The 66,756-nt window shown below is 35.5% G+C and overlaps 2 protein-coding genes, 1 long non-coding RNA gene, 1 other non-coding gene and 1 pseudogene across 7 annotated transcripts; all 5 read left to right on the plus strand.

The window, feature by feature from the left end:
- The first annotated feature begins 6,766 nt into the window (after positions 1 to 6,766).
- Positions 6,767 to 8,092, plus strand: LOC132622449 (uncharacterized). Its single transcript, XR_009575914.1, has 2 exons — positions 6,767 to 7,317; positions 7,450 to 8,092. It is a non-coding gene; the product is annotated as an uncharacterized LOC132622449 (long non-coding RNA).
- A 13,867-nt stretch (positions 8,093 to 21,959) lies between these two features.
- On the plus strand, positions 21,960 to 22,065 carry LOC132619050 (small nucleolar RNA R71). The gene has a single exon (XR_009574488.1). It is a non-coding gene; the product is annotated as a small nucleolar RNA R71 (small nucleolar RNA).
- A 2,863-nt stretch (positions 22,066 to 24,928) lies between these two features.
- LOC132616880 (probable LRR receptor-like serine/threonine-protein kinase At3g47570) lies at positions 24,929 to 37,440 on the plus strand. Its single transcript, XM_060331642.1, has 4 exons — positions 24,929 to 25,393; positions 25,493 to 25,579; positions 33,942 to 36,948; positions 37,094 to 37,440. Exons 1-4 carry the CDS (start codon positions 24,929 to 24,931, stop codon positions 37,438 to 37,440), a joined length of 3,906 nt encoding a protein of 1,301 aa, XP_060187625.1.
- Positions 37,441 to 53,791: 16,351 nt separating this feature from the next.
- LOC132599341 (uncharacterized protein At4g14100-like) lies at positions 53,792 to 55,553 on the plus strand (annotated as a pseudogene).
- Positions 55,554 to 56,512: 959 nt separating this feature from the next.
- On the plus strand, positions 56,513 to 60,403 carry LOC132599350 (chromophore lyase CRL, chloroplastic). 4 transcript variants are annotated; one of them, XM_060312679.1, is made up of 9 exons: positions 56,516 to 56,928; positions 57,290 to 57,339; positions 58,054 to 58,114; positions 58,239 to 58,274; positions 58,488 to 58,538; positions 59,269 to 59,361; positions 59,629 to 59,733; positions 59,843 to 59,938; positions 60,029 to 60,403. In XM_060312679.1, the coding sequence occupies exons 1-9, from the start codon at positions 56,737 to 56,739 to the stop codon at positions 60,161 to 60,163; spliced, it is 819 nt and encodes a 272-aa protein (XP_060168662.1). In that variant the 5' UTR covers positions 56,516 to 56,736; the 3' UTR covers positions 60,164 to 60,403. The 4 variants fall into 4 exon arrangements, with proteins under 4 accessions (XP_060168679.1, XP_060168685.1, XP_060168662.1 ...); XM_060312688.1 differs by having other exon boundaries at positions 56,517 to 56,928; positions 59,846 to 59,938; XM_060312696.1 differs by lacking the exon at positions 59,269 to 59,361 and having other exon boundaries at positions 56,513 to 56,928.
- Positions 60,404 to 66,756: the final 6,353 nt, after the last annotated feature.

Below are 66,756 nucleotides of genomic sequence, written 5' to 3' on the forward strand. Positions count from 1 at the left end.
GAGTCGCCATGTTGTTGCACCTCATTTTTACCAAAGGCTAAACAAAGCACAACTTATGGAGCTCTGAAATAATTAATTATGTACAAAGTCGCCACCTAGCATTTAAGGTATACTAGGGTACCTATAAATTATTAATATATGCAGCTTAACATGGTCTACGAAAATGAGTGAGATTCTAGGTAAGGGTTCAAATTATTCCGAAGGGAAGGTGTTAGGCATCCTTCAGAATCCACAAATATGGTTCCCGACTGGACCAATTTAACTATACGAGAGATGTGTAAAAAAGGGCTTGATCATTATTTGCAAAAAGAAATATTAATGGAATTTAGACTAAAGAATAACTAATATGACTATTCACGTAACAAAGGGTGTAAGTATTTACATATGTAGAAAATACGTATACATAATTATTTACGAGTGAACTAAGTGCACAATTACAGTGACTAATAATTTTGGCTTTACATGAGTATATCATAAGGTATTTACTTAACAATGAAAGATTTACCTTTGAATGAAAAAGAAAGATTCAAAACATATGCGATATAATAATTATTTTAAAAAAAAGTTATCTGCAACTTAGGAGCTTGGGCATGTGAAAAGGGTATAAGGAATGGACATGAAATTATTTTGCACTCAAGGTGAGTAAACTAATTTAACTAGCTAAGTATGTACGCCTAATCAATTAATTATGAGAGTACATTCTAAAGCCTAAATATTGAGGCAAATCACTCTATTTATTCACTTAAGTATGCTAAGATGTTGAATTAAAACTCTAGCGAAACATGATAACTATAAGAATATTAACTACAAAAATAATAACTGTCTAATATTAATTTGTCTAAAACACAAAAAATTTAAATCACCTAAGCAGATCATAAATAAATACCACTAGCCTACACCCTAAAAAGTAAAGTTTCACTATATTTTATGCTTGCGTAATTTAAGAATGTAAAAAAAATATAAAACAAAGAATTTAAGAAGCTATTTGAACTTCTTTTGAGTGTCATCTTCCAAAAAATAACTTCAGATACCTGCATGAGACTTAATAAAAAATGTTAGTAAGAAAATAAATAATTATCGGATGAATTAAAAATAATGAATAAACTTAAAATAAAAATCCGTCTTTGTACATGAAAAGCCTTGGAAATCGACGGAAATTTCTTCATCGGCCATATTCATGGAGGAGGATCTCCTTAGTTTCAGAATGTAGCTCAGAATTGCCAAAAAAATGAAAGTGCATTTGAGGCTGTATTTCAACACCTAAAGTATGGCCATTTTGCTAGATTTTTGATGCATTTGAGGCTGCATTTTCAGCACTCTAATGCAACAGCAGATTGGCCATTTCTTTGTGCATTTTGCTGTGTTTTCGGGGGTTATTTAAGTTGTATTTCAGCACAAAATGCAGCAGCAAATTACTTGCAAAACTGGTCCATTTTAGCTGGTTTTTTTTTCAGCAGCTAATGCAGCTATAGATCGAATCATTTTCACCGCAATTTTAGACCAGTTTCAGCACCATTTTAGCACCATTTCAGCACCATTTCAGCACCATTTTCAGCACCATTTCAGCACCATTTCAGCATTATTTCAGCACCATTTTAGCACCATTTCAGCACCATTTTCAGCACTATTTTCAGCACTATTTCAGCACCATTTCAGCACCATTTTCAGCACATTTCAGCACCATTTCAGCATTATTTCATAACCATTTTAGCACCATTTCAGCACTATTTTTAGCACATTTCAGCACCATTTTCAGCACCATTTCAGCACCATTTCAGCACCATTTTCAGCACTATTTTCAGCATATTTCAGCACCATTTTCAGCACCATTTCAGCACTATTTCAGCACCATTTTAGCACCATTTTAGCACCATTTTCAGCACTATTTCCAGAGCAAGAAGATCGACGTCAAATCTCGACTTTGAGGATTAAATCTCCACAGAAGCACCATTGACGCTAAATCCCAAATTAGACCCACTTCCAGAAGCAAAAAAGAGATCGCTGATTACATGTGTAACTCCATTGATGTTGTGAATCTGCCCAAGACTAACCCAAAATATTTAAACAAAATGTAAGAGAAGAAATGGAGTCTCATAAAATAGATTGTGGTTTCAAAACTAAAAAAACATTTCTAGTTATTAGACATTATGACCATGGTATCTTTTAATTTTACAGATCGAAATGAATCTATGAATGGCAGAAAGGGTGGAGAAGAGGGGGAAGGAAATGATGTTGCGCGTTGGTGGTCGCACGGCTGCTCCGGTTCACCGGAGATGGAGCTCCTCGCCGGAGCAGCGGGAGGGGGAGGACGAAGCGGGGTGTTGTGGGCTGGTTTTGTGGCTGTTTGGTGGAGGTGTGGTGAGGAAGATGAAGGCGGGAGCGAAGGGGGTAGTTTGGCGGTTTCTTCGTGGTGGAGCTCATCGGAGCTGTGGTGCGTCGGCGGTGGGCGTGTAAAAAAAAAATATGAGAGGAGGAAAAATGTTTAGGGTTTCTTTTGTTGGAAGAGAGAGCCCCCAAAAATCTGAAAAATCCTGTGTGGTGTGTGTGTGTAAATATATGTAGAAGATGAATACCCCCTCTCTTTTCTTATAATGCAAAATGGCTCCTGTTTTGTCCAAAGAATAGAAGATTGCACCCTTTTGTCTCCTCAATGCTTACCTTAATCCCTTTTTTTAAAAAAATGATGAAACCTTGACTTGATCCGATTTTACTCTGCGTTAAAAAATTAATTACTCCGATTTTCTCTGCACTGTCAGACTGCACTAAAATATAGTTAATTAATACATGTATAAACAATAACGCAAGTATAAAATATAAACACTAATGTCTATGATATGAAAATGTATTGCTATAAAATTAAGAAACAATTATTAATTACACAAAAAATGGTAGTATTGCGCTGTACATGTGCAAAATAATGATTCTTGAAAAAATGAAAATAAATTGAGAAAATTCCTAAAATAAGGATAATCATCAATAAATTGTTGACAAAATGTAAAAATGTGTAAAAAATGTATTTCGTGCTCTTTAACGAATCAGGGCCCCCCAAAACGTTAATTTTAAGCACGTCGAGCCAAAATTAGGTGTCAACAGTAAGTTCAATTGAGTTATGATTCTTAGTATAAAATGAGTATAATCTTGTTATGAATGATGTTAAGGATGTTGATAAAGCATTATACGTGAATGAATACAACGTTGGGTGATAACTATGGTTAGGGATGACCTTGAGAGGGAATTTGATAATTGAATAATGTGTAGCTTAATAAAATTTATTGATTATGATATTATGGATGTTGTTATTGATGTTTGGGAGCTGTTATATTATATGGAGAACGTTGTAGAAACAAAGGAAATGCTACCCAATTTTCGTTAGCCCTTAGTCGCCTTAGTTTAGCTTCAAGTATGTTTCCGATTATCTAATTTTAGTACGAATTCTCTTGAATGTAGAGTTGTGAGTATTGGAGGGGAGCACTTAGTCGGTAAAGTTAGAGCGACATAAAGGTATGTGAGGCCAGTCCCTTCTTTTTCTAAGGCATGATTCCTATAATATGACTCCCTTTATCTTTCCATGACTTTCTCATATTCCGGAAATTATAAGTCTATGATTATTAAGAGCTACTCATAAGATAATGATAAGAGACGTGTTATGAATGTGATAATGATGACAATGAATCTGAATCTAGAGACCCTAAAGCTCATGATGTGATATTCTTATGAAGCTAATGATCATTATATGATTCCTTGATGTTGTTCATTGATGTTAGACTCACTTTATGATGCTAGTTCCTTCAAGGTGAGACATGATGATCATGATTACTCCATAATGGCATCGGGGGTTCTCGACCTTACGTCATCCCGATAGAGTTGTAGCTTTTACTTTAGTTCTTATGCATGCCTTATGATAAGTATATAATACTGAGATTACACCGTGCCTACATGGCTGGGCAGACACTGCTAAGGCGGGCAACATATACACCATGTCTAGATGGCATGGGCAGACACCACTAGTGGGCGGCATGAGATGTTTACCTTGGATGCGGGAGGCCCGGACGCGGGCTAATGATGATCACACCGTACGGGCAGTTACATACATATGCTTGCATGATATGATGTTGCTATTATATGAGTTAGCATGCATGACTCCGCCTTAATAGGAAATCAGTTACAGGTTACACCTTATAGTCTTGCATCTCTTTATCATGTTATTGTGCATGCCTTACATACTCAGTACATTATTCATACTGACGTCCTTTCTTTTTGGACGCTGTGTTCATGCCCACAGGTAGGCAGGGAGGCGGCCCAGATTCTTAGGAGCTATTCAGCAGATCCACAGGAGCACTCCACTACTCCGGAGGTGCCATTTGTTGATACATTCTTTTGTGTACATATTTGGGTACGACAGGGTCCTGTCCCATCCTTATGTCTCAGTACTCTAATAGAGGCTCGTAGATACGTACGCGTGGGTAATAGTTGTCTCATGGATACATCAATGTATATTTTTGGATATCATTTTTGCAGCAGTGAGGGCTTATGTATATATATGTATTGCCATGGAGATTATGTGTGTCCAGGATGGGTATGATTATTAGCATAATGAGTGGTGCTCGGTAGTCAGTTCCGGGTACCCGTCATGGCCCCCCTAGTCAGGTCGTGACAGTTATTTTTTATGAAATCGAGTTATTTGAATCAATTTGGGGATCTCCGTTAAGTGAAGGGTATATTTGTTAACTTTCATAACGGCAGAGGGATAAATGACCCAAAATTATAACGAAGGATATTTTTATCCATTAAAACAAAGTAAAGAGGTATTTTTGACCCTTTCCCTTCTTATTAATGTATATTGAGAACTCAAACCAATTCCAATCAAGTTATACTTGATTTTATTTTTATCGTTTTGATAACATTTTACAAATCATATACTACATGACATAATATTGATATTATTTTATAAAAATGTGTACTACATGACTCGATATACACGTCGAATAATTCTACATGAATGAATAAAGTACAATTCGTAACCGCAAGTAAATTATTGTATTATATACATGTAAATATCAATACATAAAATTTTATAAATACAACATAGACTGGTAAACAAAAAATTCAATTTTAACTAAGTAATAAAGATAATACCAATTTAATTAACTGTATCAAGCTAACTATAATGATGACTGAAGTAAGAAATACGTTTTTCTTCCCATAATTCAAATTTCACCACCTAAGGATATCCTCTCAAATCATTCAGAAGTAATTTTCAGTGTATTTATGCTTTGGAATGACAATAAATAAAGTTCAAGATCAAATAATTTCTATATTGGCTTATAATTTTTTCTACTTGTTCTTACATGGACAACTGTATTGACGATTCACTTTCAAGAACGATATCAATGTTCACAACAAAACTAATGAAAAATGTCAGAACAAAAAATATACCAACAGTATCAAGCTATAAAAAAATACTCCCTCTATTTCAAATTATGTGAATCTTTTCGGAGTACGAAGGCCAAACGTTATAACTTTGTCCATAAACTTTGACATAGATTTTGCAAGTTTGTAAAACTAAAATTTATATATTTAGAAACTACATAAAAAGTACTATAAATTACGGTTATTTATAATTCAAATAATTTAGAAAAATTGTAAGGAAAATGTAGTCAAAGAACCACCTCGTAGACTCTCCAATTAGTAATAGTTTCACATAAATTAGAACAGAGGGAGTATTAATTAGGTGAGACATGATCATATCACATGTTTGAACCAAATAACATCAAGATATCTCACCACACATTGTACTTACATAACTAATATTCAACTTAGTCAGTTCAAACTACACTTTAACCATTTTATTTTCAACAATCAAGTAGGTCGAATGTGCTCACCATTCATCAATTTTAGCTTGGATTTAGTGTAACTCATCACACACAAATTATGATATTATTTACACCATTTATAAACGTTTGAACTTATTTAGCATTAAATACACGTGCAACGCACGTGTCGAGAAACTATTTATATTAAACCGTATGAATGCAAAGAAATGTTCTATTATCCCACATTTATGGCACATTATCATCTGTATTAAATGGTAAGTTATTGCTTGTAGTTATTGTTGGGAAAACCACAAAATAAACTAGTATAATAATTATAATAATAAATATTATTTATTTAGCATAACAACACTTGAAGATATAATATTACTATAATAGTATTTTAAATAACCAACACTTGGAAAATAAATATTACTGCGATAATATATTTAGTAAATATGACTTGAGTCGTGCTAGACACTGTCCTAAGAAATTATTTCAGCAATGTGAAATGTTTCCTCAGGATTAAACAAGTACTTCTCTAACTTAATTAGAGAATACATAAATCAGCAAAATTTAATTAATACCAGCAAGTTAGACCAGAGAAAAATATTACTTAAAATATTTGGACAGAAAACAGAGAAGAGAAAGTGGAGTAGTGATAGTATATAATAACACTTGAAGAGGAGAAAGGAGCTGGTTTCTACGATGAGCAAGTTGAGAGGCTATTTATTGGTACAAAAATTATATAGGAAATTGACAAGTGTCTTAGCCACTCATCAATGGCTTGTGCCACCAATAGACACTTGGATATACATTTGTCACTTATTTGTCAACAAATGAGATGACTAATAGTAATATAGATAGCACGTGTATATGGCCTCAATTTTAGCCAACAAAATCTTTTGAAATAACTAATTATTTTTATCAACATATTTCAGTCTTCCACAAACAGAAGAAGTAAAATGGAACGTGGGAGCCCCTCCCCTTTTTTGGGAAGGAAAGTAATCCCTTTGCCTTCCTAAAACAGTCCCAAAGCAACTTTTGGTTTATCCTTTATTTAATACTCTTTCCGTTCACTTTTACTTATTTAGTATTCTAAAAATAAATTTTTATTTTTATTGTTAACTTTTAGTATATTAAGAAAAGATAATTTATTTTTTCTTGTTTTACCCATAGTATTAATTGCTCATTTCAAATCATTTTCAAATTCAATAAAAATATACATCAATTAATATGGGTACATTGATAAATTATATATTTCATTTATTATTTCTTAAACAACGTGAAAAGTCCAAAGTGGACAAGTAAAGGTAACCGGAGGGAGTAATTTTTGATTAAAAAATTCTGCATGCATTTCAGTAGTGTAACATTAACTTTTGAAGAGTGTAAAAGTTAATGCTATTCAAGTGAGTTAATATATTAGATACTATTAATATGTGAGCCCATAGAAAAATTGGTGTCACAGACATGAGTTCGTAGTTGGTATGCAATTCAAAATCTCAATGTAAGGAGCGATTTGGATAGCAGAAACAACAAGAAATGGCTAATTTTTCTATGTGGATTTGTACCGGTAAGAATCCTAAGTAATTCAGTTGTGTCTAATATCTTAATTCTTCTTCTTCTTCTTTTTATTCAGGAATATACAAATTATCATAGTTACAGGAGATTATTCAGATATATAATTGTAAGTGAATTTTTACATTCAAATCTTCCTCTTTTTGAACTGCTTTTGTGCTTTCTTAATTTCTTCTTCTTTTTTCATCTTTAATTTAGAGATACATATTGTAGAAAGCTAATCAAAATTTAAATTTAGTAAGTATTTTGAAGGTAAACTAAATCTCACACGGTATTGACAAATAAGCGTATAAAAGGTGAGTCTTTCATAATTGTTTACAGGTATGTCTTCTTCGTTGTTGATTTTTTTTTTCCCACTTTTTTCTATCCATTCTGTGCTTTTAATTTTATTTTTTTTGATATTTTGAATAGCATGAAAATTTCATGTTACCTTACTCGACTATTACTGAGAGGCTACAAAAATTGGTGCAATAATACAATAAATACCACACATGGGTTACTGGGCATGCGAGTCGAAGATGAAATAAAGAGTCCCTATATCCTTGTGGTTAGTGGAGAACAACCATCGGACCGAATTTGTGCTTGTCCTAGAAGCATTATGGCTTGTCTTAGAAGCCTTTTTCCTTTTCTATATTTAGAGGAGCTTGTTTGTATTGGAAAATATAGAAAGGAATACACAATTAGTTTTTCCCTATATACTTCTCTCTGGTGTATTTATTTTATATTCTTTATTTTATAACACGTTATCAGCACGAGACTCTGTCATTTTGAGTTTAATTTTCTATCTAGCTCGTTGTGCAATTAATTACACGAGTGAAAGATTATCAACAAGATGTTATGATATTAGCGAAGAAGCTCTGGTCTTTGCTAACTGTAAGGCTCAGAGGTATAAGAAGTGTAGATCTTGCAGTGCTTCATATTAGCAGCAATTGCTCCGAAAGCCAGGTGAGTAAATTATTACTCCACTTGTTTTTAATCTTGTTATACTAATGATATCACTTTGTTGGATTCATCGAATCTGAGAGAACCTAATTAGTTCTAGACCATTTATGCCTCAAAGTGTTCTTGAAGAACAATATTGTTACAAGGGATTATGGTGTTAATTTTATATCCCTTAAATGACTAAGAATGAGAGTTTACAAGACACTCGAAGTGATAATATTTATTAAATCTCGTTATGAATAAATTTATTTATGTCTATAACCACCAGAAGTGGGCTTATTTTTATGGGCTTATTGTTGGGACTAAATATGTATGCCTCAATTTGTTCCTGAAGTAGCAATATCTTAAAAGAGGTTATAAGCTATCATGATTTGATATGCTTAAGGCACGTTTTGATAATTATGTTTTATTCCTGAAGAATGAAAACTTTTGGTAAATGTTGCAAATACAGATCCATTCTCTGAAGTGAATGTGATAGTATGTAGTAAGGCCTATAAATATGAACGTGCATTTGATTATGAAAATATCATGATTTATCTCCAGAAGAGATCGAATAATTGAGAAGAAATATTCTAAATATTGTACTAAACTCATAAATTTGTTCCTTGAGTGGCAAACTTTGAACTCTGCTCCCGAAGCAGTAAAACTTTGAGCTCTATTCATGAAATAGTAAGACTCTGAGTTCTACTCCAGAAGTAGTAAGCCTATGTATTTTACTCCTGAAGTAGTAAGGCTTTTAATTCTACTCCTGAAATAGTAAAACTCTGAAATCTACTCTCGAAGTAGTAGAATTCTGAAATTTACTCCTGAATTAGTAAATATTTTTAAATTCACTCCTGAAGCAGTAAGTCGTTGAAATTTACTCCCGAAGTAGTAAACCTTCAAACTTTATTCCTGAAGTGGTAAAACTTGAAACTTTACTCTTGAAGTAGTAAAAATTTGAAATGTTACTCCTGAAGCAGAAAGAATTAGTAAAATATCTAAGAAATATTCCGAAGCAATGTCTTCTTGTGTTTGAGCAAAATAACGAGCTATTGATGAACGTCGTAGTGCAAGCACATTTGAATAATCAGGTTTCATTTCCCGAAGTGAATGAAGAAATACCACAACCTGTCTCCTGGAGAGATAAAATACAAGGAATATACATGTTATTTTTGTGGTATGAAATTAAGACATAGCAACACGTACCTGGCGTACGCAGTAACATCTTAAATAATTTTATCAAAGTATCATTCTAAGGAAAAGGGAGCAGAGTAGAATGGTTCTGCTATAATCATATTAATACATTATGGTTAGTTGTTATTGATTTCCTTGAAGGAAATAACAATTAATGTATTTTCCCCTGAAGGAATTAATAACTATGTGGTTGCCTCGTTGATACAAAATGTTCAGATGTTAATGATGAATCTCTCTGAAGGAGATGTTTAAAATACTGAAGTTTAGAGCTTAACGTTTACTTTTCGTAATTTATAGTTTGTCTTTAAATTTTCATTTTATTACAGTTTTCCTTCATGACACCAGTAGTGTCTAGCCAAATTTTCTTTTGTGATACCAGAAGTATCTTTAAAAAAAAAAATTGATAGTGAAAACTAATGATCAAGGACTCCAGAAGAGCTAATTGTTTATCTATAAGTATCCTGACACCAGCAGTATCCAAATAGTATCTGATTATGATAAATAATTTAAAAATCTCTTGAAGAGGATATATATGATAACATCATTTGTCCTAGATCGTAATTGTTACGATCGGAACACAGATTATAGTAAACCTGAAGTTTACTAGCAATAAAATTGGTTATCATATTGGGACTACAAATGATTGGAATATTAAATATCTTTAAGTTATTACGGGTAAGAAATACGTATATGAAACGTTACCCGAGCATGATGGATCACATTTTACAATAAATTAGAAGTTTATGACATAAGATCTCATGCAATAGTAAATTAGAAGTTTACTAAAATAAATAGCACTCGTCATGGTAAACTTAAAGTTTACGGGTACAGATAATTTTATCAGTTGACAAGACCATTTTGGTCTTCCTGATTTAAATCTGATGTGCTAATTGAGTATTTAAAATATATTGAAGAACTAGAAGATTCTTCAAGAATTTGTTTCTGTTGCTTGTTCTCATGATAAGTTGATTACACCAGCTAATGTTGGGACTGAATCCCTTAAAGTTCTGGAAAATATAAAAGGTGAATATGGGCCCCTTCACCTGCGATGTGATGTCTTAAATAGATGCATCTATGAGACAGTCACATGTATGTTTATTGTTAACTGGCAGTTTGACATTTATGAAGTTGCTTGCTCAAAAAGATTGAGTTGGAAGCACAATTTTCAGAATATGTAATCAAGACAATCATCTTGATAATGCTGGTTTATATCTAAGTTGGTTTGGCATTAGATGCCTCCATAATACAGCTAAACCATTATTTATGAGAACAGAGTTTCAGATGTTGGTCTGAGATATGATATATTGCATACAACAACACTTGTATGCTTCAGATCAATAAATTTTGATAAATTCTCCCCTCATATTTGGTTCAGAGTCAGGAACTAGATATTTCCATCTTTTAGCATTTGATGTGCGGTACATGATTAATGGATATACCATGATGCACACAGATGGATTTTCCCAAAGAAAATGGGGACATATGCCCCTAAAATAAGGGGGATAGAATAAGCAGCTAAGAAATATGTTGTGAATTATCATCAGTATGATCCTCAGATAATTCAAGTCAAATGCTGGAAGCATTTGCTGACCCAACTATTTCATATTTCATCTGCAAAATGCTCTTAATGTCCCTGAAGGACAAAGTCTACAACGTGCATGGAGCATGGTAGACCAATCGGTTCCAAATATAATAATCCTTGAAAAAGGGAGGATCAAATGATCATAATAAGGAGGCAATGTGCTCTTGAAGAGCTACGACATAACACTTCATAAACCTTATGAGAGGTTCAGGTACCTGAAAATAATGAAGTGTTGAGATCTCAGTAAGTTATGTCGAATTGCGAATCGATACGAGATGATATCTCATCGACGATATCTTTGATATGGTATGACGCGTAATATTGTATAAGATTGTGAGGATATGAGTTCTACGTCTCTTAAAGCATGCTGACGTAGAAATAATTACCAAGTGATGTGATGCATCTTGGTTAGCGATTGGACCTATAGTTCAGACATTAGAAGATGTCACAATTTATAATGATGGAAGTTGTCACATCCTATATGGCTTACTTGACACAATTTATATGAAAATTTCTGAAGGATTCAAAATGCCTGAAACATATACAAATTCTTGGGAAACTTGTTTATAATCCTTAGATGGATTAAATGAATCAAGGCTGATGTACTGAAATCGCCTTAATGAATATTTATTGACGAAGGGTACAAATAAGATCATGTTTACCCTTGTCTCTATATGATAATCAGAACCTTTCATATTATTATGCAAGTTGATGACTTGAATATTATTAGAGCTCTTGAAGAGTTTCCAAAAGCACTTGATTATGTCTGCTGAAAGAGGTTGAAATAAGAAAATTGAAATGGTCCTGAAGTACCATATATTTGTGCAGTTGATGCATTTATATATCTTGCTATAACTACAGGCATGATATAATTTACTCCAACATGGAGTTATTGAAATAGATCAACTGCATATTGCAAATGAAAGCCCTGACATGAATGTATTTGTCCTAACCAATATTGTCAAGTGTTTTGTACATACTGGGCATTCATCTGATCGACATAAGAGTTCAATCCAGATGTGTTATCGATTTCCATGAAGGATTATTGTCATGACAATCAAATCATAGAAAGACAAGAACAGATTATGAAGCAAGTCATAATGTACTTGTCCTGATTGCAACAATATTATACGGCGATGATGCAACTCTATCTGAGAAAGGAAGATGCAGATCATCAACTAGTTCGTCAAATGATCATTTGACAAATCTGATAAAAGCTCTGTCAATCTCAAGATATGATAAGTTGGTATACAAGATTTGTTACATCATCGTCAAGAATTATGTGATGCTTTAATCAGGGGGAGCAAATACGCACTGTACGATTTTTCCTTGACCAAGGTTTTGTCCCATTTGGGTTTTCCTGGCAAGGTTTTTAATGAGACAGCTCTCAAAGCGTATTACTAGATATATGTACTCTTTTTCCTTCATTAGAACTTTTTCCCACAGGGTTTTTTCCTAATAAGGTTTTAATGAGGCACATCGTCCATTAATGGACATCCAAGGGGGAGTGTTGTAAATATTATATTGTATGTCCATTTTACTTGGCCACAAAATTAGTTTGGTTATTAAGTTTTTATGGCTTGTCTTAGAAGCCTTTTTCAAATATGGCTTGTCCTAGAAGCATTATGGCTTGCCTTAGAAGCCTTTTTCAACTATGGCTTGTCTTAGAAGCCTTTTTCAAATATGGCTTGTCCTAGAAGCATTATGGCTTGTCTTAGAAGCTTGTTTGTATTGGAAAATATAGAAAGGAATACACAATTAGATTTTTCCTATATACTTCTCTCTGGTGTATTTATTTTATAACAAAAAGGTATTATAAAAATATATAGGAAACTAGATGTTATGTCGAATTTTGCAGTACTAAGAGCTATATTAAATTATTTTCTATATAGATTGTTTAATACAGTTTAAAATATACAATACAGTAGATGTTGATTTTAAGAAGTGAAAGGTGTATATTTATAACTTTAAATATGTGAGTTAAAGAAAATGTCGAACAAGTAGTCATGCTCCAATTTTTTTATTTTTTTCATTTTATAGATTAATTTTGCATACATACAAAAAGTTTATCCATGTTGTGTCGATTATGTTTATAAATATATCATTCAATTATTGTGACAATATAACATTGTCTGTTAATTTTGGTGCCTCGGATTCTTCATCGGTGGTCTTTATTTTGCATGTCAACCTAAATTATTCTTCCACAATGTGTGATACGGCTTGGGATAAACACTGAATGAAACAACAAATGCGGAAATTATGATAGGTAGAAATTTAGAGATGAGATTTAGAAGAAAGAAGGGATTTAATCAACTATAATTGTGACTAATCAACATAGGGCTTGATACCTACACATATTAATCAACAATCTAAGATGAATTCAATCCAAGGAAGAAGAGACTTAAACTCATACATGAAAATCTAATCCTAGATTATCCAAGAGAGATTCAAGATAAGAGTTAAGGGAATCCACCCACTAATCTTAATACTAGATAATCCTAACTAAACTAGCTCGATACAAGGAGAAAACACACTTATAAGAGTTTCATCATAAATCTCAAGCTTATTCAAAAGCTACTGTAATGAAATAACTAAGGGGTCGTTTGGTACACAGTATTAGCTGGGATATCCCAGCACTAAATGTGGGATTACTTTTGTACCATGTTTGGTAGAAGATATAAATTTATACCCTTGTACCAAACAAAGTATAAAGTGCATTCCAACTTAAAGATAAGATATCCCATCCTATCCCATTAATTCTGGGATTATTTTATCCCATCTCCTAGATAGATGGGATAAATTAATCCCAGGATTATAATCCTGGGATAATTTTGTCTACATACCAAAAGACCCCTAAATATAGTATTTATACTACTAAGCTAAAGAAGACTAAGCTAGTTATTACAAAAATACCTTTAATGAAACAAGAGCATTGTGATAACGACAACACCGTCATTACTTCAAGACCCTTCACGAGGATTCAAGCAAAGGAACTTCAAGATATTGGAAGACACTTGATGATGATAGATATCTTGAAGAACCCTTTGGAGATACCTACCAAATATTACAATATCATACAATGGAAGGTAGATCAAGATTTGAAGGATGAAGACATATTACATGTTTAGGCCTACTTAAAGGGTATTTTGGACATTTGATGTATTATTTAGCGCTAGTATAATACTTCACTACCTAGCTTATTTTGACTAGATTATGTTGATGAATATTTGTGAGCTTATTGTTGCCTTTGGACTTTGCCCTAGGATTTGCCAGAGGCAGCCTTCCTCTTGAGGAATTCTAATAGTTTAGGTGCTTTTATTGAATGTATTAGAGGTAATTAGGATTTTAATCCTAATTGTTGCCAGTATTTCTTCAATATTTGGGTCTAGCTTTTTATCTTTGCTTGCTTCCTATTTTCAATTCCTTGTACTTTTAACTTAGTTGCTATCATTTGGTATTAGAGCTAGGATAGTGATTATTCTTATAATCACTGTTTTCCCAAATCAAATTCAAAAAAAAAAAATCTGTAAAAAAAGAAAAATCTGAAAAAAAAAAAGGTTGAAAATCGAATCTTGTTAAAGAAAATCTGATTGGAAGTTGCTTGTTTGGAGTTGCTGCTTGTTGCTTGGTTGGAGTTGTTTAAGCACTAATTCTTTGAGTTGATTTGGGGAGAAAATTAAACTCAATTGCTAGGAATTTGGAGAAAGCTATGAAGAATACCAAGTGGGTTTCTTTAAATTCTTGATTGTTTGATCAAATTAATGGATGGACTTTGTTCTACTTGGTGTTAGAAAGCTTCCTTTCACATTTGGGTTTGTTTGGATCAGATTTGAGGAAGTTGGTGTGATTTTTTTTTAAAGCAATTTTCAAAGAACATCTTGAAGGAATGTAACCAATTTTCCATCCCATTTAAAATCTAGACTTTCCAGGTTGTTTTTCTCATCATTTTCCTGTTAATTCTAGCTAGTTTACTTAAGTATTAGTTCATACTCATTGTTAAACTAGTTCTTTTGTGTGCTTTATTTTCATTTCGTGCTAATTTTTTTTTGGTGCTTTTCTCTTTTATTTCCGTTGTCAATTTCTTGGCTCAAGTCCGACTTTGCTCACTTGTCCGTTCTTGTTTAAAGATTAATTCCACTCCATCCCGAAGACAGAAAGGCTTATTGTGAAGACTTGGATACTAGTTTGAAGGCAACTTTGAGTTTCACCTTTTGAGTGGGAAAAGACTTGAGTGAGTGAGATCAAAAGAGAGAATTAAAAGTCAATATTCAAGAGTGATACACGAGTGATTGAGTGACATACAAATTGAGTGAAACACTAAGAGGGTGACTTGGTGATGCCTTGATTTGCTAACTTGTTTGCTCATTTTGTAGGTATGACTAATAGTGATGAATATACCGTTAATCCAAGAGGTGAGTTAACTCTTAACGATATTGCGGGGCTTATACAAACTCTTTCTACACAATATAGAGAGTTGAGTGGAAGAATGGGAGTCATGGATGAATGGTTTGAAAGTTTGCAACAAAGTGTGCAAAACAATGATGTGAGAGCAAATCCTTTGGTTGGTGGAACTATTCCATACCAACAAGGAGTTGGGACTCGCATGTCACCATCTTCTTGATCTACTCCTTTAGATCCTCGCGTTCAACAAATGATTTATGCTCAACAGACTAGTATGCAAAGAGAAATTTCATTTCAAGGTTATCCATCCCAATCACAATCCCCATATCAAATACTACCATAATCTTCACATGTACCAGCTGTGGATGAGCTGAGATACCATTGAAAATCAGTCGCCGTTCTTCAAATATTTTCCGCGGCAGCTGTCCCCCAGTTTCTGTCTAGGCCATCCATTGGTCATACAATTTCTTTGACCCTTTGACCGAGAATCGAAGTTTTTCTTCCTCCAGCCGTTTGGTCCTGACGGCCAGTTTACGCCTCTTTGGCGGCGTACCATCATCCGGATCACTACCATCACTAGGCCCTGCTGAGTCACTCTCCGGATCTGTTTGGGTGGCTGCCCCCCTTCTTGATGCTTCCGCGTCAGAATCCTCCTCTTCAGACTGGGAGGCTTACGACGCAGACTTGGACGGGGTCATAGGTGGGGGCTGTGATGGCCTTGCCGATGTGCCTTGTGTGGGGGACCCCTGACCTTTTGTGGCGGTATAACCTCTACGCACTCGGATCCTGATTATTCCCCTTCCGAGTTGGAGGGTTCATCTATCAACCTCGAATCCGAGCGCGCTTTCTTTCTTGGGCCGGTGCTTTTGGCCCCCGCTTTCTTTGCGTTCCTTTTCTGACCCATTACTTTTTATGATGACCCAAAAGATCACAATCAGCACAGACTTGGAGCACACACTTCAATCACAACCAACTTTAAACCTAGGGTAGAGAGATACGAATTTTGGTAGAGAGTGGGTTTGTTTTTGGGTGTGAGTTGTGTATTTTTGGCTTTTAGAAGAATGGAAGATGATGGGTTATGGTGGGTTATGGTGGGAATGGATTATGGTTTTAGAAGAATGGAAGAAACATGGAAGATGGTGGGTTGTAGAACACGGATCGTTACTGAAGGGAAATTTAAAGGAGGGAGAAATTTATGGGGTGAGGTGCTCTGCCTTTTGATTTAAATCGCGATGTGCTACTTTTTTTTTTTACTTTCTAAATACAGTCCGTAAAGTGATTTACGGTCCGTATTTAGAGATGTTGATGTGGGTAGTACATTGTATTGTCTCATGATAGTTTACGATTAGGTTTACGGACCGTATTATGAAATACGGTCCGTCCTTCATGGTCATAAACTGGCATGTTCATTACAGTGCTTCTATTTTGTGACATTGTTAAATACGCCCTGGTTTACGAACTGTATTGTGGAATACGGTCCGTAAACTGCAGGCCTATTTTGCAATATTACGAGACAATTTCTTACAACTCAACTTACCTGCTTATCAACAATATTTTCTGCAATATATACCTGCACCAAAACAGCCATTACCCTATATGTAATAAAAAAACAAACTAAAAAAATAAACATTACACTTGGGTTGCCTCCCAAGAAGCGCTTGATTTAACGTCGCGGCACGACAGTGGTGACCATTCACTCCTTATCTTGGTACACCAGATCATTGTTCGTTCCCAGGTGCTTCAACCTGTAGCGATCGACAATCCTATCCTCCGAAACCATTCCGTGATAGTGCTTCAATCTCTGCCCATTCACCTTAAATGTCCGAGTACCATTTTCGGACTTTAACTCAATTGCTCCGTGGGGTGAGCACCTACCACCTCAAATAGACCAGACTAGCTTGATTTAAGCTTACCAGGCAGCAACTTCAACCGAAAGTTAAACAGCAATACAGGATCACCCTTGTAGAACTCTCGCTTCAGGATCTTCTTGTCATGGTATTGCTTCATCCTTTCTTTATAAAGTGCTGCACTCTCATATGCCTGGTACCGAAATTCATCCATCTCATTTAGTTGAAACAACCTGAGCTTGGTTGCTTCCTCCCAATCCATATTCAGTTTCTTCAGCGCCCATATAGACTTGTGCTCAAGTTCAACCGGCAAGTGACAAGCTTTTCCGAATACAAGCTTGAAGGGTGAAGTCCCAATCGGAGTCTTGAAAGCAGTACGGTATGCCCATCAATCCCGCGAAAGCTCTATTACAAAAGTGGGATCTACCATCGCTGATTATAGCCCTCGGAGTACCAAAACGAGTAAATATGTTCTTCTTGAGGAAACCCATAACACTATTGGCCTCATTATTAAGTAAAGCCACCGCTTCTACCCATTTTGACACATAGTCCACAGCAACCAAGATGTATTTCATGCCACCCGAACTCACAAAGGGTCCCATAAAGTCAATCCCCTAGACATCGAACACTTCTACCTCCATAACAAAATCCATAGACATCTCTTGCCTTTTGCCGATATTCCCTTGCCTCTGACATTGATCACATGACCGCACCAATAGATTAGCATCATGAAAAATAGTCGGCCAGTAATAGCCGCACTCAAGTACCTTAGCCGCAGTCCGGTTTCCACTATGATGACCCCCAACAGGAGAGTCATGGCACGCCTTTAGAATTGCCATCACTTCACTTTCCGGAACACAACGCCGAATGATGTTGTCAGCGCATGTTCAGAACAAATAAGGCTCGTCCCAATAGTAATGCCGAGCATCCCGCAAGAATTTCTTCTTTTGGTAGGCTTTGATATATTCTGGAACTATGCCTGTTACCAAAAAATTGGCAATGTTAGCATACCACGGTGCCACCTCATTTGACACAGCCAACACCCTTTCATCCGGAAAAACATCATCTATATCAAGCTCATCAGAAGGTCTCCCAGCCTGTTCAAGCCTAGAGAGATGGTCACCAACCTGATTTTCAATGCCCTTGCGGTCCTTCACCTCAAAATCAAACTCTTGCAGCAATAGCACCCATATGATCAGTCGCGGCTTTGCTTCCTTCTTTGCCATGAGGTATCTCATGGATGCATGATCAGTGTAAACTACTACTTTGGACCCCAACAAGTAGGCCCGAAATTTCTCAAAAGCAAACACAATGGAAAACAGCTCTTGCTCCGTCACTGTGTAATTCATCTGGGCAGCATTCAGTGTTCTGCTCACATAATAGATTGGGTGCGTAATTTTATTGTGCCTCTGCCCAAGCACAACACCTATTCCAAAACCACTAGCATCACACATCAGTTCAAATGGCAGGAACCAGTCAGGAGCAACAATAATAGGGGTCGTAGTGAGACGCTCTTTTAACTCCTCAAATGCCTTCTGGCACTTATCATCAAACACAAATTTAGCCTCTTTTTCAAGAAGCTTGCATATTGGGTTAGCAATCTTGGACAAATCTTTGATGAAGCGCCCGTAGAACCCAGCATGTCCCAAGAAACTTCGGACACCTTTGACTGAGATAGGTGGAGGAAGTTTTGCAATCACATCAATTTTTGCTTGATCGACCTCGATTCCCTTTTCAGAGATTTTGTGACCGAGGACGATTCCTTCCTTAACCATAAAATGGCACTTCTCCCAGTTTAGCACCAGATTGGTCTCCTCACACCTTTTTAGCACTTGACCCAGATGGCCAAGTCAATCTTCAAATGAATCACCCACCACAGAAAAGTCATCCATGAACACCTCCAAGAAGTTCTCTACAGAAGATTGGCATCATGCACCTTTGAAAAGTGGCTGGTGCATTACACAAACCAAAAGGCATCCGGCTGAATGCAAACATCCCATAAGGACAAGTAAAACCGGTCTTCTCCTGATCTTCTAGAGCAATGTTGATCTGATTGTATCCCGAATAACCATCAAGGAAGCAATAGTAGGAACGCCCCGCTAGCCTATCAAGTATCTGATCAATGAAGGGCATAGGGAAGTGGTCCTTGCAAGTGGTTGTGTTGAGCTTGCGATAGTCCAGGCAAACTCTCCATCCGGTGACAATTCTGGTCGAGATCAACTCATTTTTTGCATTCGGCACAACAGTGGTGCCGCCCTTCTTAGGAACACATTGGACTGGGCTTACCCATTTACTATCATCAATTGGGTAAACCACGTCCGCATCCAGCCATTTGATGATCTCTTTCTTGACGACCTCTTGCATATTCTCGTTCAGTCGCCTCTGATGCTCTACACTCGGTTTGCTACCCTCCTCCAACTGAATTTTATGCTCACAGATCCCAGATGGAATAGCTCGAATGTCTACTATTGTCCAACCAATAGCACGCCTATACTCCCTCAATACCTCCAAAAGCTGAAAAATCTGCTCCTCAATCAATAGGGCTGAAACAATCACAGGTAATGTATTGTCTGGACTAAGGAACTCATATTTCAGATGTGATGGGAGCTGCTTAAGCTCCAACTTAGGTGGCTCAATGAGCGAAGGCTTTGCTGGAGGAGTTGTTCTATTTTCCAGATCAAGATTCAGCCTCTTTGGGTGGTATGTCTATGAGCCCAACCTAACAAGTGAATTAACTGTCTCCACATAGCCTTCCATGTCTTCAGCATCGAAATTCATAAGAATACCAGCTAAAGCCTCACCCAAACTTTCTTCTTCCATCTTAAACTCCACTGCTTCATCAACAACATCAAATGAATCAATTACCGAAATACTCTCGTAAGCACTTCGTAACTTCATCCCTTTGCTAGCCTGAAAAGTCACTTCTTCATTGTTGACTCGGAACTTGATGTCATTTTTCTCCGAATCCATCAGAGCCCTCCCTGTAGCAAGGAAAGGTCTCCCCGGAATGATAGGAATGTCCTGATCAACAGCACAGTCAAGAATCATAAAATCAGCGGGCAACATAAAATCACCAACCCGCACAATTACATCATCAACCACCCCAACAGGTCTTTTGATAGACATATCAACCATCTGCAATCTCATTGTAGTCGGCCTTGGCATCCCCAAACCTGATTGTTTATATATAGCAAGGGGAATCAAATTTATACTCGCCCCATTATCACACAAAGCACAAGAAAAATCATGGTGCCCAATAGAACAAGGAATAGTGAACGCCCCAGGATCTCCCATTTTCTGCACAGTTGTAGTTGAAATGATGGAACTCACAGTGTGCGTCAAACTCACGGTTTCATGTTGCACCGTTTTCTTCTTGGTCAGCAAATCCTTCAAATATTTCGCAAAACCGGGCATCTCCTTGACAACTTCCAAGAAGGGAAAATTCAGAGATAACTGCTTCAGCTGATCATAAAACTTCTCGAACTTAGCATCTTTCTCTTCTTTACCAACCTCTGAGGAAAAGGAGGTTTAGATGTGAAAATCTGCGTCAAAGGGCGGAGAGCCCCTTTTACAGCCTGCTTGCTTGTGTTTTCAGCTTCCTTCACCATCTCTGGAATATCAGCAACCTTCTTGTTAGTAGGATTCTTATCAGCAATAATGGGTGCTTCAGACTTCACCTCATCCTCTTCGTCTATCTGCTCAAGATCAATCACCTTCTCAGCAGCCCCCTGGAGTGTCTTACCACTCCTAGTAGTGATGGAAAACACACGGTCTACACCGCCTCCCCCATTCTTGGGATTTGGAATAGTGTCACTCGGAAGTCCTCCCTTTTTAGGAGGGTGCTGCTCTCTAGAAATATCCCTCATCTGCGACTCAAGCTTCTAAATAGCTGCTGTATGGGAACCCACTGTTTCTGTCAGCCCAGATAAAGTCCTTTTAGACTTAGATTGATTTGCCAAAATCTTCTCAAGCATTGCTTCAACCTTCGAACTACCTTGCTCTGTTAACTGCCCTTTCGGTGGTATATAAGGATTGGAACTCTTGTTCCCAAAATTGTTGTTGTTGTAGCTCCCTTGGTTCGCACCACTATAATTAGTATTGTAGTTCCCAGAGTTGTTGTAAGCACCTTGACCTTGTTGAGGTCTCCATTGATTCTGATTCTGATAGCCACCTTGGTAATTCTGTCTTTGGTAACCCCCTTGAGAGTTATTGACATAATTAGCATCTTCAACCTGCATAGGTGGCCCCTCATGGAATGTACCATTTTGAGCATGGTACATCCCTTTTGGCAAAACTGTATCATCCTCACAAACATTTACCTTCTTGATTTGGGATTCATCAAACTTCTTCGTCAGTAAGGAAATATTTGTTGCAAGTTATGCCAAAGTTTGTTGGGTGTCTTGATTCTCCTTCACTATATTCTGGATCATAGCACTACCATACAGTACCACATCAGCATTGTTTGAGTGCCAAGCCTGATTATGAGTCGTCAGCTTGTTAAGTATGGTGGTCACTCGTCGAAAGGTCTTGTTCATAAAACAACCATCAGCTGCATTATTAGCTACTGATTGTGTCACTGGATCTAACCCTCGATAGAACTTCTCCATTAATATATGTTCCGGAAAACCATGATTCGGGCTCTTCTGCAAATACTCTTTGAATCTCTCCCAGGCTTCATATAGTTTTTCCCTCGGTCGCTGCTTGAATTCATATATTTTGTCACGAATCTCAGCCTTCTTGCTAGGGGGGTACCACTTTGTGAGAAAAGCAGCTACCATCTCTGCCCATGAAGTAATCGAATTTCGGGGCAGCTTCTCGAATCATGTTCTTGCCTCTCCAGCTAAGGAATATTTGAATAACGACAACCAAATATCATCTTGTGGAACATTGTTCTGGATGTGATTATCACACACATTCACAAAATTCTGCAAATGACGTTGAGGGTCATTCTCGGTAGAGTTCTGAAAGTATCCCTCAAGTTTCAACAGCTGGTATAGAGATGAGTCAATTTTCACAGTAGCAGCTCCAACTCGAGGTTGAAAAATAGGAGATGCATAGTCCTTCTCTGGAACAAGTTCAGCAAAAAAAATCTCATCATCAAATTCATTCACCTGATTGTTCAACCGATTCCCCTGGTTACCAGCACGTTGATTTTGCTGATTTTGATTCATGTTCACCCGGTTTACACAGAGTAGCAAACAAGGTGTGATGGAATAAGCAAAAGACTTTAATCAAAGCAAACACTATTTAGTAATTTCAAAATTGTATGCCCCGGCAACGGCGCCAAAATTTGATACGCTCAAATTACACCTATTAATGGTATAACGCGGACGTTGTCAAATATAGTAACCCAACATGGTTGGGGTCGAATCCCACAGGGAATATGGTGTAAAAAGGTTACTAAAGTCGTAGGATGCTAAGTTCTAGGTCTAATGTCTTAATCCGATGATTTTGGTAAAAGTTGGTTTTTCTATAATTAATTGCTATCTATTGCTTTGGTGGTAATTTATGATAAAAGAAACTAAGGTTGTGTCCCCGCTAGATAGGGTGTATGATCATGGGTATTGATCTTGATATACTTCTAATGGATCATTGTATGAATGCACTTAATCTCTATGTGAATCTCTACTATTTCCCAATAAATAAAGATTATGTCTTTCTATGATTTTTCCAAATATAAGAAAGTAACCATGAAGAATGATTAATCATGCCGATTAAAATTCTTCTTATTCCTAAGTGAATTTATTAAACAAAGTTTAAAGCTTTGAGTCCTTGTTAGTTATTCTTACCAACCCTAATTATTTTTCCAAATAAATCAAGGTTTATGGCTTTTAATCAATGTTTGCAACCATTAATTATGAATGAAGAATGAAGAATAACTAAACCCTAATAATTCATTATGTGTATATCAATCACAAACTCAATCACAAAACACCCATCATTGGGTTCACAACCCTAGTAAGGGAATTTAGCTACTCATGACAAAGAACAAGAAATAAAAAATTGAAGAATTCATAATTGCTTACTTTGGAAGAAAAGATGAATTGATAATACTTGAATTGATGTTTGAATCTTCAAAAACTAGAGAGTATTTAATGTTCTAAGTCAAGAGACAAAAATATAATAACTGTTGTCTATTAAAAACCCGACAATGACTATTTATAGGTTTTGAAAACATAAAAGTTACAGATTTGCACTTTGGTCCCGTCATTACGAAATACGGTCCGTAAAATGAAATACAGACCGTAAATCAGTTACTACCCAGTCGTCCTTCCAGTTGTGAGAAAATTCCATCTTTTGAAATACGGACCGTAAAGTGGTTTACGGCCCGTAAACTGCCTGGTCGTCTTTCAACTTCCAAAACTCAAGACTTTCTGCCAATTGCTCGAATGGTTAAATATGTGTTGAAATATGGACCGTAAACTGAAATACGGTCCGTAAACTGAGCTCGTAAATCATCATGTTCTCAGCCTACCTTTCTATTCTTTTTATTCTTTAATACGACCATGGAATACGGACCGTAAACTGAGTTTACGACTTGGTTCTGCACTTTCAACTGTTTTCATGCCAAATATGTTCTGTCACCCGAAAACACTAAAAACCACGTAAAATCACATAGACTTGCTTAAAAACAAGTAAAACTTATAGCAGAAAAGCATCGATTTGTGGCGTAAAATCACGCCACATCAGTATGATACTTGGATAGACTTGGTTATTTTGGATATGGTGGACTTTGATATTATTTTGGGCATGGACTGGTTATCTCCCTATCATGCTATTTTAGACTGTCATGCCAAGACAGTCACGTTGTCCATGCCAGGTATTCCGCGGTTAGAGTGGAAGGGTACTCCTAGTCCAACACATAAGAAGATCATATCATTTCTTCGGGCAAAAACGTTAGTGGATAAGGGGTGTTTAGCATATTTGGGTCATATTCGGGATACTAGTGTGGATACTCCTTCCCTAGAGTCAGTGCCAGTTGTTTGTGACTTCTCAGAGGTTTTCCTTACAGATTTGCCTGGTATGCCGCCTGATTGAGATACTAACTTTTGCATTGACTTGGAGCCAGGCACCCGACCAATTTCTATTCCACCATATCGTATGGCTCCGGCAGAGTTGAGAGAGTTGAAGGAGCAGTTGGAAGACTTGTTAAGCAAAGGATTTATTAGACCCAGTATTTCTCTTGGGGTGCTCCCGTTCTGTTCGTGAAGAAGAAAGATGGTACCATACGGATGTGTATCGATTATCGGCAATTAAACAAGGTTACAATCAGAAATAAGTATCCAATACACCGCATTGATGACTTATTTGACCAACTTCAGGGTGCGTCGATCCTTTCTAAGATTGATTTAAGATCAGGCTATCATCAGTTGAAGATTCAAGCGGAGGATGTTCCGAAGACCGCTTTCAGGACCCGTTATGGTCATTATGAGTTCTTGGTGATGTCTTTCGGGCTTACTAATGCCCCTGCAGCCTTCATGGATTTGATGAATGGGATCTTCAAGCCTCACTTAGATTCATTTATGATCGTATTTATTGATGACATCCTGGTGTACTCTCGGAGTAAGGATGATCATGAGAAGCATCTGAGGATGGTGCTTGGCCTGTTGAAGGAGAAGAAATTGTATGCCAAGTTTTCCAGGTGTGACTTCTGGCTCAGTTCCATAGCATTTTTGGGACATATTGTGTCCAAGGATGGGATTATGGTTGATCCCAAGAAGATTGAGGCGATTAGAGATTGGGCCAGGCCTACTTCAGTGACTGAGATTCAGAGCTTTGTAGGCCTTGCGAGTTATTATCACCGATTTGTGAAGGAATTTTCATCTATTGCTTCCCATTTGACTAGGTTGATTCAAAAGAATGTGCCTTTCCAGTGGTCTGATGAGTGTGAGGAGAGCTTTCAAAAGCTCAAGGCTTTATTAACTTCAGCCCCCATTTTGGGTTTACCTGTGGAGGGAAAGGACTTTACTGTTTATTGTGATACTTCTCGAATTGGCTTGGGTTTTGTGCCGATCCAAGAGGGTAGGGTGATCATGTATGCTTCGAGACAGTTGAAGGTTCACGAGAAGAACTACCCCACTCATGACTTGGAGTTGGCAGCAGTAGTCTTCGCTTTGAAGATTTGGAGGCATTACTTATATGGAGTTCATTGTAAGGTCTTCACAGATCATCGCAGCCTTCAGCATGTGTTTAATCAGAGAGATCTGAACCCGAGGCATCGTAGATGGATGGAGTTGCTCAAGGTATGCTGGGGGCCTTGTCCCGGTAGTCAGTCAGTATTTCCTAATTCAGTAGAGGCTTCATAAATTACAGTCGGTCAGATGTTTTTCAGTATTTTGTTGGATTATTGAGTTAGCCCCTTTGGCTACCACTTATTCAGTATTGCAGACTTTTAATATTACTTCCGCACAAATATATTTCAGACAGTTATACTCAGATGATTGGCATGTGTTATTTATATTTTGATGCCCATATACCATATGTTGATTCAGTCAGTCAGTTGGTTCGCTCGGTCATATGTAGAAAGGTACCGAGTGCCGTGTTACGCCCAGGCCATGGTTCGGGGCGTGACACAACCCTTCCCCGAACCCTGCTAATGTAGGATCCCTCCCCCCCCCCCCCCCTTCCCCCTCCCTCCTTTTAAAAAAATTGATTGTGTGTATGCTGGTTAGGTGAAAAAGGCATATTATATGAGGAAAATTGACCAACTTTTCTTATATTTTGTGGAAAACCCAAATTGAGTCCACTGTCAAGTCAATTGGACATGTTCTTTTTTCCTAACCAAATAGGAATTTTCTTTCTTTTTTAATAATGCAACTTGACTGACCTGTGATGTATTCTTCATGTCTAAGACACTACATAAAAGGTTGTTAAAATCGCAACAATTTAACTTTATTAGTAGTAACTTTCGAAAACAATATACTTCCTCTGTCCCAAATTATGTGATAATCTTTCCTTTTTTAGTTTGTGTAGAAAAGAATGTCATCGTTCTATTATTAGAAATAATTAAACTTTAAATTTCCTCTTTTATCCTTAATGAAATGATTTATAACCACACAAATTTCTAAAGTAAATTGACCAACTTTTCTTATATTTTGTGGAAAAACCCAAATTGAGTCCACCGTCAAGTCAATTGGACATGTTCTTTTTTCCTAACCAAATAGAAATTTTCTTTCTTTTTTAATAATGCAACTTGACTGACCTGTGATTGTAACGATCCATTTGGTCGTTTAGCACTTTTGGAATCATTTTCGCTAAATACACTTTCGTACTTTTAAAAGGTATTTTTGACTTGCGAGAGTGGGTGGCACGGTAATTTAATTGATGGGTAATTTTCGGAATGTATTTACTTAAAGTGTGTGAATAGTCTAGTCATAGGAATTTTATTTGCACTTACATGAGATATAAGTTGGTGAATAGTGTAATTTGCTAAGTGGGTCAATTTTTGCCTTATACATACTGGTCGAGTAAAAAGATTATTTTGGACAATGATTTTAGTTGGGGAGTACTAGGACAAGCCCATAATTAATTTAAAACCATATAATACATGGCCTATAAATAGGAGTAAATATATTGGAGTAGGGTTGCCATATTAAAAGGTAGCATCAAAAGTTCCAAGCAGATAGTTTCGAACACAGAAGTTACCGTCAACTGAAGCCTCGGATTTACAAAAATTTCAGGTTAGAACATGGAATTTATTTCGTCATACTAGTAGTCGTTTGGTAGGAGGATAGAATGGGCTGGATTATTAATCCAATGAGATTGGAATTAATCTTATATTTGGTTGGTGGGATAGCTTTTTTGATATCCCATACAATCTCATGTAGATGGGATAAAAGGTGGGATTAGTAATCCCACATAAAGGGTGGGATTAGTAATCCCATCTAATCCCATCTACATGGGATAACTTATCCTCTTACCAAACGACCCCTTATAGTTATAGTTACGTAGAGAGGGGGTGAATTCAAGTCACAAATTGTCATTGTTTGTGTATTGTTCTCGTTCCTGTCCATGTCCGTGTATTAGTATAAATAAAACAAAAGGCGAGGAATTAATTTATTAGTCAAATAAGGACATCCACGTGGGGGAGAAATCATTGTCCATGAACATTTTTCTTCTTTTTTTATTTCATCTTTTGTTGTAGAAAGTTGGCAGCCATGACTTGATTTTAGTCAAAGTAAGGACATTCCAATGTGGGGCTATCACTAGGTAGTAATGATAATACTAAGGGGTCGTTTGGTTTAAGGACTCATTAGTCCTGGGATTATAATCCCGGGACTAATTTATCCCATCTATTGGATTATTTAATACCATCTAAAAGATGGTATAAAATAATCCCAGTATAAATTTATCCCAGCACTAATTTATACCTTATACCAAACATGGTAAAAATTAGTGCTGCGATAACCCACCTTATACCTTAAACCAAACGACCACTAATGGTTAAATTGTTTCTGCAAATTTGCTACGGAATTGAAGTTACAATTTTGTAACTTAGGCTACAGTTATAGGAATTTCCTTTCCACATATTATCATGATTGCACTTCAATTCTAATACATAAGGTATATGTAATTGAATATTTTGGTATTGAATTATATGAATACCTTCATAATCATGGTATTTGAATTGCTAAAAGTTAGATTTTTGTCCGAAGTTAAGATATTGGAGTAATTAAAGGTTTCGAGTCCTAGTCCTAAAAAAGGGGAATTAATGATTTGAGAGTCCATTTAGGGATGAAATTGACCAATTTTAAAAATATATGATCCTTAGATAATGGGTGAAATTATTTTACAATAAAATTCCAATCTTGTCCTAGTGGGCCCAAGGCCACTTTTTGGGGTGCGTTTTTGGGTTTCGAATATAAATATAGCAATATAGGTGTCCTTAGATTCGTATTCTAACGTAGATCGCATATTTTATAGATTTTGATCGTTCAGAGGCTCTACGCAAAGGGAAAGCATTAGTTTGATTGTTCGTGGCACCCGCTCGGCATTGAGGTAGGTTACGGTCTACTTTAGTTAGAGTCTGATTAGAGAACCGTATGTAGTTATAGAAAGTGACGGGGATAGCATATAGGCCTTGGGGCATGAAGTGGAGGTGGATTCCAATTAGGTTGGCTCTGTCAGCTGTTATGTGGGCTTGTCGCCATATGTGTTATTTTCTGTGATTATCACCTGTTTGTATCTGTGTCACATACTAGCTCACTCATCATATTAAAAGGTATGGTAACATCAATATGACTTGTATTTGTTGATTGTATATTAGTGATATTGTTGAGACTTATATCATGCATGACATGTCTTTCATATTATTCTTGTGATGATGGTGAGCTAAGTGATTGAGAGACTCCGAGGTTTTTTGCTGGAGATTGAGAGTGACAGAGAGACTCCGAGGTCTTTGCCGGAGATTGAGAGTGATTGAAAGCCTCCGAGGTTTCTGCCGGAGAGCACGAGTGGTACATGGAATTCGCGGGTCCCCCGTGGGTCATGGCTCGAGGAACTGCCCTTAGCATGTGTGTACGAGAGTGGAGTGAGAGAGGTGATTGTTGCATTGCATTGCATTCATTCGCTCATACATTTGACTGATCATTTGGTGAACTATATCTATCTTGATTGATTTCATGATTCCTTTATACTTTACTCGTATATGATACGTGACCATACATGTTTGCTCTATGTGCTACTTTTTACTTTTCACTTCTTCATGCGTTACCTAATCATTGTCGGCCTATGATACTTACCAGTACTAGTGTTGTACTGATACTATTCTTGCTGCACTTTTGTTGAGTGCAGAGCACGATCCAGGCCCCAGTTCTACACCCCGTGGCTGATCCGTGAGGGTGACATCTTTCAGTCATTCAGGGTGAGCTACTTGGTCATCTGTGGCCCCTGACGGACCTTCTTTATTTATTTCTGTTTTTCTATTCGACAGACAATATGTAGCCTTCGGGTATTTTCAGACTTGTATTCCGGACTGTGTTTTGCGCTATTGTACCCTTTGACAAGATTTGGGGATGTCGTGACATTTCTAGTGATGATAAGTATTTAAGACTTGATAACTTCTGCTTCTTTTATTTTCCACTTATTTAGCTTGTTACTGGGAATGTGGTTCACCAACTCGGGGGATAGTGTAGGTGCCACCACGACTCGTGAATTGGGTCGTGACAGTGATGTATTCCTCATGTGCAATACACGGCATAAAAGGTTGTTAAAATCACAACCATTTAACTTTATTTGTAGTAACTTTCGAAAAAACTATACTTCCTCTGTCCCAATTTATGTGACAATCTTTCTTTTTTTGGTTTATGTAGAAAAGAATGTCATCATTCTATAATCAGAAATAATTAAACTTTAAATTTTCTCTTTTACTCTTAATGAAATGATTTATAGCCACACAAATTTGCAAAGTAAATTGACCGACTTTTCTTATATTTTGTGGAAAACCCCAAATTGAGTCCACCGTCAAGTCAATTGGACATGTTCTTTTTTCCTAACCAAATAGGAATTTTCTTTCTTTTTTAATAATGCAACTTGACTGACCTGTGATGTATTCCTCCTAATACACTACATAAAAGGTTTTTAAAATCACAACCATTTAACTTTATTAGTAGTAACTTTCGAAAACAATATACTTCCTCTGTCCCAAATTATGTGATAATCTTTCCTTTATTAGTTTGTGTAGAAAAGAATGTCATCGTTCTATAATCAGAAATAATTAAACTTTAAATTTCCTCCTTTAACCTTAATGAAATGATTTATAGCCACACAAATTTCCAAAGTAAATTGACCAACTTTTCTTATATTTTGTGGAAAACCCCAAATTGAGTCCACTGTCAAGTCAATTGGACGTGTTCTTTTTTCCTAACCAAATAGGAATTTTCTTTCTTTTTTAATAATGCAACTTGACTGACCTGTGATTGTAACGACCCATTTGGTCGTTTAGAACTTTTGGAATCATTTTCGCTAAATACACGTTTGTACTTTTAAAAGGTATTTTTGACTTGCGGGAGTGGGTGGCACGGCGATTTAATTGATGGGTAATTTTCAGAACTTATTTACTTAAAGTGTGTGAATAGTCTAGTCATAGGAATTTTATTTGCACTTACATGAGATATAAGTTGGTGAATAGTGTAATTTGCTAAGTGGGTCAATTTTTGCCTTATACAGACTGGTCGAGTAAAAAGATTATTTTGGACAATGATTTTAGTTGGGGAGTAATAGGACAAGCCCATAAATAATTTAAAACCCTATAATACATGGCCCATAAATAGGAGTAAATATATTAGGTAGCATCAAACGTTCTAAGCAGAAAGTTTCAGGCATAGAAGTTGCCGTCAACTGAAGCCTCGGATCTACAAATATTTCAGGTTAGAACATGGAATTAATTTCGTCATATTATTACAATTATAATTACGTGGAGAGGGGGTGAATTCAAGTCACAAATTGTCACTGTTTGTGTACTGTTCTCGTTCCTGTGCATGTCCGTGTATTAGTATAAATAAAACAAAAGGTGAGGAATTAATTTGTTAGTCAAATAAGGACATCCACGTGGGGGAGAAATCATTGTCCATGAACATTTTTCTTCTTTTTTTATTTCATCTTTTGTTGTAGAAAGTTGGCAGTTGATTTTAGTCAAAGTAAGGACATTCCAATGTGGGGCTATCACTAGATAATAATAATGGGGCTATCACTAGGTAGTAATGATAATACTAATGGTTAAATGGTTTCTGCAAATTTGCTCCGGAATTGAAGTTACAGTTTTGTAAGTTAGGCTACATTTATAGGAATTTCCTTTCCACGTATTATCATGATTGCACTTCAATTCTAAAACATAGGATATCTGTAATTGAATATTTTGGTATTGAATTATATGAATACCTTCAGAATCATGGTATTTGAATTGTGAAAAGTTTGATTTTTGTCCGAAGTTAAGATATTGGAGTAATTAAAGGTTTCGAGTCCTAGTCCTAAAAAAGGGGAATTAATGATTTGAGAGTCCATTTAGGGATGAAATTGACCAATTTTAAAAATATATGATCCTTAGATAATGGGTGAAATTATTTTACAATAAAATTCCAATCTTGTCCTTGTGGGCCCAAGGCCACTTTTTGGGGTGCGTTTTTGGGTTTCGAATATAAATATAGCAATATAGGTGTCCTTAGATTCGTATTCTAACGTAGATCGCATATTTTATAGATTTTGATCGTTCAGAGGCTCTACGCAAAGGGAAAGCATTAGTTTGATTGTTCGTGGCACCCGCTCGGCATTGAGGTAGGTTACGGTGTATTTTAGTTAGAGTCTGATTAGAGAACCGTATGTAGTTATAGAAAGTGACGGGGATAGCATATAGGCCTTGGGGCATGAAGTGGAGGTGGATTCCAATTAGGTTGGCTCTGTCAGCTGTTATGTGGGCTTGTCGCCATATGTGTTATTTTCTGTGATTATCACCTGTTTGTATCTGTGTCACATACTAGCTCACTCATCATATTAAAAGGAATGGTAACATCAATATGACTTGTATTTGTTGATTGTATATTAGTGATATTGTTGAGACTTATATCATGCATGACATGCCTTTCATATTATTCTTGTGATGATGGTGAGCTAAGTGATTGAGAGACTCCGAGGTTTTTTGCTGGAGATTGAGAGTGACAGAGAGACTCCGAGGTCTTTGCCGGAGATTGAGAGTGATTGAAAGCCTCCGAGGTTTCTGCCGGAGAGCACGAGTGGTACATGGAATTCGCGGGTCCCCCGTGGGTCATGGCTCGAGGCACTGCCCTTAGCATGTGTGTACGAGAGTGGAGTGAGAGAGGTGACTGTTGCATTGCATTGAATTCATTCGCTCATACATTTGACTGATCATTTGGTGAACTATATCTGTCTTGGTTCATTTCATGATTCCTTTATACTTTACTCGTATATGATACGTGACCATACCTGTGATCTATGTGCTACTTGTTACTTTTCACTTCTTCATGCGTTACCTAATCATTGTCGGCCTATGATACTTACTGGTACTACTGTTGTACTGATACTACTCTTGCTACACTTTTGTTGAGTGCAGAGCACGATCCAGGATCCAGTTCTACACCCCGTGGCTGATACGCGAGGGTGACATATTTCAGTCATTCAGGGTGAGCTACTTGGTCATTTGTGGCCCCTGACGGACCTTCTTTATTTATTTCTGTTTTTGTATTCGACAGACAATATGTAGTCTTCGGGTATTTTCAGACTTGTATTCCGGACTGTGTTTAGCGCTCTTGTACCCTTTGACCAAATTTGGGGATGTCGTGACATTTCTAGTGATGATAAGTATTTAAGACTTGATAATTTCTTCTTCTTTTATTTTCCGCTTATTTAGCTTGTTACTGGGAATGTGGTTCACCTACTCGAGGGGATAGTGTCGGTGCCACCACGAGTCGTGAATTGGGTCGTGATAGTGATGTATTCCTTATGTGTAATACACTACATAAAAGGTTGTTAAAATCACAACCATTTAACTTTATTTGTAGTAACTTTCGAAAAAACTATATTCCTCTGTCCCAATTTATGTGATAATCTTTCTTTTTTTGGTTAATGTAGAAACGAATGTCATCATTCTATAATTCGAAATAATTAAACTTTAAATTTCCTCTTTTACCCTTAATGAAATAATTTATAGCCACACAAATTTTTAAAGTAAATTGACCAACTTTTCTTATATTTTGTGGAAAAACCCAATTTGAGTCCACTGTCAAGTTAATTGGGCATGTTCTTTTTTCCTAACCAAATAGGAATTTTCTTTCTTTTTTAATAATGCAACTTGACTAATCTGTGATGTATTCCTCATGTGTAATACACTACATAAAAGGTTGCTAAAATCACAACCATTTAACTTTATTAGTTGTAACTTTCGAAAACAATATACTTCCTCTGTCCCAATTTATGTTATAATCTTTCCTTTTTAGTTTGTGTAGAAAAGAATGTCATCGGTTCTATAATTAGAAATAATTAAACTTTAAATTTATTCTTTTACTCTTAATGAAATGATTTATAGTCATACAAATTTCTAAAGTCTTTTTTTCTTTCTTAAACTTTGTGTCAAGCCAAAAGGTGTCACATAAATTGGAACGGAGGGAGTAGTATTTTTTTTTCTTTTGTATACTAAAGAAATAGTTTAACTTTAAACATTAAATTTTACCTTTAAAAGAAACTTTTATAGTCCTACATTTGTTATCACATGCTTAAATTTCGTGTCGAGTCGAGTCACACAATGTCATATAAATTGGAACTTATGGAGTACATTTTTCTGCTAATACAAGACTATAGCTTTTCTCCTTTTTGTGAAGTAATTCAACTAAAGTCAAGCAGACATTCATTTTTATTTCCAATATGCTTTCCTCCTCAATTAATTAGACCGGGCTCCCCTAATGATAGAACATATATCCTTTTCCATTTTTCTTGACTCTTTTTTTCCCCTGGTATATTGGTGCTATATAAAGGAGTAACTTTGGAAACTACTCAGATCAAGTTTAATATAAATCCCTTCAAAGCAGTGTGTTTCCAGTGCATAGTAACAACATGGAGAAATACATTTTACTATTGATACATCTCTTTCTGGTCCAGTATTTTTCATTTTCTTTATCCGCTACTTCCTCAAATGAAACAGACCTACAAGCTCTACTAGCTTTACAAAATTTTATTACAAGTCCTAGTCATTTTTTGGCCAAGAACTGGACCAAGAATACTTCTTTTTGCTCTTGGTTTGGTGTCACTTGCAGTACAAAAAGGCAAAGAGTTGTGGCCTTGGCTCTTCCAAATTTGCAACTTCAAGGCATAATTTCGCCGTCTTTGGCCAATTTGTCCTTTCTTAGAGAGCTTAATCTTGGGAACAATAGTTTCCATGGCGGCATCCCTTATGGCATTGGCCACTTGCCTCGCTTGCGAGTGATTGATATTCAGAACAATCAGCTAGAAGGAAGTATTCCGACAACTCTATTTCAACACCAAAGAGTTCAAAATATTTCATTGGCTTACAATAAACTCAGTGGTGAAATGTGGAAAGGGCCATGGTATGTACCGGAACTCAGATTCTTAAATCTCAAGAACAATAGCCTCATGGGTATAATTCCTCCTTCCGTTGGAAATGCCACAAAATTGCTGAATTTTGATTTGTCTAGGAACAGAGTCAGCGGCAGCGTTCCAAAGGCGATCGGTAATCTGAGCCAACTTACTAAGTTGTACTTGTACAATAATCAATTTATAGGTTCTATTCCTGCAGCACTGTTTAATATCTCGTCGCTTCTTGTCGCATCTCTTACAAACAATAGCCTTTCTGGTCCTCTCTTACTTGATGAAGGGAATATTGTGTCAAATCTAGAGTTCTTAGGTATATCTTGGAATCAAATTTCTGGTCAAATTCCTTCCAACATATGCCAACTCACAAAGCTCAATGTTTTGTCCATATCTTTCAACAATATAACTGGAGAAATACACAAAAATATTGGTTGTTTATCCAAGCTCGAAGAGCTCTATATTGGTGATAATCTAATAAAAGGAACTATTCCCACTTCATTGGGAAATATTTCCACTCTGCGATATCTTTATGGTGAAAGAAATCGCTTGGAGGGGCCAATTCCTCCAGAATTAGGGAAGCTATCAAATTTGACGAAAATTATTTTTGAGTACAATAAACTTAATGGTCAAATTCCAAAGACTATTTTCAATATTTCTTCTTTGGAAATTATTGGTTTAAGTTTCAACAACCTTTCCGGGAGAATTCCACCCACTACAGGTCTTCATGTTCCTAACCTTTGGGAACTTCTTTTGGGAGAAAATCAGATCAAAGGGGAAATTCCATTGTTCATAACAAATGCTTCCAAGCTTGAGTTACTGGATCTAGCAGGGAACTTTCTCACAGGAACTATTCCTACTAATTTGGGAAATCTTCGTAAGCTGCGTGGACTGTTGCTACATACCAATCAACTTACAATTGAACCAAGAGAGCATGAGTTGTCATTCTTGAATTCTTTGGCGAACTGTAGGATGCTGAAATATCTACAAGTGGGTTTAAATCCGTTGAATGGTGTTTTGCCCAATTCAATTGGGAATCTTTCATCTACTATTGAATTCTTTGAAATAACATATGCACACATCAATGGCCTCATTCCCACAAGTATAGGCAATATGAGTAGTCTAATGAGCCTAGCCTTTCAAGAAAACAATTTGACAGGGAGTATTCCTTCTGAGATTGGTAAGCTTAAACAACTCCAAGGGTTATATCTATATAACAACAAATTGCAGGGACATATTCCAGAGGTGGTATGCCATTTATCTAATTTGGTTAAATTAACTCTAGGTCATAATGAACTCTTTGGGTTAATTCCAACATGTATAAGAAATCTTAGCATGCTACAACTGCTTCATTTGGGTTCTAATAAATTTTCATCAAAATTTCCCTTGAGCCTTTGGAAAATGATAGGTCTTCTCTTTCTAAACGTGTCACGAAATTCTATAGAGGGAGAAGTTCCATCAGATATTGGAGAACTGAAATTCATAGTAGATTTAGATCTTTCCGCTAATCACTTTTCAGGAATGATACCAAGTAATTTGGGGCACCTCCAAAACCTGAAGTCTCTTATGCTATCCAACAATTCATTTTCAGGCCCAATACCATTATCCTTTTCCAACTTGATAAGCTTGGAATTCATGGATTTGTCTTTAAATGACTTGTCAGGTACTATTCCTAAGTCATTGGAAAAGCTCTCATACCTTAAAAGCATCAATGTCTCATTTAATATTTTAGAAGGTGAAATACCCAGTAGTGGTGTGTTTGCAAATTCCACTCTGGAATCATTTCTTGGGAACAAAAATCTATGTGGAATGCACATACTGGAGCTTCCTGCTTGTTCTATCACTAATCCTGGACAACAATCAAAGTTTAAGGAGCTTCTGCTAAAAATTGTTACTCCAGTGGTTATTTCATCCTTTCTACTACTCTTGTTGGTCTCAATTTGGATAATGAAACGAAAGAAGAAAGGAAAGTCCAAAGATGTTGAAAAGGTTCCGGAGATCAAGACTTATCAATTGATTTCTTATCATGAGATTCAACGAGCAACAACTAATTTTGATCGATCAAATTTAATTGGTGTGGGAAGCTCTGGCTCTGTGTACAAAGGAACATTATCTAGTGGAACTGTGGTGGCTATAAAGGTTCTGGATTTGCAAAGTGAGCAAGTATGCAAGAGGTTTGATACTGAATGTGAAGTGATGAGAAATGTTAGGCACATAAATCTTGTCCCTGTGATTACTACTTGTTCTAGTGACTATATAAGAGCCTTTGTTCTGCAATATATGGCCAACGGAAGTCTTGAGAATTGGTTGTACAAAGAAGAGTCCTACTTGAACCTCCTTCAAAGAGTCACCATAATGCTTGATGTGGCTGTGGCAATTGAATATCTACATCATGGTCATGTCACTCCAATAGTTCATTGCGACCTAAAGCCAGCCAACGTTCTTTTGGATGAAGATATGGTGGCTCATGTGGGTGATTTTGGAATCTCTAAAATTTTGGCTGTAAGCAAGTCCATGGCACATACCGAGACATTGGGCACTCTTGGTTACATTGCACCAGGTATAAAATAATCTACTCTCCTTGATTTTCTCTTATCATAATTAAGCCTCTACAAATTCTTGAAGTAAAACAACAAGTCTTTATTTGTACAAGATTATTGTTATTTTCAATTTAGTAACCTTTGTTCATTTGATTCTTTTCTAAGAATATGGCTCGGAGGGAATAGTGTCGACTCCTGGTGATGTTTATAGTTACGGCATCATGTTGATGGAGGTTTTGGCCAAAAGAAGGCCAACAGATGAAGAGATATGCAATGAAAATTTTGACTTGAGGAAATGGATAACACAAGCATTTCCAAGAACTATGATGGAAGTTGTGGATGCTAATATTTTTCACGAGGAAGAAAAAATCACTTCCAAAAGTGAATTTTGCATAGCCTCCATGATAGAATTGGCTTTGGATTGCACAAATGAAAAGCCCGAATCAAGGATAACCATGAAAGATGTAGTCAAGAGGTTTAGCAAAATTAAGAAAATATTTTTGGAAATGTAGAAGTTATCTCTTTCGGTGGTGTGCTTTTTGACCTGCAATTTAATATGTTGCTTTTCTTTTACATGGTTTCTTTAGTCATGTAATGTTTGTACTTCAAGAGTGTTGTTGTTCCTTGTTTTGTGATTTCACATTTGAGTGGTTTAATTTGAACCTATTTACTTTTTGAGTAAGTATTGAGTGCCTGAATAAATCAGGATTAAATCATCATATTATACTAAAAGTGAGAAGCTCCCATCTTCAAAGTCATTTTACCATTTTCCCCTTTACTAAATCAAAAACTAACTAAATATTTAATCAAATCATATTATTTTGATCACATAAAGGCTGAATTAGATCATCCCATCCCATAGCACTTTAATTATTTATACTTAATTGCTCCAAAAACGTTATTCACAGCCTCTAGAGAGTCTAGCAGCCACTTTGGGGGGATAGTATTTATGAAGATTAAAACATTAATCACTATTAATGGGATTTAAATGAAATCCTTATAAATTCTAAATAATTGCTATACTGAATTGTAAACAGTTACTACGGAAATAGAATTATAGCAGCTTATGGATAAATTACTCATAATTAAAACATTAATAGTGTAAAGGGATTTAATGAAATCCTATTAAATACTAAGTGATATTAATAAACAATTACTACTAGGAAAGAAGAATTATAGCAGCTGAAGGCTTTTAGAGCCTGTTTGGAAAGTCACCTGGTAATTGGAATTGGTGTAATTACTACCCTAGTAATTACACAGCATTGTAATTACTACGACCTGTTTGTTTGTCATAATGTAATTACAGTGTAATTACAAGCGTGTTGTTTGGTTGCACAAGTTTAATTACACAGTTAGTTTAATTTAAAAATAAAATTTAATTATAAAAAATTTAAAATTAATATTTAAAATATTTGTGCCTTTATAAATGATATTAAATTAGTTATTTAATAATAAATTGTTTATTGAAAATATGTTAATTAATAATCATATATTTGTAACTAATATTGTAAAAAATAATTGATATATAATTTTAAAATTAATAATATTTTAATTTTAATTGATTATAAAACTTAAAAGCAAACCTTTTTTGTGAGAATATCATGGGATTGGATGTTTGACAAAAAAAGAATATTTATAAATATAATGTCATAACACTATTCAAATATTTGACAATAATTCTATTAACTGTAAGTGAAAAATAAACAACATACAATGTGAAAATAACAAGTCAATAGTACTAAAGCAAATATTGTTAAAATTGAAAATATAACCTAAATTCAAAATCCAAAAGAATTTTTTTTAACATAATACTCTTATGTCAAATTGCAACGTTACTTAAGTAAGTTTCAATGTAACATAAGTAAATACTCCTATAATTCAAAAGAAAGGTAAAATATAAGTCCATAATCTCATTCACAACGAAATTCTACTTTAAGAGCGTCACTTATTATATGCCAAATTTCTTAATGACTCATTCTTTCTAATATTAAGAGATGTAGTTTAAAAAATTAGAACATTAACACGGTTAATGAATAAAACAAAAACTAAAAAAAAAATATGAGCAATTACATGGAACCACAAGAAGTAAAGGTAGGGAATGAGAAGAAAGGAAATGAAATATAAATTCTATAAAAAGAAAAATATATTTTAAAAATACAAATAATTTAAAAGTAAAAATAAAAAAGAAATTAAATAATAGAAATAAAAAATAAATTAGAAAAGAAAATAAATTAAAATAAAATAGAAAAGAATAAAAAATAAATTAAAAAAGAAAAGAAATTAAAATTAAATTAAAAATATATAGACTAAAAAGTAACCCTGCAATTCTCAGCCCCCCCTCTTGAGAATTGGAGAGTGTCATTACACCCTCTCAATTACACCCAATTATCACCTAACTATGTAATTACACTCAATTCCAATTACCTGGGTGGCTTTCCAAACAGGCCCTTACTTCCTCCGTTTCAAGACGTTTTGGTTTTCATCAGTTGATAAACTAATGGTGGATTATATTACCTGATTTGTTACATTCTTCTTCTTAATTAATCATCTTATATAAATGGCATCAAGGATATGCCTAACCTTCACCATTAGATGAAATCCTTCACCATTTGATGAAATTAATTAAACAATAGAACATAGCTGCAAACTTACCAAGTATATAAAAAATTTCTTTCTGCCTTCTTCCCTTTTTATCTTTCACATTAGAAGCATGTTTCCTTTTTTGCTAGGATATTATGCTGCAAATTTACCAGGTATGTAAAAAAATTATTTCTGCTTTCTTCCCTTTTTTGCTAGGATATTATGCTTATGTGATTTCATAATAAAGGGCAAAAATTGTCAGCAAAGAAACAACATTTGCACCACGTACGGAAAAAGAAAAAAAAGTTCTTTTGGTTTTGGAAACTTTTGCCCTGGCACAAGTTCCATTACACTTTTTAGAATACATAATGCTTAGATTACTTTCATTTTCTAAAATAAATAACACTTTCCATATACTTTTGCAGTAATATTGTGCAAGGTGTTTCAATTTCTCATCACAATAAACTTTGTTGAATGGTGGCCTTCAAGCTTTGGTCCATCATGTTATAGCTTTAGCCAGTCTTTTGCCCATGGATGAGATGGTTGAGATTCCTCCGCTATTAATTAACCAAATATTTCAGGTTCGACCTCGAGAATAAAGAATATTTGGGGTGAAACCGCTTTACCCTTTACTGAGGTAAGAAATTTGTATATACAATGGCCAATATGGGTACTTTGGATGTCCTCACAGGGCGGAAATTAAAGGTGAGATCAGAAATAACTATCATTTTGTGAACTAATTTTGTCTCTGTGAGATCAAGAATTTGCCATGTTGTCAAATAATTTGTTATTTTCTTGCCTTCTGAGTTTTGTAAAGTTCTCGAGTAGTATTTCATTTTTTTTTTTTTTTGTCATTGTTATTGTAAGTTTTAGACATCCTATTCAAGTAAGGATGGTTCAATCTTTGTTCAATTGTTACAGATGAATCTTCTTGATAACCATTTTTTATTGTTGGAAGTTTATATGTGAAAAATTGCTATTACTTCTTTTTGCATTTAGAATACTTCTTTTATCCAATGTAGCATTCTGTGAGAGCTTGTAGTACCAAAAATTTTCAAGTATCAAAATCCTTCGGGGTGAAATAAATTACTTTCTCCCGTGGAGAATTGTATGTGCTGTGATTTCAAGAGGGATATCAATGTCTCCAACAAGAGTTCTTGTCATGACAGACCAACCAAATAGACGAAATGGAACATACACCAAAAACATCGTCTATAATGAAGTATTCAGTAACATATGAATACATTAATTACATTTTAACACCTAATAACTTAAAAATGTGACTCATTATACATTTAAACTGCCAAACTAAATTTGTTGTTCAAAATTTACTGGTTCAGAGAATATCTAATCATTCGTCATTCAAAAAAGAAGTCGTTTAAATAGGTTGATTATTCATCATTTTCAATTTACATTTTTCTACTTAAAAGATTGGAATACTCATTATAATGTTGTTTTAAATGACTTATACGATATGTACAGCTTGCATGGGACACATGTGCAATGTACGTGTCCAGAACTAGTATTATACTAAAAGTGGAAAGCTCCTATCTTCAAATTAATTTACGATTTTGCCCCTGCACTAAATTAAAATCTAATTAAATAGTACTAATATTATTTTGCCCCTATAGTAAATTAAAATCTAATTAAATAGTACTAATATTATTTTGCCCCTATAGTAAATTAAAATCTAATTAATTATATAATTAAATAGTATAATTTAATTACATAAGGGTGGATTAGAAGTTGCACTTCATTTCTCCATACTTAATTCCCCAAAACCCAAAACTTGTAACCTCTCCATAAATATTTTACTGCATTTGTTTAACTTTTCCTTCTTAATTTACTACTACTCCTCTTTACCCGTTAGACCGTTACATTTGTTTTTTTTTTTGGGGTCATATTTTCTCTTCCTTATGCTTTAGTTTCCCAAAAGTTTTAAATACATCTCTAAATATTTGGTTCTTTCTTCTTCCCTTATTTAGAGCCTGTTTGGATGGGCTTATGCCTATAAGCTGCAAACAGCTTATAAGCTAAAAAAATAAGTTGGGGTAGTCTAACTTATTTTTTTTTGGCTTATAAGCTGTTTTCAGCTTATTTCAGCTTATAAGCTGCTTTAGATAAGCTAAGTCAAATAGGCTCAATTATTTTTTTGAATTTATTTTAAGCACAAAATGACTTTAAGCTGGTCAGTCAAACACTGAAAACAGCTTATAAGCAACTTATAAGTCAATCCAAACGGGCTCTTAATTAGGTCTTTAACTCTTTATATATTCCAAGAAAAGTTATATGGTGCATGCTGCGTGACTATCTATAAAGGTAATCAAAATCCGCCATCGTGGTATAGTTCCCTTCCTATAGTTCATGGTGAGAGCCCCACACTTTTCTAACTCAAAAATAAATTTTTGAAATCAAACTAACCCATTAAAAAAAAATAGGCTTCACGCACAGATTATGTGCGTAAAAGGACTAAACTGTAGTTTTACGCTAAAGTCCTTTCACGCACAGAATCTGTGCGTGAAGTGGCCTTTCCCCCCAACCCCACTATTCTTTCTTTGGAAGTCAAACTCAAAATTAAGTTTTTTTCCATACTTTGACCGAAAATTAGTGACGTTTCAAAATACCGGAATATAAATATTTTATATAGAACTTAATATTTCTTTTCGTGTACAATAATATCGACTCATTACATCAAGTATACATATACATTTAGATCATCGTTTTAGATTGTAAGTGCTCCGAAGCAAGTTTGAAAACTTTTTACACATATACATTTAGATCGTCGTTATAGGGTTCTAATTAATATAGGACGTCGCACGAGTTATTATTAATCGACAATAAATACTAAAATAACTAATTATCATTAAAAAAAAATAATACCCAAAAATATATATAATATTAACATAAAATGTACATTTTATTTACAAATATACAATCTCCTAAGGCCTAAGGATCCTCCTAACCCCACCACCCTCACTATCATCAGGATCCTCTCTCCTCCTCTTAAGGACAGGATGATTTATGGCATGATCATCCTTTCTTCCCTTCTTCAGGCCTTGGGTGAAAATATGCTTCCTCTGGGAGATGGCGGCGGTCTCCACCTGAGTAGCCTCAGTAGATGCCTCAAGAGATGACTCAACCGGAGGAGACTGGATCACAGGAGCAGAAGAATGAACCTGAAATAACATATAAACAATTTAATTTAGATTTATCATAAACTAAACATGAAATAACATATAAACAATTATTTAATAAATTATTTCTTTGTAAAAAAAACAAACATGTGTGTCAACGGCCTCCTGAGATGGTTGGTCAGAGGGCTCCTTAGCTGGCTCCTCAACGGTTTCTCGAGCGCTACCCGGAGCTGTAGTTGGATGTTATACCCCATATTTTATACGTCGAGTTATTCATAAAAGAATCGACGCGAGTTAAAGACGGAACCCTTCTCGGACACGGAATAGAAATCCTTAATTTTTCAATTTTTGTTAGAACATAAATTTGTTTATAAATTTTACTTAGTGTAAACATATTAATGGAGATTAGGGATTAATTAACCATGGTTGGATTATTAAGTGGGGATTAAGACTTAAATATTCACTAATTATGCACTAGTGGCCGTGTGGGCCCCACTACCACATGACAAAATCATATTTTTGCCCATGCTTGAGTTGGGGGGACGTGTAAGACCCTCTTGGGCAACAAAATGGTCTACTTTGTTGACCAAGTTCAGCCACTAACTCATTTCCCAACTCCACAAAGTGAACATAGAGAGAGAGAGGCTCTCATTTTCACCAAGTGAAGAAGAGAGAGAGAGCCACGACAGCCATGGAAGCTCCACCACCAAACACGGCCAGCCCTTCCATTTTTTTCTCACCATTAAACCCCTAAAGTGTTCTACACATTCACCATTATGTTTCAAGTGAAGGAGAAACCATAAACATGCCATGCAAGCTCCTATAGCTTACGGCCAGAACTTGGGTTCTCCAAGTTGATTCAAAAAAATATTTTCTTCAAGAATTTCAACCCTTAGGAAGGTGCATAGCAACGTGGAGTAGCCATTGGAGCAACAAGAACAAATATTAGTTCAAGTCATCAAATTCTAGCCAAGTTGAGAAGTCAAATTGTCAAGGTAAGGTTTAACTTTCTTTTGCATGTATTAAGGGTGGTTAAAACGTATGGTAGATTTGTAAATATAATTTGCATGTACGAAATTATGAATGTTGGTGTTGAAATGTTGTTGAAGCTGTAAGGGCTGTTTTAAGGGTGATTTGGATATGTTGTGCATGTGTAAATGTGAATTGCATGTATGAAATTGTGTGTGTTGATGTTGAGGCATTGTGGAAGCCGTAGGGGGCTGTTTGGTGTGGAATAATGGACTGATTTTATTTAGTAATTATGGTTGTTGCTATCATAGATTGCATGGTAAAAATAATGAAAAGAATTTGAAGGTTAAAGGTGAAGTTGTGTTGATATGAACATGTTGTTATTTTGTTGAATTGAGACCGTGTAGTGGACTGTTTTGTAGAAGGTGGTCGACTGATTTTACTTGGTATTTTGATTGTTGTTGTTATGAATCTTATGATGAGAATAAAGGTATTAAATGGTTAGGGTTGGAATTAAATTTGTTTGTGGGTTGTTGTAAGGATTATAGTGATGACAATGTAGCTTAGTTGTGTATGAATTGATGAGGTAGTTGTCGTGTGACTGTTGGTCGTAACTTACTGAAATTATATGAAAAGAAGATATGAAATAATTTGTAAGAATCGTATGTGGTTTGCTTGGTATGTTTGTAAACGTTTGCAAGAATTTCGGGCACTTTTATGTTGATCGGTTAGGGACTGTTTTGGATGTGTCGTTGTTGTTCTTATTGAGCTTGGAAGATTGATGATAATTAAGATTATGCATTGTGTTGTATGTTGGTTGGGCTGTTATAAAGTTGATTACATGAAAACGTTAAGGTTACGGACTATTAGGAATAACTTGAAGACGTAGTAGTCGGATGTGAATCGTTATTGAATATTGTGAACGTTGGCTGTTTGGAATATTGCGTGGACAGTTTGGAATGTTGTGCAGGTTGTTCGTAGTGATTCTTGCATCTTGTCTTGAATATCCTCGATATAGTACTTAAACGTATAATTATTGGCGTTAGCTTGACTAGTATGTAATCAGTTTGGGATGTAAGGAAACCGTCGTCTAAATTGTCTAGAAAGGGGTTGCTAACGTTGGGAAACGTTTTGAATCTCCCCGTAGCTTAACCATAATTCTTGGCGTCTTAATATAGGTTGAAACTTTGGGTAGCGTATACGTGTTTTGTTACGAATAAACGCCAAAGGTATGTAAAGTTAACACTTATTTCGTTTTTGGCATGATCCTTACAAAACGAATAGACGATATGTATATGGTTCCAAAGAAGTTCCTATTCTTAGAGCCATTAGGATGGCTAATGTTCTTGATTCTCAGAATTTGATTTATTATTGTTTTGATATGTACATATGATTTCAAAGTTCCATTTTGATAAAATCCACAGGGACATCCGAAGGTACTTGATATGATTATTTTTTGAATTTGCAAATGATAGTTCGTTTTGATTATTCCATTGAGTCTTTGATAATGTTTAAAATTGCATATGGTTTCTCACTACTCTGCTCGTGCATGCCTCAATATATCTTTCACCGAGTCCCGGGCCGAGTATGTTATCGTGCACAGTTTCACTGCATTGTTTACCGAGTCCCTCACTAGAGGGCCGGGTACGGTATATATATATATGATGACATGATGATATGATGATATGATAATATGATAATATGATGATATGATGACATGTTATGGCGGCCAGGAGGGCATACGATGACTTTATTCACCGAGTCCCTCACTAGAGGGCTGGGTACGGTATATATGTATATGATATATGATATTTACAAGCATGATTATGTTTCAAAGGCAAGTGTTTTGGGAACATTGTACTTGTTTCCTATACTCTTTATTTCAGTTATGATCCTTTTACTGTATTTCCCGCTTTACATGCTCAGTACATATTCCGTACTGACCCCCTTTCCTCGGGGGGCTGCGTTTCATGCCCGCAGGTACAGATACTCGTTTTGGTGAGCCGCCAGCTCAGGACTTCCCTTCTGCTATCCTGGAGAGCTCCGTTGTTCCGGAGCCCAGATTTTGGTATAGATCCTTTTGATCTAAATATATGTATATGTTGTCTAAGGGTACGACGGGGCCCTGTCCCGTCATATTTCACTGTTAAAATTCTTAGAGGTCTGTAGACATGTATGTGGGTTGTATTTAGATGTGATCAGTTGTGTGTATGATCAGTACGCGTGTCCTATCGTTGTAGCAGCCTTGCCGGCTTACATATATTGTCATGTTGTGATAGCAGCCTTGTCGGCTTACTTGTGCTATTGTTTCGTAGTGGCAGCCTTGTCGGCTTGTGTGTATAGATACAGTTGGGACGTTCCCACTTGTTATGACAGCCTTGTTGGCTTATGTACTGCGTTATCTGTTGATAGTTGTGACCCTTCAGGAGACAGGTTGCGGCACATATATATACATTTGTGTGACAGCTCCGAGCCTATGTTTTGGCCTTTATAAGTCCCATGTTATGGTTGTTGTTGATTGATCATATAGCTAACAGGTATGTATACGGGTGTCCAGCTCGGACACCAATCACGGCCTACGGGTTTGGGTCGTGACATTGGAGGTGGAGACAGGTCAATCTGAACAGGCGGAGACAGGTCCACAGACGCAGAAGAATGAACCTATAATATATGTAAATAATTTAGTTTAGATTAATAAAATAATTAATTAATACATTATTTTATTGTAAAAAAAAACCTGTGTATCGACGGACTCCTGAGATGGCATGTGAGAGGGCTCATGAGTGGCCCGCGGAGCCGGAGATGCAGATGGTGCCGTAGGACCGGCTGTAGAACGAAGAAAGTAGTCATCGAAAATAATATCCAAGTCCTCATCTCCGTCTCCCATATGTAGATCACCAACTGGCACCTGCGGAAATGATGACCAGGGATCATAAGGTGGGACCATCACTGGCGTATATCCAGGTCTCTGTGAAGTCGACGACCTGGAAGAAGAAGTCGATGGGATATCTGTAGCCGACGGAGCCTGACGGGCTATATCGTCAGGCTCATATACTAGACCTCTGCCAGCCCGACCACCTCTGCCAGCCCGACCACCTCTGCCAACCAGATCAGCTCTGCCAACCCGATCACCTCTATTAGCCCGCCCACCTCTATCAGCCCTACCACCCTCAGGAACACCCTCTAGTACATCCTCATCGACATGATGCCACTCCTGTGCCTATGTTATACCAGTGTCGGTAAGATGAATTATCTGTGCTGCATATGACGCTATCTCGGGGTCAGTGGACTCTGTAAAGGGAATGCTCTCATGGTGTATCATCAGAGTCATCTGTAGCTGCATATATTTGCAAATTTTAAGAATTGAATAAATTCGTAAAGTAATACATAATAAGACGACGATTGAAGAAACTTACCAACGCCTCATATGCTCCTGAGACTGATGCACATCCTCGGCCATCAGGACGCGGCGTCGATGGGTTGGCAATCAAGGAGTGATTGATATGCATGTATGGCGTCATGTACTCATGGACCGTAGTGTCATGTCTGACCGCCGCTAGAGTCGTCATCCTCGAGTTCCATGCATTGACTTCCTGGTGCATACGCGCCCGCCATGCCGCATTGTCGATCGAACGCTCGTCCCTGGTGTAGCGGGTGTGCTCCCAATGTGTAGCCGCGGGTATGTTCTACACATGCCCAAACTACCGTAATACGCGATCGGGTGCGTGATGCTCAACAATGTCCATATGGATCAATGGACACCGTGCAGTCCACATGTGCTCACCAGCCCTACAAAATGCCGGCAGCTGACCCAAAATCTGATCATACGACGTCCATATGAAAGCCTATAAAAGGAATTCAACTAGTTAACAATAAAAGACTAACAAAAATAACAAACTAATGTTAAATCAAAAAAACTTACCTCGGGTGCCGTCATGCGGTCTAACTGATCCCTAAACGGGAGAATGACATGGTGCATCTCCACACCTCTGGTACGGCCCCGCGACCATCTCCGCGCGTATGGCATATCCTCAGCAACATAGTCATCGGGAGGGTGAGCAGCTATGGGCGGAAAAGGTCTCAACCTAGTCCACACCCATATCTGTCATAGTCATCAAAAAAAATTATTTATCAGTCATCGGTTCGAAAAAATATATTTAGTGTTTTATCTACACACACTTAAATATATTACCTGAAGAAGAGGGCTAAATGCAGCGACCTCAAGCCTCTCGCCCATAAAGGATCGATCAAATCCTCTGTACATGTAAGCCAGAACAGCGGCGCCCCAACTATAACATCCCAGCTGGTCTAAGTCCTCAATAAAGAGCAGATACCTAATGCTCATATCCTCACCCGACGTGTTCGGGAACATGATGCTCCCAAATATGATGAGAAGATATAAGCGATCACGTCGGTCAACATCAACCTGAGGCGTCACCTCGCCAATCGGATGTTGCAGATCTACGAGGCGCAAGTAAGCATGGAGGGAGGATCGCAACAACCGACTCCGTCCACGCATATCCTACTGCGGAGGCTCGAAACTAGTGAGCCTAGCCAACTCCTGGTGATACGGCAATATCTCCGGAGGCTCCACTCTATACAATGCCTGTCCATCAATCTGTAGACCATAAATCACCTCGACATCCTGCAGGGTGATGATAGCCTCGCCAGTGCGGAGATGAAATGTATGGGTCTCTGGTCGCCAGCGCTCAATCATGGCCGTCACTAGAGCCCTATCGTGCACAAGTCGACCAACCTCGATGCATCGGTAGATACCGCCCCGACGTAGTATATCTATGATACGAGGATGTGGGGGAATAGCCTCTAGAATATCCCATGCTGACTCCCCCGCACGGGTACGAACCACTCTACTAGAGGATACCGGTGCATCCCATACATACTGGGACCTATGCTCATGTTGTAGATAAAGTACCTCTCTGTTGTCGAAGGGTCCCGACTCCATGGTGGTGTCCTATCTATTTTAGGCATTTTAAGTTAATCATTAATACATGAAGTAAGGATTAAAGTGGTATATTTTTTACGCATTTTAAATTAATCATTATTTTTTTAATTAATCTCTAATACATAGTATTAGTTATGTAATCTTTTACCGAGAAATTATACAAAGGATTGAATCCTAAACTAAGGATTTTCAATTTCTAATTAGCAAATAAATAAATTAACAATTAAATATATAAAGATTAATAACTAACAAATCAAAAAAATAACAATTAGCTAGTACACAATTAGCATATAATTAATAAATAAACAATTAACTACTAATCAAATAATAAAAAATTAATTAGCATATAATTATTAAATAAACAATTAACTAACTAATCAAATAATTAACAAATAAATAATTGGCTTAACAAAAATTAAATAAATAATTAGCTAGCCTAACAATTGAAATAACTAATCTAACAATTACCAAATACTAAATAAACAACTAATAAACAATTAACAAATTAACAACAACTAAACAAATAAAAAAAAATAAAAAATAAAAAAACGGGCTGAAATCAGCTTTTGCGCACAAAAAAAGTGCATAATTTTTTTTTTGTCCATATCCACACAATAAATAAACAATTAACAAATTAACAAATGAACAAAAAAAAGGGGGAAAACGGGCTGAAAAACGGCCCTTTCGCGCACAAAAAAAGTGCGTAAAAGTTTTTTTTGTCCATATACCATCCGTAGTAATGCTTAGGTTAATAATGTAATAGAAAAATCGTAGTGAAATACCTAGATTGAAGCTTTGATTTTGAGTTTTTGAATTGAATTATTCGCCGCTTTATTGCGAAGAAACATATTCCTAGACTTCAATATACCACTTTTGGGTTGGAAATCAACAAGAAAACGATGTTTTTGATCGCGTGGGACCTCGGAAAGGGACCTTTAATGGCAGATTTTCGATTTTTTTTTCGAATTCGGGGGGACCAGTGGGGAAGAAGAAGGGCCCGATATATTTGGCTCTTTTATGCACAAATTCTGTGCGTAAAAGGACTTTAGTGTAAAGTTACACTTTGATCCTTTTACGCACAAAATCTGTGCATAAAGCCTATTTATGTTCTTTTTTCTTTTAATGGATTATTTTGGTTCCAAAAATTTATTTTTGGGTTACAAAAGTCTTGGGCCCTCATGGTGATCACCTATGTTCTTTTCTACTCCTTGATTTTTTTTTAAATTTTTTTTTATCCTGAAGTGTAATGGTTTTCTTTATGTTCTTTTTGTTCAGTGAAAGAAGAATATCAAGTAGAAGTTTCAAGATTTGATTGATGACTTCTAAAGATTTCGTCTACTTATCAAGGTACTATTTTATTTAATTTTACCTATTTATATATTTTTGAAATAAAATATGAATTGATTGAGAAGTTTCACAAGAGCCCTATTAAAAGGTGTTATTTTTTTAAATCTTTACATATTTTTATATTTTTGAGATATTCCAGACTTTCAAAACTAGAAGACTACGGTCAATATTGCTTCTCAAATTTCTGTCAATATACAATTGGTGTATTGACTAATGTATTAAAAAAAAAAAGTATTGTAAGACGAAAGAAAAATGAGTGTAAGGGAGATCACAAACCACATGCTTTCGAAGGAAATTTATGTGTGTAGTACTAATTTACTTAGATAATTTGAATAAGATTCTAACTAGACTGTGCATATAAACAGTATCCTTCTTCAAACTTTGAAATTAATAGGGAAATTACTAGCATAAGCAATGTTGTAAGGAGCTAGGTTTGTGTTTTTGTTCTAAATCCGTAAGGACATAAAGAAAATTAGGGGTGTACATGGACCGGGTTGGTTCGGATTTTTTAAACACCAAACCAAACCAATTGCGTCGGGTTTTTAAATTTATACACCAAACCAAATCAATAAAATTCGGGTTTTTCAACCTCGGGTTTTCTCGGGTTATTCGGTTTTCTCGGGTTTTTCGGGTTTTTTTTCGAAATAGTCTTGATACAAAACATATAACTTTTACTTCAAATATTTCTTTAGTCCTAGTAAGGTACAACTATATAATTAAGGTATTTCTTAAGAAAATAACACAAAATGTGAGAAGAGTGATGACAATGTATTAAAATATTTAACAAAAGCTAATAAAATCGGTTAAAATAAATATTGCTAATTAACAAGCCATAAAGAAAATGACCATAATCTAAAAATATTAAGTCATGCTAAAATAAGTACGACAAATAAGTATTAATTACATGACAGAGAAAAAAAACTTAAGTTATGTATTTTCACTCTCTAAATCAATTATGCAAAACTAAAGAATAGATATCCAACATTATTATCATTCCTAATGGTAAATTGAATTTCTTTTGTTAGCATTAGTGTTGAGTTGGTTTTGGTTTGGACTTTATTTGAGTTACTAGCATCCATAGGATATAAAACTTATTGACGTTCAAAATTCTAAGTTCAAGCTTGAATAATATGATAATAGATTAAAAACTACAAAAAATTTAAGAAATATTTATAAATTACATTCCAAATAAATATTTTTATGTATAAAATATTTTAAAAATTGAATACATGTAATGTCGGGTTGGTTTGGTTCAGTTTGACTTTTTTTAGTTAGACTTTTTTTAGTTAAAACCAAACCAAACCAATTATGGTCGGGTTTTTTTTTTCAACACCAAACCAAGTCAAACCAAACCACTAGTCGGGTTTTTTTCTCGGTTTGACTCGGTTTATCGGTTTGGTACGGTTTGTCGGTTTACTTTGTACACCCCTAAAGAAAATGATGACAATTCATTTGGTCATAGATTCATCACTTGATATCCCTCGAAATCTTTATTACCTTTAATTTTATATTTTATAATATCAATATTTTTGTACCATTACTCTATTTGTATCCTCTATATTGGGATTGTTTACAAAAACCTAAACTTTTCATTTCGTTTTTTTTCTATATATTTTAATTTTTTTTTTTAAATGAGGCACATAGTTCGTATGTTTATATTATCAGGCCTTAAAAAAAAAAAGTCATGGCACAACTCTATTTACCTTTTTTTCTCATTTGCTTTTGCATTTTTATTTGTTTTTAATACATTATTACAAAAAGGTCAAAAGTAACTAATACATACAATATGAAAGAAAGAGCCAAGAAACTTTATAATGTCGTAAAGGCTAATAATTAAGGTATACATGTTTGTAATATAAACATTTGATATGATTATCTTATTTCCGATTTCTAGGTTATGAACGCAAACATGCATCTTGATCAAGTTGGTGGAAGATATTGTCTTCTTCAAGAATATTCATCCATTAATTTTTCGGCTTAATTAATTCAAAATGAACTGATATGACATATTCAACATATTCAAATGACCTTAGAACCAGTTAGTCTATTGTATTATATGGTATTGTGTTCAATCAACTTGAGAACTGTTCACCTATTTATTGTAGTTACACATGTAGTTATACATGTAGTTATGTATATTTTTTCGTTTGTCAAACTTTTGAAATTACTATTCTTCCATTCACCTGTATTTTTCCTTCAAAATTTTCAATTACTTATTATTTATCGCATTGCTCATATTTACATGTAAACTATATGCCGTTGAAAGATTTTAAAAAAAAAAATAATAAGACAACTATCAAGTTGAAAATCCGGTATGACAATAATATACTAAATAGTTGTTTAAACATTCAATTATCTGATGGTCAAATGGCTCACCATTTATCAATTTGAGCTTGTATTTTCCCCTTTAAATTTGGTGTAACACATCACAGTCATATTTTAATAGTATTTGTATCGTTTGAAAAAGTTTTTACTGATCAGCGTAGGTTACACGTGCAATGCACGTGTCCAAAAACTAATTTTTTAATAAGTGGCCTGAGTGTGTAAATAATTGTTTACTAGCATAGAAATTAAACTCTACATAATTCACTAAGGGCCTGTTTGGAAAGCCACTCAGGTAATTAGAATTGGGTGTAATTGAGTGTAATTACACAGTTTGACCTGTTTGTTTGACCAAGTAATTACACATTTAAGTGGGAATTGGGTGTAATTGAGAGGGTGTAATTACACTCTGCAATTCTCAAGGGGGGGGGGGGGGGGGGGGGAATTGAGTGTAATTACACCCTCTAATTACAAGATTACTTTTTAGTTTATTTCTTTTTATTTTAATTTCTTTTTATTTTTACTTTTTAATTATTTCAATTTTTTAAACTGTATTTTTATTTTTATATTATTTATTTTTCATTTCCTTTCTTCTCATTCCCAACCTTTACTTCTTGTGGTTCCATGTAATTGCTCATATTGTTTTATTCATTTAGCATCGTGTCATTATTCTAACTTTTGAAACTACACCTCTTAATATTGGAAAGAATGAGTCATTAGCAAACTTGACACATAATGAGTAAAGTTATTAAAGTAAAATTTCATTGTGAATGAGGTTATAGACTTATATTTTTCCCTTTCTTTTGAATTATTTACTTAAGTTACGTTCGAACTTACTTATATGATATTGGAATTTGACATAAGAGTATTAATTAAACTTTTTCTTTTGGATTTTGAATTCAGGTTATATTTTCAATTTTAAGTTATTGCTTTCACATTGCATGTTGTTTATTTTTCACTTACATTTGATGGATTTATTTGTGTCAAACATTTGAATAATGTTATGGCATTATATTTATAAATATTATTTTTTGTCAAACATACAATCCATGATGTTCTCACAAAAAACAAGGTCTTCTTTTAAGTTTTATAATTAATTAAAATTAAATATTATTAATTTGAAAAATATAAATCAATTATTTTTTACAATAGTAGTTATAAATATATGATTATTAATTAATATATTTTCAAGAAACAATGTGTTATGAAATAATTAATTTAATGTCATTTGTAAAGGAAAATATTTTTTAAATATTAATTTTAAATTTTTTATAATTAAATTTTATTTTTAAATTAAACTAACTGTGTAATTACACTTGTGACCAAACAACACGCTTGTAATTATACTGTAATTATGTTATGACAAACAAATAAATCGTTATAATTACATTATAGGCTGGGTAATTACTACTCTAGTAATTACACCAATTCCAATTACCAGGTGACTTTCCAAACGGGCCCTAAATTGAACCGCGCGCGTACTTTTAATGAGTAAAATCCGATAGCTTGAGTCGTTGACCATATATATTTTCAAGTTTTGGTAAAATATCTTTATATTTCACTTTGAGAAATGAGGCAGCATAGAGTAACATGGACCTTATCTACTTTGTTGTCTATCTATGATCCACGTATTCGCTTTTGAGTTTCAATTTCACTCCATAGCTCATTTCTCAGTCTACTTTTTATCTTTGTTTTCCGACCACCCTGAAGAAAATTAAGAAAGAAATGTTCTTTCCTATCAAATTCATCTTCCTTGTTTCTTTGTCCACTTTCTTGGTTCCTTCAATTGCATTAGAATCAGATACAACAGACCCAATTCCATCACCATGGCCTTACCAGTTCCACGCAATAACCATAATGAACTACACAGGTGGTCTTCGAAAAGTAGACCTGTGGTACGATTGGCCTAACAAAAGGTACTTGCATATAAACCAATATCAATTGGGCAAGACTTTGTATGATGTTGAATGGGAGAATGGCACTTCCTTTTACTTCACTTTGGACTCTACTCAGGAGTGTACTATCAGGCATTTTCCAGTGGGGATTTTGAGGCCTAATTGGCTTGAAGGTGCAAATTATATGGGACAGAGGTATAAGGATGGATTCCTATGTAATGTTTGGGAGAAGGTTGATTTCATAGTGTACTATGAGGATGCTGTCACCAAGAGACCTGTTTATTGGCATTTTTATGATGGTATGCGATTTAAAAATGGTTTCCTTGTATATGATTTTGAATAATCCCCATCTCATAAGCTAGTTTTGGGATTGAGTTAGGCTCAATATTCATTTATTTTCGTAGCGTCAGAGTCTAAGTTCATACCAATTTTTTCATTTACCCAATTGTGAGGCGCTTATGTTATATTGTTCACGTTCCGTATGTCCGTTGTGACTGTGCGGAGTTTAAATCTCACATCAGTTGGGGATATAAAATAGTTAAACGAAAGAGATTAAATAAGATTCTCTTAGCTCATTCAGAAGGATCTCATAAATTGATTATCCATGGTTACTTATGTCTTTTGCATGTTCATTTGATCAAATCTGGCGGGAATTGGGTAAATGGCCGATATTACTGAAATAATTCCTCTTTGGATAATAGGTACTGTAAGTCTGTAACTGGTATTCTTGTAATCGTTTTAATATGTATATTCACAATCTTCACCTTATGAGCTAGTTTTTAGAACTTAGTTAAACCTAATATTCCCTTCTTCTCACAGCTCTGCTTATGTTTCTTTTTTCCATTTATGATTTAATTAATTTAATGCTGGACATATGTGGTATAATGCAGGGTTGATTGAACATATAATGACCTTTGAGGTGGGGAAAGTGCTGGAGGATTCTAAGTGGCAAGCCCCTGCTTACTGCTTCAAGGAGATAGAGGAAGGAAAGAAACCTTTGCAAGAAAAGTTCAAGAGCACTCACTTCACTTCTCGTGAGAGGTTCATGAGAGGCGATTTAGAGATGACAAATGGACGGATGGATCACTAATTTTGAAATGGAGATGTAGGTTTATGAGAGCACCTCGGGCGACATTGATAATATATGCTGCTTTTGGCTCAGTGGTGGAACCAAGATCTCTTGTTAGTAAAAATTGAGTACCATTACTTCAATTTATTTCTTGGGACGGTATGTACAAACTTAGAATAAATAATTACCGACATTCAAAATTAGTGACCATTTATGTAGAGGCCTGGCAAAGCACCCCTACTGCTACTTGGATATGTCCATGTTTTGAGTTTGTAATGTAATGCCAACAGTTTCCTTGTGTAATTTCGACGAAGCAATTCTATATATGAGTATAATATTTCAAAGATTGGTCTGTATGTGTTTGATACAACTGCGTAATCTCAGATGGTAATATAGGCAACGTTCTAATCTTGCATTTCTAGCATACTTGCATCGGTTCAGCTTCTCAAATGGATCAATGGAATGCTAATCAGCTGCATTGACTAGCATTGACTTTTAAGTACTCAGTAACTATTTGAATCAGTGATTTAAGAGCAATCCCAGACCAAAATCAAAGGGGGGAAAAACCAAAAAACAAAAAAAAGAGTTTAACTACCTATTTATGGACGGGTGAATAATTTTTATACTATGAGATTACTTTCACATGTTGTGACACGTAATGTGTCTTATTTTCAAAATTAAAAATCACACCTTCTACAGAGACACCTGTTGAATGACGGGGTGATTACAAATCACATGTAGATATTTGTTGGATGACGGAATGATATAAAAAAATCTATATATTGTCAGTAATCAGTATATATAAGTTAAATTCAAAAGAAAAAGGAATAAACCATCGTCCATGCCGGGATATAGTTGAATATTTTTCCAAAGGCGGAAAACCAATATAATTCAAAGGCAAGAATATCCAAAGACCCTCCTAAAATTTGGTATGACTTATTAGTTGCAAACCTAAACTATCAATAGTACTATTTACCTCCCCGGAACTTGATTGTTTGGTAGACTTTTACCTTTTAAATTGCCCCCCCCCCCCCCCCCCCGCCTTTCCCACCCCACCGTGACCCCCAGGTCTCATCCTAAGAGAGTGGGATATGCTTGTCTGTCACGTGGATTTTTAGTCCATGTGGCATTTTTAATAATCATCAAAATATTTTTTTTTACTTAAAAAAATTTATTAGATTTTTAAAATTTTCCTTTTCGGGTCAAGTTAGTAAAAAACAAGTGGGCTGATCCGCTAGTGGTATGGGCTTCAGCCCAGTGGAAGATTCTACTATCCAAAGTCGTTTAGCGTCGTCGCATCTGAAAAACAAGTGGTGGGAATTGAGCGGACGGCGTGACGACAATTGGGCTAATAATACTTTTAGCCAACGCTTCTACGCCACCGTTTAATCCTATAATAATAATAATAATATTTCTTCAGGACTTATAGATTTTGCAAGAAAGCCGAGAAGCAGAAGCTAACCATTGAGGATGATTATAATCTGCTGTTGGGGAGTCCACTGTAAGTGTTAAGCGAGCGCGAGCCAGGCATGTGTACGGGCTCGGAGTCCGGTTCGGATTCAAAGTCGGATCCTAACTCAAACGGGTGGAGCCGAGCTCGTGGAGCGGTTCTCAAGTCGTTGGCGCTAATTGGGGGTGCTTTATTGTTACGGCGGTTAACTAAGTCGACTACACGATGGGACCATGCTCGAATGGTTGCAGACTCACTTAACGGTGAAAAGGTACTTTGATAAACTACTGTTTTTACTCCCTCCGTCCATTTTTACTTTGGAAAACCCAACAGATAATTTATCATTCCATACCTATTTTACCTTTATTATTAATTATTAAAACTTCAAAGAATTGTTAGTGGTTTCACAACTTCTAAAGTATGCTTCATTGATTTCAATCATTAAATGTCTTAGTATATTATATTAATTAGGTGTGATATAGTAAATTTGTCATTCTATTTATTGTTCTAAGGGGTGTGCCAAGTCAAAATGAAAAAGTAAAAATGGACTGAGGGAGTATCTCTGCTATTTTTGCGTCTCTGAAACTGTTCAAGTGATAATAACTGATTCTTTTTTTTGAGTTTTATTGTAGTTTTCAAAGGAGCAAGCGGTTAGGGATCCTGATAATTATTTTAATTTCAGGTATTACATTCTTCGTTTGAAGTTTTTATTGTTTGGTGTTTTGATTTTGGATTTGTGTTAAAAATGTTGGTGCCCTACTAGCTTGTGTGAGCTTTGCATAGCGGGTTCTCAGCTGTATAATAACTAAGAAATGTAATATGTGTTGAAACTTATTAACTTGAATTTCATGAGTGGAGATTGGATATAGCCTTAAACTAGTCTGAATCGAGGGTTAGTCGATTTTATCATTGGAGGTGTAGAAGCAGGAAAAAACATAAAGTATTAGATGTTGATATTGTGGCCACTTTGTATGTTGTTGCTTGATTGGCCTGCAAAGTCACAAACTTTAGGATGCATATCTTTTTTTGGTTTTGTTTTTATAATCGTGGTGTCCGGGCCAGCTTCCGCGCACCTCGACTAATTTCACGGGATACCTCCCACCAGCAACGGGTACCAGGTAACTCTGTCCACCAAGGCTTGGACGGATGAGAAGAAATTGCGGAGTGTTTTTGTCTCTGCTGGGAATTGAACATGAGAACTCATGGTTCTCAACCACTTCATTGACCACTAGACCATACCCTTGGGTGCTTTATTTGGATAGTAAGCTTACAATGATTCAGGCGTGTAAGCATGCTTCTCCCAGTAGTTTTGCTCCTAGCATGTGATATTTCTTGATGTAGAAAAAAGTTGGTGGAAAAGTTCTCTTTCGTTCATCTTTCATGTTTTTATGTATAGATGGCTTTCGTGTCCTGCTGCAGACATGGTAGATGGCTCTAAGGTTTTATATTTTGAACAGGCAAGTAGTTCTATACTTCTATATCTTGATTTGGTTTTTTTCTCATGCTTCTGGTTTGGACCGTCGATGATCAGCTTATGATGGATGACGATCAGCCTATGATGGATTTACTTTTGTTTTGCAGGCATTTTGGAGGACACCCCATAAACCGTTTAGACAAGTGAGTAACATTCAATTCATTTTACTTATTCTTGTGTTACATTGCAAACTGTTGCGTTATAGACCTGATACCTCTAGTCAAATTTCTTGGTCTTGTTTGCTTTGGTTGCTGAAACATACATAATCACATAAGATGACATTACCAAAGTTTTTAATTTTTATTAGTTGCTCTTCCAGTCGTGAGCACTTGAATTCTAATAGATCTCTTTTGCAGAGATTTTTCATGATCAAGCCTTGTGCAAAGGAGTTGAGATGTGATGTTGAGGTTGGTCCGAATTCATATTTTCTGTGGCTAGACTTTGCTCTGAATTCTACTCCTCGCTAAGCCTCTTCACATTTTTGTTTGGCATGAGCAGCATAAACTTAAAACACTTAGGGCTCGTTTGGTTGGGAAACAACTTATCCCGGGATAACTAATCCCGGGATAAGTTATCCCGGAATTAGTTATTCCACCCTCAAGGTGGGATAAAATAAGGCTCTAATCCCGGGATTAGTTATCCCGGATTTTTATTCCAACCAAACATGGGATAAGGAGGCACTTAAATTTTATCCTGGGACTATTTTTGCTTATCCTTCACACCAAACGACCCCTTAGTGTTTAGTGTAGAACCACTATTCTTTCTTTTTGCATTATGTAGTATAATGTGATCGGGTACAATTGTACTACAATTACAGGCTTGGTCTCTTGAATAATTACTCATTCTAATTCTTTGTTGGTGGATGTGGGTGAGAGGATTATCAGGAGTCTTGAAAGTAGCATGAAGGTATGAAAATGGTCTTCTGGTTGATAGGAAAATACTCTTTCTGCACTAACAGTAGTGGAATGATATACCTTTTCGGCATGCTTTCCTAGTGTTCATGGTGCTAAAATCTAAAATTCCTGTAACACCTCTCCTTGCAGTTTCCCCCTTTTTTGGGTTGGGCTGGGGTTGGGGGGCAGTGATAGAAACCTAGTATTGTTAATAAATTTTGTTGCTACCTATACAAACTTCTAGGTAAGCACATATGCTATCAGAGATGCAGAGGAGTACAAGAACTTCTGCGATCGCCCTAGGGACCAGCGTCCACTACCGGAAGAAGTTATTGGGGTAAACATTCGAACACATTAAGATCACATCTATTTTGTCTTTATGTTGTACATTTGAGTACAGATACAGGTCTGTAACTTTGTACGATGTGTTCTCCCTTATTCCATGTCTATTGCCTAAAATAATCAAGTCTATCACAAGAAACTGTTTAATGTATTCCTAGTTTGATTGTTGTGCAAATAAAAAATGTTCTAGAACATACTATTCCTCCCAAGGGAACATTTAGGAATTCGCTGGGAAGTCAATTTATTCTATTGTTATGTGCAGGACATTGCTGAACATTTGACTACCATTCATCTAAAGCGCTGTGAGCGAGGGAAACGGTGCTTATATGAAGGTTCAACACCTGCAGATGGATTTCCTAATTCATGGGTATTTACCTACGTTTTTCATCAATTTTAATGCAGACATCCTTACCATGATAGCCTGTGATGTTTTCTCCTTTCCTGTTAAGTTTTGGAAGTTTATTTTGCCTGTGTAGCAGAATGGTGCGACACACTGTACCTCAGAACTAGCTGTGTTGAAGAATAATGAGATACATGCCTGGGATAGAGGCTATGATGATGATGGCAATCAAGTTAGTTCTTTATGTTCCATACATGCTTTTTCCGTAAAAAGTTAAAACCTGCTAATAAATTGTTGACTTTTTTTTCCTTAAATATTACAGGTTTGGGGTGTAAAAGGAGGTCCGTATGAATTCAAGCCCGCTCCTGCTTCAAGTTTTGACGAGCTGAATCCTTTGAGTTTTGCTTTACAACCCGTGGGGAAAAGAATAGAAGGTTCATTTGTCCTCCAGGAATGATTTCTTGTTATATAATTCCCCCTTGCCTACATAATGTAAATCATAACTCAGTATTATGTTTAAATCATAGTAAATCACAACTTATTTTTTAGAATATCACTGTCTTATCGAAATACTCATGGTAGTTTTCTGGTCTTGGTCTAAGAATGCCTCTTAGTTGTTGAAAGGTCTGTCGGCCAATGACGGTTGAATTTGCGGAAATAGTAATTACCCCATGAATTAAGATTGGTGGTTGTCATATATGACTGATGGAGTTCACCGTGAGACTTCAAACTTGGCACTGGGTACAATTCTACTGGATTGCTGCCGTGTGGAATTATTAGGATTAATGCATTCTCTCTACTCTTTAACATTGTGACTTCTCTCAACTGTAAGTGGAATGATCAACTGTTTATGTTTTGGTCGTTGGGGTTAAGTGAAGTGCATCATATGGCAAGCTTGATCTTTTATATTTCAATATGATTCAAACTTCATATCTTCCAACTTCCTCTTGTGCAAACAGCCGCATGTCAATTAGGTACATAACGTAGAAATGCCATATCTTCGCTTCGGTAAAGGTGGATATCTAGAAAAGGACTTGAAACAATAATAAATTGCTGAGGGATTGGGTGCAGAAATTAGAAATGCCATCTCTTCGGCTTGGTACAAGTGGATTTCTTAGAAGGAACTGATACATTAACGTTATTGCTGAGTGAATTTTCGTATAGATTGTAACAATATGTTTATAGCATTTTTTGCATTCAACCTAGAAATTGTTGTTCAGGTAGGAGCCTGTTTGGATGGGCTTAAAAAAAGAAGCTTATAAGCTGTAAAAAAAAAAAGTTGGGGTAGTCCAACTTATTTTTTTTGGCTTATAAGTTGTTTTCAGCTTATAAGCTGCTGTAGATAAGTTAAGCCGAACGAATTCAATTATTTTTTTGGGCTTTTTTTAAACACAATGATTTTAAGCTGGCTAGCCTTATAAGCCAATCCAAACGGGCTCTAGAAGTATAAACCAGCAAGTGCAACTATTCCAGCCCCAATAGCAATGGGCAGTGCTCTCCTGCACAGGCAGGACTCTAATGGGTTATTTGATATCTCTTCAACTTTGCGTCCTCAATTTTTCGTTGCAACTTTAGGTTCAGAAGGTCTGATTCTACGTTTTCAGCACCACATACTACAATGGCAAATGAGAGAAATGTTCAATAAACCTAAACTCATTAGACCAAGGGAACTTTTGAAATTAAAAAAGATGGTTCCATGCAAACTTGTCGATCCACTTTTTTGCTTTTGAACCTTTCTTATCCTCTGTGCTGCTTAACGTATTTCCTTTTTAATATTTAAGGTGTTGTTTGGTTGGCAGACTAAATTATCTCAGAATTATAATCTTTGGGCTAATTCATCCCAATTAGTGGGGATAAAATAATTTCAAGTTCGATGGGATAAGGTGAGATATCCAGGATGTCTGAGATTAAATTTATACTATGCGATTATACCATCAACTAATCCTAGACTTAATCGTGTGATATTTCACCTTATTCTGCGTATGAAACGACCCCTCAAAGTACTTTCTTCACTCTATTCAGTTCACATGTTGGTGCACTCCTACCGTCCTACGGTGATATGGAAATGATCAACTGTCCATCGACCATTTGGCATCTCATAAGTTCGCAGAGAGGTCACTTTAAAACACTCTTGCTTCAATAATCAATTGTACAAGGACACCCCTTGTTAGGTAAAACTTACCCGTCCTGTATTTACGTCAAACATAGGAGTGCAAGACGGTCCCAAAGAGCAGGCACTCAGATCCACATGAATCTAGGCGATCATCATGGATGAAAATGGGTTGTTCTCGATCAAGACCCAGAAATGAAACATTCTTTTTCAGAAATGAAACATAAAAAGGGTGGGACATCAACATAAGCTTTTAACTAAGAATGCTTTAATGCTGAAGTAACCTTGTACCTTGAAGCAATACAAAAACTGAAAGAAATCTGACACCATCCTAGTATCACAAGGACAAGAGTCGGAAAGTGAACATACCCATATTTCTAATGCAGACCCCAACAGGTCCAAAAATGAATGTGAGTCTTCACAAAACTACATGGTTAAAATTTACAATTCAGGTAAAATTAACCAAGTTTGGCAGTTTGAAGCCAAACAAAAGAGTGAAATCATCGCCAATAGCCATCCTCTACCAGGGTTTAAGATCACCAACTGGACCAGCAGTCCAGTTTAAGAACGTCTCCCCCCGCTTCAAGTCAACACTCTTATCCTTATTTAATACTCCACTAACGAAGATACACATTTTCAACTCTTTCTTCAATAACTTTTAAGTCATATCAAGGCATTAACAATACATGTGTCGATTGTGTATTTCAAATGTGAATACAATCTGGAAGATTCCATAAACTCATTAGATATTCACAAAGAGATCAAGACATCAAATATTGTCTTCAGCCTATCTAAGTTCCTAGCGACCTTCAAAGCCTACCAAGTTCCTGGCGATCAAATACACAACAAGGTGCAAATCATCCTACGTTCGAGAAATAAGCTACTAACTGTCCTTGAATTACACGAAAAAATCGGAGAGAAGAATTAAGAGATAAACAGATTTGTACTCACAAGTCACAGATATTCATAAATAGAATCTCTTTTTATTTGGAAAAAAAAAGTGAATACATAAGTAATTTCCCTTAAAACTTATAAAAGAAAAGAGAATAATACGATGTTAGATTGTACTGAAAAGCGGGATGCTTGTGATAGTTGTCAAGAGATCGAAAATTCATAGAAATTGAAAGCAATACATGCTTAGTTGGCAGAAATGACATATCACCTAACTTTGTCTGCCAAAAAGAACAAAAAAAAAAAAAAGAAGGAAGAAAGAAATATCAGCACTTCAGTTGCATGCCGACGTTGAGGAATTCGGTTTAGACAGAGACATGAGCTACATGCGCCATCAATTAATTTATGCATGTCGATCCCTTAACTATATTAAATAGGAGTAACAAAAATATATGTATATGTAATCAAGCACGAGACACATGTCTTGTATTAACTTACTGATTTAGTATAAATATCTAATTCCCGAGACTTTTTTCCATATGCTAATTTTTTATCTGTAACATGAGTTTTAAGGAAACATTGGTACAACTTTATCGATTGACATCTAGTCATCCATATATATCTGTTAATCTAGAGTTGGACTTATGTCCAGTCATCCATATATACCTGTTAATCTAGAGTTTAACTTATGTTCAATAGTGTAATTGCAGTTTTTTTTTTTTTCTTTTTTTCCTGCAAGTGTCATCGCAGTGTTTTTTTTTTCTTTTTCCTGTAAGTGTCATCGCGGTGAAGTGGGAGTTTTGGGGTTTCTGGGGTTTTGAAGTGGTGCTTTTGATAATGGACAGAATCAATATTATATTGGCAATTGATTTAGAGTGATGGATGGTGCTTGAGAATGTAAATTTGACTAATTTCACAAAGTTCAAGGGCATGCAAATCTAAATTATTTCACATAATCTAATGGATTTCCTTGTAAAAAAGGCATATATGTTGGAAGCTTTTGTCCTTAATAAACAAGACATATTTAAATATACTTGATCTCAACCATTAATAAAAAGTAAATTTGAAACATTTCGCAAAGTCGAAGGCTAATTGGGACCTTTTCTCTAAAATTTATTTGATGCCGAAAGTTGACTAATTATTAGCTTTAAATGCAAACTAGAAAAAGCCATACTTAATGTGGATTTTATAAAGCTGCTAAGGAGGTGTGCAGTACCGTGATCGATGGACTTGCTTTAATACAAATGGTCCAACCTACATGCTACAACAATCAATTTCTCCCTCTCTTTTCTAGGGTTAGATACTTATTGAAAACTTATATTTTATGTGTTTAATCTTAGAGGTTTTTATCATTGACCATGTTAAATTTTTTAAAATTTGAGTTCAAGATTTAATATTTTTGTTATACGTTTAGGAGTAGTCATTTTTCTCATACACTCAAATACACATATACTCGATATTAAAATTATTGAGTTAAATTGAACTCGCTAAACTCATACTATATCTGCCTCGATCTGCTGAATTAGTTTCATAAATATTGGAAAATCGTGAAAATACTTAAACAAAGAAGCCATTACTTTGAGAAATAATTTTAAACTAAGTGTATACGGTAAAAATCGAGTCAACTTGTGTCCGATGGAACCGGAGTAAAGGATAGAGCCGAGGGTCACGAATACATTCAATTCTGCTTCAACACCGAGGGTATCTTGACACGGTAAGTCCGAGCCTAAATAGCACGCTCAATATAGGTTCGGATTATCAGTTATGGAGCAGGCCACACGTCATCCAACCGTTCCGCCACTTGTGCTGACAACAGTACGAGTATCAGACCGTACAGACCAGTCTTATCCATTTTAGGATTTTTCTAGAAAGGATTTTTCTACATTGTACTAGGACCCATTTATTGTTACCTATAAATAGAGGGTTATCCCTTCCTTTTTTAAGTTAGCTTTTTCACTATTCAACAAATTGTAATCAGAAAAGTGGCATAAATATTTCCTCAAGTATTATGGCTCAGTTAAAAGAAGTTTCTTTCAGGCCGGACCAATTCATAGCATTTGTCAACTCTCTTTCTCTAGTTTCTATTGCTATTACTCGATAATATTTGTTGTTACTTACTAGTATATATCATTATATATTCACTAAGACCTTATATTATCAACTAAATCTATCCACATATCTTATTCACCACTTACAAATTTAATTGTTATCCACTGTTTGGGGGTAAACACTAAGCAAAGATAAGCGGTAAACTTTTAAGAATATTTTTTCTTTTGCACTCAAGTGATTTCATAATGTTATAGCATTCAATCACCACTTCTGATATACAAGTCATCTCCTTGTATGTCTAGAGTAAATAAACTTAATCCCCTAGTCATTTTGCTTTTGAGGAACAGTATACATTTATTTTCTCGTCTCAAGGTTTTCTTTCAACTAATTTCAAACAAATTATATGCATGATTCATGCAATATTTTCCTTGGAGTTCGAAGTTTTGGTATACCTTTCCTTCTTATTAGTGGAGTAATCTCATAATTGCAATCATCAATATTTTACTTTGACTTATGGTTTTTGTAAATTGATATTTTATTCTTATTTCAAATCCATATAATTAAGGGTCATTTTTAACCGTTTGAAAATCCTGCAATGATTGGCTTATTGACTTTGAGGTTAAGTGGGTTTATGTGCCACCCAAGCTGAAAGTGATACTATTGTTTCTCAAATTCTAAAGGTGGAGGGGATTAAGTTGAATATACTCTTTAATCCTTACAAAATTTAAATTCTTAGTTATTAGTATTTGCTAGTGAACCAGTCATATAGAGAAGATAAACTGAAATAGAGTTAATATTATTATTTTATTACGTTACTGAGTACATAAGCATCTCTAGTTCTTTGTTTGTTCTATGTAAAACTGAACATAAAGCGTATATATAAAAAACAAATATGGGTTTAACATCACTTTTGTTTTTTCAGTTATTTGTGAATTTTAATTTTATTTTTTTATAATATCTTACTAGGCATATTTATCTTTAATTACTTGAAATGTGCACTTTTGATTCCTTTGCTTATGAATATTCACAATTTCTTAGATTTATTAGCCGTTATTTTTAAATTCTTTTATTATTCCATATTTTAGTGTAATATACTTCCAGAAATATATATTTGAGATTATAAGAACACACATTTTTAATTAATTGAAGATTAAATGTGATGAATTATATATTACAAATTAAAGATCAAAATCAAAATTTACTAGTAATCTAGGATCAAAAGTGCAAATATCACATGTGTCATATCATATGTAACTTGGCCAATAACTATAGTTGGATAAAATCTTCCTCAATAAAGGACGTCAAAATCATGCGAAATGTCTTTCTTGCTAATTGAACGAAATTTTCCTATTTAAATTTTTCTAAAATTTTAAAGCAGAAACTTCCGTGCATTGGTTTAAGAGTAACTTTTGTCAGGTGGTCCTGTTGAATATCTTTAACACATGTATTATTACTTCACGTTTTATGGTTGGTAGCATTTTCACTTAAATAGAATAAATTAGTTGATCTATAAGTTTCATATATCAAATTGTTAAAGGGGAGCTCGATGCATTAAGCTTCGTTATGTGCGGGGGCCTGACCACAAGGGTCTATTGTACGCAGTCTTACCTTGCATTTCTGCAAAAGGCTGTTTTTACGGCTCGAACCCGTGACCTCCTAATCACATGACAGCAACTTTACCAGTTACGCGAAGGTTCCCCTTCTTATATATTAAATAGTTATATCCCAAAAAATAGTTCTTCACGTTCTATTTCGTAAAATGATATACAGATTTTCAAGTAACTTATGTGAGTATTATTTACGTGGAAACTAAGGTAACTACTACTCCATAGATATCATACCAATAATGTAAATTTTTTTACAGGAAGTTATTTCATGTTACAAAAGAAAGGACAAACAGAGAACATCTGCCCTGACTTACCGCCACCGGTCTAAAATTCTTGACACCTCAAAATTGGGACCCATGGAAAGAAAGTAAAAACAAAAAAAAAGAAGGTCAT

This window comes from Lycium barbarum, chromosome 1, assembly GCF_019175385.1.
Source record: "Lycium barbarum isolate Lr01 chromosome 1, ASM1917538v2, whole genome shotgun sequence".
Lineage (NCBI taxonomy): Eukaryota > Viridiplantae > Streptophyta > Magnoliopsida > Solanales > Solanaceae > Lycium > Lycium barbarum.

Excerpts from the sequence above, each read along its gene's own strand:
- LOC132616880 (XM_060331642.1), top strand. The coding sequence starts at position 24,929 with ATGGTGCTTGGCCTGTTGAAGGAGAAGAAATTGTATGCCAAGTTTTCC. Across the intron at positions 25,394-25,492 it reads ATGCTTCGAGACAGTTGAAG|GTCTTCACAGATCATCGCAG; the intron begins GTTCACGAGAAG and ends GTTCATTGTAAG. Across the intron at positions 25,580-33,941 it reads GATGGATGGAGTTGCTCAAG|TATTTTTCATTTTCTTTATC; the intron begins GTATGCTGGGGG and ends TTTCTGGTCCAG.
- LOC132599350 (XM_060312679.1), top strand. The coding sequence starts at position 56,737 with ATGTGTACGGGCTCGGAGTCCGGTTCGGATTCAAAGTCGGATCCTAAC. Across the intron at positions 58,275-58,487 it reads CCCATAAACCGTTTAGACAA|AGATTTTTCATGATCAAGCC; the intron begins GTGAGTAACATT and ends TCTCTTTTGCAG. Across the intron at positions 59,362-59,628 it reads TACCGGAAGAAGTTATTGGG|GACATTGCTGAACATTTGAC; the intron begins GTAAACATTCGA and ends TGTTATGTGCAG.